The sequence below is a fragment of the Vigna unguiculata genome, chromosome 3 (assembly GCF_004118075.2).
Source record: "Vigna unguiculata cultivar IT97K-499-35 chromosome 3, ASM411807v1, whole genome shotgun sequence".
In the NCBI taxonomy this organism is placed as follows: Eukaryota; Viridiplantae; Streptophyta; class Magnoliopsida; order Fabales; family Fabaceae; genus Vigna; species Vigna unguiculata.
Window position 1 is genome coordinate 39,139,912 of NC_040281.1, and position 72,089 is coordinate 39,212,000.

The window sequence follows — 72,089 nt, forward strand, 5'->3', positions numbered from 1 at the left end:
TTGCACCACATAAGTTCCACCCTTGTCCGTGCTATGTAAGATGTTGAGAAGGAAATTTCTCGGTGATTACCCGTTAAAAATTAAATCATAAGAAAATATTTTAATTATTAAAATAACTGAATTACAAGAACAATTTTATACGTTTTTTACATTATTATAGAAATAATAGTATAAGTGTAGGGATTGTATATATTAATTATAGATACTATCTCTTGTATGTATTTTCTGTTATTCCTTTCAATGAAATACAACCTAGAATTCCTTTTATTTGTTTCCTTTACATGGTATCAGAGCAAGAACGATCCTCTGCTCAATCATTCATTTTTGTATTTTCCTATCTTTGTTTCCATGGCTAAAGATGAAAAAAAATCAAATTCCAATAGTTCTTATTCTCTCCATCATTCTAGCCATCCCGAAATGGTCCTTGTTTCAAAACCTCTAGATGGAGACAACTTTTCGACTTGGCATAGAGCCATGGTCATCTCCTTAAATGCAAAATCCAAATTGGGTTTTGTTGATGGAACTCTCAAGGCACCCTTTACAAATGACAAACTAGAAGAATATGTAGCATGGAAAAAATGCAACAACATGGTATTACTTGGATCATTAATTCTTTGACACATGATATTGTAGATAGTATTATTTTCTACGACACTGCTCATGAAGTTTGGAAAGATCTTCAAAATTGCTTCTCTCAAAGTCATGCACCACAGATTATTCAGATTGAGAGAGATATTGCTTGCTTGACTCAAGATCAAATGATAGGCGCAACCTATTACATGAAGTTAAGGAAATTATAGGATGAGTTGGGCTCATATAGTAATACAACCTGCACTTGTGGAGCAAACAATAAAAGGCGCAAATTGATGCAGTTTATTATGGGGTTGAATGACTCTTATAGGGTTATTCGTAGTCAACTTCTCTTAATGAATCCATTATCTGATGTTACACAAGCTTACTCTTCCATCATTCAAGAAGAAAAACAGTTATATTTGGGCACCGCACGTGACACAATACAAGCTTCAACCATGGTTACTCAAAAGAATGAACCAATAGCCCTTGTTGTTTACCACAAACAATGTCATCCTTCTTGTTTTAATTCAATCGAAAGTCACTGCATTGTTCTCATTATGATAGAGATCATCATACAAAAGAAACATGTTGGAAGCTACACGGTTATCCTCCTAATCACCCAAGGCATGGAGTCACCCAGAATGCTTATTCTAAGCCCAATGAGAATAATCAATTTTCAGCAAATAATGCCACAACGACTCCAATGATGCAACAGTTGCAGTCCACAATGAATGGATTAACTAAACTACAAGTTCAACAGATGTTGTCTATTATGCAGGGTAATGTATCATCTCCGTCAGCTAATCCTAAGGTCAACAACGTCAATATTCCTTCAGGTTTGTCACCACCCAAACTTATAATTGATAGTGGGGCTACCGATCACATTATTTCTTCACCAATTTTGCTTGTTAACAAAAAAGAAAATACTTCTTTACCACCAGTTGTTATGCCAAATGGTAATCAGGCTCCTATTATCTCTATTGGAACTTTACCTTTAAGTCTAATTGTTTCTTTAACAAATGTGTTTGGGGTACCATCTTGCAAGGTTGATTTAATGTCAATAAGTTAGGTCACGAGAGATTTAAATTGTTCAGTAATTATTTTTCCTTCCAGGTGTATTTTACAGAATTTGATGACGAGAATGACAATTGGTTTGGGTAAACAACAAGGTGGACTCTATTACTTGGTTGCAATGACATCAAATAAGTCACACACTCATGTTCCATCACTTGCAGCCCATGTCACCAAGTCATCTCCTCCTTCAAACACTTCTACCACCTTGTGGCATTGATGACTAGGACATCCATCTCCATCTAGATTAGATTTCATGGCTAAAACTTTGTTAAAATTCTCTTTAGAGTCAAATAAAATTTGTGATGTTTGTACTCTTGCAAAACAGACAAGCCTTCCTTTTCCAAATAGTTCAATTTCTTCCATTAAACCTTTTGAATCACTTCATTGTGATATTTGGGGACCATATAAAGTTCCTTCTTTTTCTGGTGCACGATATTTTTTTTACTGTTGTGGATGATTTTTCTCGCTTCACTTTGATTTTTTTTCATGCATCACAATATATATATATATATATATAGGTTACATCTCTGTCATGAACTATTACAAAAATATATATTTGTATAATATTAAGAGTTCTACATCAGAATAAAAGATTATCTCTATTTTTAATATCTCATCAAGATATTAATATAATTTATCCACGAATAAATCTTCAGAAGATCCACCAATAATATCCCGAACAACTCTCACTGAGCAGGTTCCCCTTCTACTCATGCAACAGGTACATATGAAAATAAATGAAAGGAGTGAGGTTTTTATAAACCTTAACAAATATTACATACACTAGGGCCTAGAATTGGACCTACAACCACAAAATTTGATCTCGTTTTACTAGACATATGAATCCATATTCCACTTCTAATGATCCATTATGAACATCAAAAATTACTTTGGGGAGCGATTAGGTAGTTAAGTATTTCTCATAAAACATTGGTACAATCATAATTATTTCTTTCTCGAGAATATTAGCCATTTATAGACCCATAAAATAGATATATACTCACTACCTAACCTTGGCCATGTTGAGCAGGTATCGGATAGTCCCAAGTTTAGCCTATGAATATCCTAGTCCAGTGCGCTATTCTGAACTATCCAGATATTCACCTACTTGGTAAAATTTTCGTAGACCCCATTATGATCCTGGCTTTCATCTCGCACTGTACCAAACTGTGACTTCCCAAATAAAAACACTCTAACACTAGTTTAATCTCAGACTTAATTGACACACTCTTGGATATTTTCAAAGGTCATAAAATGTGATGACTATCAAATCATGTTATTGTATAAACTATACACAAAGAAAATAAAATAAAATAAAACAAAATGTACATGTAATTTTCTTCTATCCAAGTTCACTGAATAAAATAATATTTACTTTTACTTTACATTCATTTATTATTTTTTAATTATAAAATAATGATAAAATAAGAATCAAAGCAAGAACTTTAAATAAATAGTTAGATAAGGATTAGAATGTTATAAATAAATATAATAATAAAAACATAAATTAAACAAAACCAATAAAATAAATAAACATGATCAATGCATAACTGGAAATAAATAAAATAAATTAAATAAATAGGACTTGTACATAAATGAAGATTAAATAAAATAAATTAAATAAACATGTCTAATACATAATTGAGGATAAATTAAATAAAATAAATAAATAGGACCAATTAAATAAAACAAATAAACATGACCAGTGCATAAGTGGAGATAAATAAAATAAAATAAATAAATAGGACATAAATTAAATAAAATAAATAAATAAGACCAATTAAATAAAATAAATAAACAGAATCAATGCATAACTGGAGATTAAATAAAATGAATAATGAGGACTAGTGTATAACTGGAGATTAAATAAAATAAATAATAAATACAGGACTAACAGGAGATTAAATAAAATAAATAATCAGGACTAGTGCATAACTGAAGATTAAATAAAATAAATAAATCAGTGCACAACTGGAAATAAATTAAATAAAATAAGGGAAGGAGATTAGTGCATAACTGGAGATAAATTAAATAAAATAAATAAATATGATCAATGCATAACTGAAGATTAACTAAAATAAATAAACATGATCCGTACATAACTGGATATTAAATAAAATTAAATTAAATAAACAGGATTAGGACCTCTACATGACTGAAGATTAAATAAAATAAAATAAAATAAATAAACAAGATCAGTACATAACTGGAAATAAATTAAATAACTATAAGAGGATAGTAAATGAAAATAAGTTAAAGGGAAGTTAATAAAATAATATATGATTCAAAATAAATAAGAGATTAATATAACACCCATGAATTTATCAATATTAGTATAAAAAGAGCTTAACCTCACTCTCCCCTCATTTCTCCCTTACCTTATTGATTGAAGGGCACAGTATTAATATTTAATATTTGAAGAGGACTAGGTCTATTTGAATCTTTGCTCTAAACTTTCTCTCTTTGAATTTTTGCTCTAAATTTTCTCTCTCTCTCTCTCCTTTTCTTTCTCCCTCTTTCTCCTTTCTTTCTCTTTCTCCTTTCTTTCTTTCTCACTTTCTCACCTAACAACTTCTTCCCTTATATATATATATATATATATATATATATATATATATATATATATATATATATATATATATATATATATATATATATATATATATATATATATATATATATATATATATATATATGTAAATAAGCCATGCATGTGATCTTTTTTTCCTTTCAAAATCATCATTACTTACATTAATGAAGAGATAATGTTTATCTCTTTATCTTATCTTCTTCTCTCTCTTTTTTATTTTTCTTTTCTATTTTTTTTCTTATTAATTAATATATTTTTACCTAATATATATATATATATATATATATTTATTAGTTTTGTTTTCTTCTTATTGTTATTTTCAATAAGTAAAAATTACATCATGATAAAATATATTTTTAATGTTTAAACTACATTTAGATAAAATATGAAACATTAGTAAAAACATAAGATTTTCTAATTTTTTATTTAAAATAAATAATACAGTTTACTAAAAGTAGGGATGTTACAGTAAACTCCCTTCTTATTCACACCTTCGAGTTCAAGTTTTTGGATGTCTTGCTTATGCTACTAATTTTCATGTTTCTCATAAGTTTGCTCCTTGTGCCAAAAAATGTGTTTTTCTTGGTTATCCTCTTGGACAAAAGGCTTACAAGTTATATGATCTCGAAACTCACTAAGTCTTCACTAGACGTGATGTTGTCTTCCGTGAGGATATTTTTTTCGTATGAATCCATTAACACTTCTTTCACCACCATAGACCCTGTCATACCTAATGTTGTCCCAGATAATCCTCTGCCTATGACTCTTCCATACACTCCATCACCACCTATAGAAAACACAATTGTGCCTCCCACTTGTGGTTCCCTTGCATCGTTCTCAACAATCTCATGATCCTCTCGCAGCTTTACGAGATTATATTTGCAATCAGGTAGTGTCCCCTGACCCATTGTCATCCTACTCATCTTTTCCAAATAAAGGTACATGATATCCTCTTTGCAATTTTATCTCTTATGATCGTTATACACCTCAACATCGGTCCTTTATTGCTACTATTACTAATGATATTGAACCTACATGTTATTAACAATCTATTTCACACTCATTAGCAAGAGGCAATGCAATCTGAATTGGTTGCTTTGGAGGCCAATAATACTTGGTCTATTACAACTCTTCCTCTTGGAAAGAAGGTTATTGATTGTCGTTGGATGTATAAAATCAAGCGCAAATCTAATGGTTCTCTTCAATAGTATAAGGCACATCATGTTGCAAATGGATATACACAACTAGAAGGTATCGATTATCATGACACTTTTTCACCTACTGCTAAAATGGTCACAGTCCGTTGTTTATTAACTTTGGTTGCTACTCAACATTGGTCTCTTCATCAGCTTGATGTTCATAACGCTTTTCTTCATGGTGATCTTTCCGAAGAAATATATATGTCCCTTCCTCCTAGTTTTCAACGATATAGGGAGAATCTTTTGTATTGCCTCAACAAGTTCTTGTATGGATTAAAACAAGCTTCTCGCCAATGGTTTGCCAAATTCTCTATAGCTATTCAAGCTGCTAGTTTTATTCAATCAAAAGTAGATTACTCATTGTTTACATGTACAAAAGGTAAGTCACTTACAACTTTATTGATTTATGTCGATGATATTCTCATAACTGGTAATGACCCTATTGCAATATCTAGTCTTAAACAATTCCTACACAATCATTTTTGGATAAAAGATTTGGGTGATCTTAAGTTTTTCCTGGGTATTGAGGTCTTTCGTTCTAAAAAAGGTATTTTATATCACAAAGAAAATACACTTTGGAAATTATCAAAGATGGTGGGTATCTTAAAGTTAAGCCCATGGATTTTCCCATGGAACAAAATACAAAGCTTTCCGTTGAAGGAGGATTATTAAAGGACCCGTCAGTATATAGGCGAGTTGTTGGTCGCTTAATTTATTTGACGATTACTTGTCTTGATATCACCTATGCGGTACACATACTAAGCATATTCATGCACACTCCATGCAAGCCTCATATGAAATCTGCAATGCGTGTGATATGATATTTAAAGAATAATCTAAGTCAAGGTATGTTTTTTCCTCCACAAAATGATTTATCTTTGTGCGCTTTCTGTGATTCAGATTGGGAGGTTGCCCTGTATCTCGAAAATCAACTACATGTTATTGTGTTTTTTTAGAATCCTCCTTCATCTCTTGGCGAACAAAGAGGCAGAAGATAGTTTCTTTATCCTCAGCAAAAGCTAAATATAGAGCATTGACGGGTACTTGTTGTGAGTTGACTTGGTTACGATCATTGTTGAAAGATTTACGAATATTGCATCCTAAACTGGCATTGTTGTATTGTGATAATAAAGTCGCCTTACACATTGCGGCTAACCCAGTATTTCATGAAAGAACTAGACACATAGAGATGCATTGCCACTTCATTCATGATAAGATTCAAGATGGTTCAGTTGCAACAAAATATGATCCTTCCGCTGAACAACTTTGTTGATGTGTTCACTAAATCACTGGGAAAAGAAGCTTTCTCTACCATGAAGCGCAAGTTGGGAGTTTTTTATACACTTTTCAACTTAAGGGGGATTTTTAGAAATTAAATCATAAGACAATATTTTAATTATTAAAATAGCTGAATTACAGGAATAATTTTGCACGTTTTTACATTATTATAGAAATAATAGCGTAACTGTAGGATTGCATATATTAATTATAGATACTCTCTCATGTATATATTTTCTGTTATTCCTTTCAATGAAATACAACCCAAAATTCCTTTTATTTGTTTCCTTTACAGTATCTCAAGTATTGTTGGGAAAAACCCTTGAGAGTTACCATATTAACAAAGAAATAATATAAACACAAAATACACAAAGATATAGCATGGAAACCCCAAAATCGTAGAAAAACCACAAATATTGTCTAAAGACAACCAAATAATAACACAATGTGAAAATTTGTACAATACATAGATTACTCTCTCATGCCCTCTGACCCAAAGTACACCTGCACTATTCAAAGCAAGAATTTAACCCCAACCCTCACAACATTCTATTACAAAAGTATAAGTAATAACAATAAGAAAAGTCAAATACAAGCTTAAAATGTTTTTTACTAGGACAAAGAACATCATGAACTTGAAGCTCATTATATAGTCACTAATACCCACCTTAACTTTATCCCAACTCATTTTATTTTAGGCTTTGGGGGCTAGACCTTTAGAAAAGCTCCATATTCAATAGTCAGAAGGTCAGAAAAATAGGATTTAGTTTTGGAGGGTTCAGGACCAACCCATAGTTCAAGGGCTCAAATGACAACTCGAATTCTCAAATATAATGTTCTTCTTGATATTGCATGAGAAAACTCCATATATATAGTGTGTGAAGAACATTCATGTTGACAAAAGGGAAGATGATCAACAACACATGATAAAAGGAAAGAAATAATTTTATTTATCTGTATTGTGTATTACTATAAAAGAGGAAAAACAAAAACATATATAGAGAATAAAGAGAAGCAACTAATAAAAAAAAACGACACACAAGCACTATATGCAGCGTTGGGCACCGTGATACATAATAAAGTTTTTTCTTTACTCTAAGACTAATGGACATATGATTTCCTAAATATTCTCGAGGGTACTAAAACATTTTTTTTTTCTTTCTGGATTGTTTAACTCGAAAAAAACATGATACTTTCGAATTGTTTAATTCAAAATGGAACCATGGATGTTTGTGTACGATTCTAAAAAAAATTACAAAAATTTTGTTCAAAAAGTGTTAGAGATTTTAATTGACTAGAGAGATAAGATAAATTTTTAATATATATATATATATATATATATATAAAAGTGGGTATATTAAAAGAAAATGTCTCGTTAACAACCAATTTTAATTTTAGTAACTATAGTGACTAATTTTGATACCAATTTACAAAATAAAAAATTATTGATTACTAAAATAGTCACTATTATGAATAAAAAATTATAACTGGTTTCTAAATTAGTTTCTAAAATTTAGCTATAAAAGGAAATTGGTTACTAAATATTAGTTGCTACCAAGATTTTTGGTACTAAAAAAATTGTTTCTAAATTAGTCTCTAATTAATTAGTGACCAATTATAATTTTTTATTTATAATGGTAGCTATTTTAATAACTAATAATTTTTTTTATATTTTGTAAATTAATATCTAAATTGATTACTAAAATTGGTTGTTAATGAAACATCAAGTGAGGTTGAGTTAGATTTAAAATTTATTTTTAAATAATATGATATTAAAGTAATGTGAAACATAGTCTAACAAGATTTGTGATCGTTAGACCTGTTGTTTTTATAAAATTAGTTAGACTTAAAATTATTTTAAAAAAAACATTGTTCCAAAAATCTTGTTTTGAAAAACTTGTTACAATAATCTTATTTCATAAATCAAGTTTCATAAAACTTATTTCGAAAGACTTCATAAAAGTAAAATGGTCATTTTAAACTTTATAGAACAGCAATTAATAATTATGGGTGCAGAGAGCAACAGCCTAACACATATTATCGTATCCACTTGTTGTCGAATTAGACATGTGAATAGTTGTCTCAAGGCTAAATGTAGTTACAAGGCAATCCATGAATCTAATACTATATACAATTCTGACAAAAGGTAAGTTTTTCAATTAAATAATATATCTGATCTACTTCTCATTTTAAATTTTTATCTACAAAAGGAATAAACACTGGTGTGTCAAGCTCTCAGAATTTTGAACGTAGAAAAAAAATTGAAAAACAAATTCATCTCTCTCTTTTGTACTTCTCACCATCCGCTCCTCTCCCTCTTTCTCTTTCTTCTCACCTTCCGCCTTCTCACTTCTTTCTCTCTCTTTCTCTGTCTCTCTGCCTCCGCCTTCTCACTTCTTTCTCTCTCTTTCTCTGTCTCTCTTGCTCCGCCTTCTCACTTCTTTCTCACTCACAAACATCCTAAAATGTTCATCTTCTTCTTTATCTTCAGGGTTTCTCTGTCTTTCTTAGCTTCTTCTCTAACATCTTCTTCTCTTTTTATATTTACTTTGATGCTCCGTTCATGTTATGTTTCTTTTGTTTACAGGCTTGAACTGAAGAGTACAAACACATGCATCTGACATTTTCCGTTCATCTTATGTTTCTTTTGTGGAGATCTTTTTTTTTGCTTTCTCAAGCGAACAAGTATGGTTCTTTTTATATTTACTGAGATCTAAGTGATTCTTGGCTTGATCTTATGTTTCAGTTCTTTAAATGCTTGAAATGAAGAGTACAACTACATCCATCTGTTTTAATCCGTAAAAAACCGAGTATGGAGATGCTTTATATTTTTTTTTAGCTTTCTCAATCAAACAGGTATTTTTCTTTTTATATTTACTTTGATGTTCCGTTCATCTTATGATTTCTTTTGTGGAGATCTTTTTTTTTTTCTCAAGCAAACAGTTATGGTTCTTTTTATATTTACTGAGATCTAAGTGAGTCTTGCCTTGATCTTATGTTTCAGGTGTTTAAATGCTTGAAATGAAGAGTACAACCACATCCATCTGTTTTAAACCACAAAAAACCGAGTATTGGTCGAGCTTTATATTTTTTTTTAGCTTTCTCAATCAAACAGGTATTTTTCTTTTTATATTTACTTTGATGTTTCGTTCATCATATGTTTCTTTTGTTTACAAGCTTGAACTAAAGAGTAGAAACACATGTTATATTACACATATGGTTTTATTACGCAGATTTCGTTTTCATTTTGACCTTTCTCAAGCGAACAACTCATATTCTTCTTTTATTTTCTCAGATCTAACTATTTTTTTTCCGATGATGGTATTTTCTAGGGTTGCTACATGTCTAATATGGTTCACTACGACAGATTTAACATCAGGTTTATAAAAAAAATTTATCTAACTATTTTTGGCGTTTATGTACTTTGAACTAACTGTTTCTTATATTTTTCTTCTGTTTACAGGCTTCAAATCAAGATTTCAAACTGATTCAAGAGTCTTTTTCGCTGTACAACTTAACTAGAAAGTAATTTGTATCAAAATCTACCTTTTTCTTTATCAATTTATCTGTATTTTTCCACCTTTTACAAGCAACCCGTTCATCTTCTTCATTTTTCTACCTTCAACTCTCTTGGTGTCATTTTTTTTCGTTCATGGTATTTTTTAATAATGCATTCTATCAGCAGATCTCTTTATTGTTACCCGATTTACGTTTTTATTTGGACATTTTTCAAAGAGTTCATCATACACTATATTTTTTCAAAGTTCTACACCAAAAAGAGTTAATCTAACTATTTTTTCTGTTTATTTACTTTGATCTAACTGTTTTTCTTCTGGGTATAGACTTCAAATCAAGATTTCAAAGTCATGCACGAGTCTTTTTCGCTGTACAACTTAACTGGTAAGTAATTTGTATCAAAATACCTTTTTCTTTACCAATTTATATGTATTTTTCCACCTTTTACAAGCAAACCCTTCATCTTCTTCATTTTTTTACCTTAAACTCTGTTTGTGTCATTTTTTTTCGTTAATGTTATTTTTTAATAATGCATTGTATCACCAAATCTCTTTATTTTTACCTAATTTTTGTTTTTATTTGGACATTTTTCAAAGAGTTCTTCACATTTTTCCAATCACCGTTTACTCCATCAAAACCATTTCGTTTACAAAACGTTTTGTATTCCAACCCCTTCAAATATTGCTTCGAATTTTTTCCAAATCAACATGTCAATCAGTATTCAAACGCATTAAATTTTGCACTGCTCGAGATAATGATGAATAAACTGCTCCATCATATGCCACTGCTCCATCATCTACCACACGTTATAATTATTAAACTTTATTCTATTCCAATATTAAATACCCCATCCTGAAAAAAATCAACATTAGTAAATTACATTAAATAATTCTTCTTATACTTTTACGACGCTTCATAATTCTTTTTTTTAACGTATTATTTTTTAATTCGTATTTATTAACCTGTACTTTTACCAGTTCAGACTGTCCAGTATGTACAGATACTTCCAACAGCTATGACTTCTTAATATTATTTAAGATTTGCATTCCTTTCTAATAATTAATATCTCTTCACATTATTTTTTTAGTATTTGAAAAAAGAGTTTGCGACTTATTTTGAAAAGAGTGGACTTTCTTCTGTTGTTTTACATGGACCAAGGGGCGAAGTGGAGTGTAAATTGATAATAAGACCTAGGTCTGTTAAGATAGGATCTGGTTGGAAAGACTTTTGTGCTTTTCATCAACTCTCTGCAGAGAATCACCCTGAATTGTTTTTTGAAGTTGAAAGTGAAAGAACAAGCAGAGATATCAAAGTTCTTTATCCATTTTTTTGGTATTAAAGTTGAAAATTTTGTATGTAATTTTGTTTGAACTTCTTATATATATCAATATATAAGAAGATTTCAATTGACTCTTATTTTGTATGCAGTTATTATATATCTCAATATAAAAATTATATTTTATTCTCTTTTATTATATGTATTTTCCTTTTTTGTATTAGAATTTGTTTGACTTCATTTTAGTCAATATAAATTATTTTTAATTAGAAATTGAATTAATTAACATTAATTACCATTCCATATAAATTGGAAATTTAAACGTCAATGAAATACAATAACTATTACTTATTAATTATTATTATTAAAATAATATAAGTTATAAAATAATTAAAATATTTTTCACCATTGTCATACTCAGAAGAATTTAAGATCAAGTTTTATGGAAAAATAAATTTAAAATGACCGTTTAAAAAAACGTTCTGTATTCCAACGCCTTCAAAAAGTGGTTTGAATTATCTCCAAATCAAAGTGTCAATCAGTATTCAAATGCATTAAATTTCGTACTGCTCGAGATAATGATGACTAAACTGCTCTATCATCTGCTATACGTTATAATTATTCAACTTTTTCATATTCCAATATTAAATACTGAATCACCAACCAAGAAACGTTTTATTTTTTTAAATTTCTCTTCATAATGGTTTTCACTTCTCAAGATAAAATTAATTGCACTGTCCAGAGTTATCATGATTGTTTTACGTAATATTATTATCACTAACACGCTTTGATTGCCGGTACCTCTCTTCATATTCAAAGAACGCTGCTACGTCTACAATTTACAACTTATCTTCTTTCAAGGATACTCGTCTGGGTTCATCTGTGTAGATCAGATTTCCAGATATGTATTGGAATATACATCATTCATTTATTATAGTAAGAGAGTGTCATGTCCCAAAAAAACATAATTGGTGGTCTTCATAATTAATGTTTTGAAGCAGAAAGTATCATAAGATGACATTTTAGGAACCTTTACAAAGCTTTTTAGAGAAAGTAACTATTGCTTTTAAAATAAATTAAATTAAAAATGGTAATACAATAAATTAATTAGGATTTGGTGTGGAATTTACAAAATATTACACGATATTTACTTAAATGTTTCGTAGTTTTGAGACTGAATACTTTCAAATATAATTTTCATGTTATTTGATACAATAATATTTACTGTTTAAGAATTATAATAGTGAAGTAAATGGAAATCATAAGTTACAATTTATTTTTAAAAGTATGGTTTACAAGGTAAAATCTAAATTTTCTAAATTTTTCAACAAACAAAATTGAAATAAAGCTCATGCTTCAATAAATATTTATTAAAGTTTAATAAGTTAAATCCATGAATGAAATATATTTGTTTGCTTCCTCATTCCACTCCCACGTCTTAAAAATTTCAGAGTACAAAAACGATTTATAATTTAAAATTAAAAGAATACATAATGATAACTACCAAATATTTTTATATAAATATTAATAGTTTCTCCTTTTTTATAGACAAAATTAGTTATTTTTTTAATTTTTGTTTTAAAAATAATATTACATATTACACTTTTTTGAATCTGATTAATTAATAATTTTTTATTAATAAAAAATGCAAATAAAATTATTTACTTTAAATACATTTATTTACCAAATTAAAAATTAAAACTTTTTTTTACTTGGCTTGCTAGATATGCTTTTAATAATTTTCAAAAAATACTTTTCATCTTCCAGAAATTAAAAGATGTTGAGGAGAATAAAAACAACTTTTCAGTTTCTTTCAACACTACTTTCAAGATAAAAATTTGTCTCTTCCAACACATCTTTATAATCAATTAGCATTAATTATGAAGAAACCAACAACTTTTTTAGTGTCTCAATACAATGTTATATTTGAATTTATTGTATTATAATTTTAAATGGAAAATATTTTAAAAACTCTACATACCTTCTTGAAAAACTTTTATACGGGGTCCAAAAATCTTCTCACATTCCCATAGAGTAAAAGTCATTTTGAATGACCAAAATCTCTAATTTTATCTAATCTAATATATAATTATATACAATTGCAAAGCTAACAATACTGTTTTGAGTTAATGTGCATTGTCCCAAAATATACATCATTGGTGGTCTTCATAATTAATATTTTGAAGTAAATATGATAAAATAACAACTTTAGAAACTTTTACAAAGTTTCTAGGAGAAGGTAGCTAATTTTTATAAAATAAATCTAATTAAAGAACGTAATATAATAAATTAATTAGGATTTTGTGTGAAATTTAGGGATATTACATGACTGAAATTTTTTGTAGAATCAAGAGTGGATACTTTAAAATATAATATTAAATCTTATTTGATAAGATAATATTTACTATTTCAGAATTTTTATAGTGAAGTAAATGCAAATCATAAACTACATTTTATTTTTATAATAAATACAAATTATAAAGGCATAATCCAAGTTTTTAAATTTTTGAACAAACAAAATTAAAATAAAGTTCTGACTCCATGAATTTGTCTCATTAATGATAACATAGACTTTTAAAAAGTTCAAAGTAGAAGAAAGATTTATAACTAACAAATATTTTTTATATAAGTATTAATATTTTCTCCTCTTCTACAGAAAAATTATGTATTTTATTAATTTATTTTAAAAATAGTCATTACATTTTACACTTTTCCTAAAATCTGATCAGTTAATAGTTTCCTAAAATTACTTACCTTAAATATATTTAATTACCAAATTAAAAATTAAGACTTTGTTTTTTTTTTACCTAGCTTACTGAAAAATATATTTATATTTTTCAAAATCTACTTTTCATCTTCCAAAAATATAAAGATGTTAAGAATTAAAACAATTTTCCAGTTTTTTCCAACACTACTTCCAAGCTATATTTTTTCAACCTCTTAAAGAACTTTTCAGTTTCTTCCAACCTACTTCCAGGATATATTTTTACGGCTTCTCAAAGATGAATGTCTTTGTCATTAAATAACATTAAATATTAGAAACCAACAACTTTTTGTGTTTCTCATTGCAATGTTATATATGAATTTATTGTATTAAAATTTTAAATGAAAAATATTTTAAAAATCTACCTACCTTTTTAAGAGAGCTTTATACAGTTTTCAAAAATCTTCTTAAATTTTAACTAGCTTATTGAATAAATTTTATAGATCAACACTTACGTCTTTCAGTATAAATCTAAAAAAAATATAAAGAATAAATGAAAAAAATTTCGTCTTCCAAGAATTTTGCATTTTGAATTATGACTATTTATTATGAACAATAACAATCATGATTTGTGAGACTCAATGAATCATGAAGTATCAATAAAACACATAATTAGAGTTTAAGACATTCACGAAATATATTATTTATCAATTTTAAGTATATAAAAAATATAAAAATTTTATATCATCATGTTGTTTTTTGAGATGTTATATGCTTCTTTATTTATCGCTAATGATTAATACAAAATGCAAAATCTTCTTTTATTAATGTGCTTGAAAACTGATTGATCTAATATTACTTATTATGGTTGTATTCTTAACTTTATATCAATTATGGTTTTAAAATATTGCATTGAAAACCAAAATCTTCTTCTATTAATGTGTTTGAAAACTGATTGATCTAATAGTACTGATTATGGTTTATTCTTAACTTTATATCAATTTATGATTAAATTTAAATATTAATTTAAGAATAAATTTATATTTATGTAGGATTAATGTAATATTATCATTTTATTTTTTTACATAATATTACATTACATTGAATTTACATTGGAAACTATTTTTTTTTCATTTAATGTACTTCGAAACTGAACTTTTCTTATAGTTGATTTTTGTAAATTTCAAAATATTAGGTAATATATTCCTTCCGTGTGTTTTTAGAATAAATTTTAAAATTAATTCATTGAAAATAATATCGTTTTTAAGTTGTGAAAAATTAATCATAATACATATAATAATATTAATAAATTTTGGATTCAAATTTGAAAACAGTAAAAGAAAGAGAATGTGATAAAAAAAATTAAATTTAACATTTAAAATGAAAAATATATACAAAAAGTTAATTTTTGTAATAAATACTTTAATATTTCTGATAAAAATATATAAATTCAAATATTCAAAAAATTTGATGACCCATAATGATATAATAATATATTATAAAATATAATAATATGTAATAATGTAAATATAAAATATAAAATATAATAATATTAATAATATTAAAATATAAGGTAAAAAATAAAAATTATAAAATTTTTAAACTTTTAAAGATATGGAAATAATTAACTATTTCAATTTCAATATTATTGCAAGATTAAACTGAAAGCAATTATCAAACTGAAACTTTAGAATGAAAGTGGTACTATTTGACTAATTAAACAAAAAATATACCAATAAAATTTAAATTTTAACATTAAAAAAAATTGTAAAATAGTGTAGGTTTTTCAATAGATTCTTATAATGTCTCTAAACAACTTTCAAATATTTTTAACTTATAAGAAAGGTTCGTATTTTATATATTATCAAAATCTGAAAAATGATAAATTAAAAAAATTTAATGGAAATACATTAATATTCACAATTGAAAACAATAAAAGTTAAAAATATGATATAGAAAATAAACAAGTAATATAATATTTAGGAACAAAAGATCTATGGTTCTTAATAATATAATAATATATTAACATATTAGTCCTAATATAATAATAATAGTAAAAATAATTAAAATATGGTGTAAAATAATAAATAAATAATTGTGAAATTTAAATATGAATTTTTAAATAGTTTTAAATATTTTTCACATATTTTTGACATTTTACACAAACTTAAACAATAATTTAAAAAATAATTTTTATAACATAGATATCGGTATATCATTACAAGTTAAAATTATACATTATTAAAATTTTTAAAGATATAAAAATCACTAATAATCTCGATTTCAATATTTTTTTTTTCTAAATTAGGATATATATTGTCAAATTTGAAATTCAAAATATATAATAATAAAGTTTGAATTTAAATTCTAAATTTTAAAAGCTATGAAATATGGGAGCAAAGTTAAAATTTGAAATTCAAAATCCAAAAAAATTGTAAAAACAGGACTCCAATAGAACATTACATTTATATGCACGATCTATCATTTGTAGCTTTATATCGTTTACTCTTCACATCTTTTGTATCGTCTAATGTTTGTATCTTTATTAAGTCTACTCAACAATTTCTATATCGTCCATCATTTTTATTATTAGAGAAATAACTATTATATTTTTCTACATTTTTACTCAATATTTCATTCAAAATTAAATTTGATTTCTTAATTTTAATTATCTAAATCTTAATATATTATTTAAAATAGTTATATATAATACATTTTATTAAAAATATATATAAATAACTTAAATACATTTTTATTATAAAATCAATTAAAATATTATTATTGAATTTTATAAAATAAAATTTATATTAAATTTAATTATACTTTTATAATTTCAAATTAATTTAATAAATATACTATAATTTTTAATTTCAAAATTCGATATCCCGTGCGTTGCACGCGTAAAAATACTAGTTAATCATGTTTCTTATATTTTTTGGTACCATGAGAAAGATACCATGTTTTTTCCATTCATAAACAAAATCATGAACAATTTGCTGAAAATTTCAGAAAAATCTGGATCACCGTTAATTCTAAATGCTCTGTAAATAAGTTTCACACACCACCATTTGTTCAATGTGGTTCTCTATTGGAAGGAAGCGTAAGGAGTGGGTTAGCATGTCTTTTAGAATGTGAATGCCATACAAAGGCTTAGGTTGGTGGTAAAGTTATAACATACTTCACTGATTTATCTTCCAAGCATGGTAAATGATTATCACTTTTCTGTATTTACATTGATCACATGAAAATTTTTTAAGTTGATATTGAATTTTTTTTTACTAGAAAGGTGTTGATTATTATATAATTAACATTTTAATAAGCATTGTTATTGATGTAAAGGCTTTTATATTATCAATCCATCATAAATATACTTTTATTATGAAAATTTATTTATACATAATGAATTGGAGTACATTATTATGAAAAAAATACTTACATGCTTGTCGTTTGTCTATTGTTCTGCCTATATTTTGACATTGACTTGAAATATTAAGCATGTACTAAAATATCCCATTAACACTTTTGTCTGAGAAAAAAATGTAAAATGTCATGTTAGTGTAATAATAAGGTGAAATATTAGTATTTTTATTTCATATTAAACGAATATATAAACATATTGAAGTTGTATTGATTAAGGTCCTGTATTCAACTTTAGCATATCAACAAAATCTTTAAGAAAAATTCTCATAAAAAATTTGTTATTTAATTTCTACCAATCTATCATTGACAAAAAGCCATATATTAATGAAATAAATGAGAATAAAAACACAGCAAACTTTTCATATGAAAAAAAATGGACTTATTGTAAAAAAATATTTATTTTATAAAATTGATTTAAATATACAAATTAAATTAAAATATGTAAAACAAATTAATAATTTAATTTCAATTTCATGAAAATATTAACTTTTTTTTGTCAATGTTGGAGGAATCAGATTTATAAATAAGTTAACAATAAAACATAATTTTTTTTCCAAACATTAAAATTTAAAAATTATAATAACTTTACACTTAAATCTTTAATGTGTGTTTTGTTTTTCTTTAAGATGAGTTGATTCTTCTATAATTATCAAGAGTCAATTTGATTCTGAGATCATTCAAGATGGATAGAAAATATATTGATCAAAATTTAAAGACAAAAATATAATTTTAAAATAGCTATTTTATTTAAATTTTAATTATTAAAATAAAATTAATTCCAATTTTTAATTGGAATGATTTGATATAAGAGTTTAAAAAATTTACTTTAAGTTAGATATATAATAGATTTATAAGTTATAATCATTTTAAAAATTGTATCCACTCAACACTCCATGAAATGGAGTAATCCGAGATAAGTTGACAGAGGTGTTTGAAGTAAAATTGACTTGTTTTAATTTAACGAGTTATTATTAAAAGGATTTACCATGTTTGTTTTGATGATGTGGTTGCTGGTGAAGTTTTCAAATAAAAAAACTAGAATCTTCCCATTGCAGAGTGCATGTTGTGAGTTACTCATGGTCGTGTTCGTGTTCGTTTTCCTTCACAAAATTTTCCAATTCTCTTAGTCCCAATGTTGACTAAAGCGTGGTGTCAGTGTTGGATGAAAAAGCCTCAGTTCCTCTCCTTCCTCAGACCCATAACAACTATTCCACACACGTTTCTTCCCACTGATTATGTCTACTTAAAGAACCGCGAACTCCACGCTCTCATAAAAGGCAGGGACACCAACGCTGCATTCTCACTGTTCCACAACATGCCATTGCGTGACACTGTCACCTACAACTTGATAATTTCCGGGTTCCGCGAGCAACCAGAACACGCTCTTCGTTTCTACGCCCAAATGGGTTCGCTTGGAATAGGAGAAAGCTCGACCACGTTCTCCTCTGTTGTAGCGGTTTGCACCAAGGCCGCTTTTTTCAGAGAGGGTGTTCAGGTGCATTGCAGGGTGGTCAAGCTCGGATTTTCATGCAACGTGTTCGTTGGTGGTGCACTTGTTGGGTTTTACACGCGTATGGGGCTAAGCGGGGTGGCACTGGAATTGTTTGATGAGTTGCCGGAACGAAATTTAGCTGTCTGGAATGTGATGCTGCGTGGGTTGTGTGAGCTGGTTAGTGTGAAATTGGAAGACTTATTGGGGTTTTACTCTCGGATGCGTTTTGAAGGTGAGGAGCCAAATGGGGTTACGTTTTGTTATTTGCTTTGGGAGTGTGGTAATCAGAGACGGTTGCATGAAGGAAAGACGATTCATGGGTGCGTTTGGAAGGTGGGTGTGGTGGAATCGAACGTTTTTGTTGCCAATGCTTTGGTGGATTTTTACTCTGCGTGTGGGTGTTTGGTTGGTGCAAGGAAGTGTTTTGAAGCCATAGAAAATGAGAATGTTATTTCGTGGAACTCGTTGGTTTATGTTTATGCTGAAAACAGTTTGTTGTGTGAGGCTTTGGAGGTGTTTAGTGTCATGCAGTTGTGGGGGCGAAGGCCATCAATTCGTTCGTTGGTGGGTTTTTTGAATTTATGCAGTAGAAGTGGAGAGCTTTGTTTTGGAAAGCAGGTACATTGTCTTGTAATGAAGATGGGTTTTGATGAAGGGAGTGTGCATGTTCAGTCTGCTTTGATTGATATGTATGGAAAGTGCAGAGACATTGAGGGTTCTGTGGCTGTATTTGAATGCCTTCCCAAGAGAACTTTGGAGTGTTTCAACTCATTGATGACCTCTTTGTCTCATTGTGAAGCCGTTGAGGACATGGTTGAATTGCTTCGTTTAATGGTCGATGAGGGTCTTGTGCCGGATGAAGTAACCATATCAACCACGCTGAAGGCATTGTCAGTGTCTGCTTTATCAAGTTTTACAAGTTTCCAGTCACTGCATTGTTATGCATTAAAATCTGGACTTGGAGGAGATGCTGCAGTTGCCTGTTCCCTCATGGATGCATACTCAAGATGCGGGCATGTGGATCTTTCTCATCGAATTTTCGAGAGTCTTCCTTCTCCAAGTGCTATTTGCTTCACATCCATGATCAATGCGTATGCTCGAAATGGAATGGGAAAGGAGGGAATTGCAGTGCTTCAGGCTATGATTAAGAGGGGACTAAAGCCAGATAAGGTTACCTTCTTATGTGCTCTAAGTGGTTGTAACCACACAGGACTAGTTGAGGAAGGAAGGGTAGTTTTCGAGTCGATGAAATCTCTACATGGGCTCGATCCAGATCGCCGCCATTTTTCATGCATGGTGGATCTTTTATGCCGCGCAGGACTTCTCTATGAAGCTGAAGAGTTGCTTCTACAGGCACCAGGAAAAAGAGACTGCTTTATGTGGAGCTCTTTGCTTAGAAGTTGCAGGGTCCACAAGAATGAAGAGGTTGGAACAAGAGCGGCAGAAGTCTTACTTGAGCTAGATCCAGATGACCCTGCAGTGTGGTTGCAGGCTTCTAATTTTTATGCTGAAATAGGGAAATTTGACGAGGCAAGGAAAATCAGAGAAGTTGCTCTAGCAAGGAAGATGACTAGGGAGATTGGTCATAGTTTAATTGAGATAAGACAGTGACGGGAAAATAGCGTTCCTGAATTGATGAAGCATTTGACACATTATTCACACACGATAAGACAAAATCATGTCAATTTGCTGAGCTGATGGAGATGTTTCCTGAGATAGTAAGGTCTTGTCTATTTGGGCAATCCTACAATCTAAGGGAAAGGTTTCCTTTGGGAGGAGTTCTTGGTGTGAGCATGCCAAATAAATGAGGGTCGGAATTTGGGTTCCCATGTTTAGTGTAACTAACTGGCAGCTTCCAAAAATAGAAAAATATTTTCCCCCTTTTGTGTACCGCATGTTATTATGCCTTTATACTAGTGCAATTTGAGACACAGTGGAATATGCAAAATAGAATCTTAGATTATATTGTCATTCACTTCTCTTTCAGGGCGGCAAAGTGGGATAGTGCAACGGTGAATATTACTTGTGACTTTTGTAATTGGTTGATGAGTAAAGCAAAATACTACAAAAATATTTTTCCTTGTACTTTAAGTGTGGGCATGTAGAAAATGTTGCACGTTCATCCACTTTCAAGCCAAGCCATAAAGCCTCTCCAAATCCTTCATTTTTCAGAGCTAATCTACGCGTATAAATTATAACCAAATATTCATTCGCATTAATCAAATCAACCAATCCTTGCTATACAACCAATAGGAGCAAAACATGGACAAATTTTTCCTTGTTTCTTTACTCGCTTTGCTCATTGCAGCTCATGGAGTTGCAGGAAGCATGATGTGTGACAGCATTGGCATGCTTGAAGAACTTAAAAGCTTGGAGTCCTTTGACATAGAGGAAGAACCTGAGATAGAAGAACTTTCTGACATCCCTTCATGGAGAAGCGAGCATGGTGGTAAAGTTCTTGTTAATATTGATAGCTTTGGTGCTGCTGGTGATGGAGAATCTGATGATACTGAGGTAACTTCTTGCATTATTGTTGTTGAAATATGTATTATATACCAGGGGCTTGCAAATGCATATCTCTTTTTTACTCTTCTGTTTTGCTCAAGAGGCACTTTCATTCATTTGACAATGTTGAACAGAGACAAATTGTTTTGCTGAGCTAATCAATCAGGTCAGGCATCATCGCAGACCAGACAAATCATTCTGTAATAATGTTTTGTCCATTGCTTTTCATGATTATCAGGCTTTGCAAAAAGCATGGGGAGTTGCATGCTCTACACCAAAATCTGTTTTGTTAATTCCTCAAGATCGCCGTTACCTAGTCAATGCAACAAGATTCAAAGGGCCTTGTGCAGACAAGCTCATCATCCAGGTAATCAAACACAAATATATAGATTTAACAATTGTCCTGTGATTATTGACATAGTATCTGCATTTCCAGATTGATGGTACATTGGTTGCCCCAGATGAGCCTAAGAACTGGGATCCAAAACTGCCACGGGTTTGGCTTGATTTTTCCAAATTGGATAAAGCTATTTTCCAAGGTTCTGGAGTCATTGATGGCTCAGGAAGTAAATGGTGGGCAGCATCTTGCAAAAAGAACAAGTCAAATGTAATTTTCGCAAAACGTGGTCTTGGTTATTTTATAAGTTTATGAAACCTTAATGATAACTTTCTAATTTTCCTCCTATGTTTTCCACAGCCTTGCAAAGGTGCACCAACAGTAAGAACCGCTTTCTTAACCTTGCTTGTACTCTATTTTCAAAGAGAAGGTTTTGCAAGATGTGAAATCAAGTTCATTAAATAATGAAGTAGTTTAACATTGAGGGGGTCATTGCAGGCATTTACCATTGATACAAGTACATCCATAAGGGTGAAAGGACTGACAATCCAGAATAGCCAACAGATGCATTTTACCATATCACGATGTGATTCGGTTAGAATTAATGGAGTTAAAGTGTCAGCACCTGGAGACAGTCCAAACACTGATGGAATTCATATTAGTGAATCAACAAATGTCATAATCCAAGACAGTAAAATTGGAACAGGTTCTGAACTTGTTCTTCTTCCTCAGCTTAAAGTTCCATTTTGCTGAACAATAGAAACAGTAGTATGGTTTACCCTTAACAGACTTTAAAACAAAGAAACACAGTAGCTAACTTGGAAAAGGAATTTCAAAAACACACAAAAAGAATAAAGAAAAATGAAAAGTGAACTTTACTCTTGTGCTTAGATTTCTGCCATTTATATACAAATTAAAAATGAAGAATACTGACCAGTTGTTTTTTGGCCTTTTCATCATAATCGCACGCAATATATTCAGGGGATGATTGCATATCAATTGTCAATGCTAGCTCTAATATCAAAATGAAGAGAATTTATTGTGGACCAGGACATGGAATCAGGTATCATGTATTCTTCATGCCCCCATTTAATTTAAAATTACACGGCACTCTTTGTCTGGTACATTAAAATTTATTTAGTATGGTTGTTTGTGCCTATTGCATACTTTCCTCCACAAAACTGTCATAACCTTTTAATGAACAAATGAACTTTCTATATCTATTGGTTCACTTTTCCCTTGTCTCTTGGACAAGCGTGAGTTACATGAAACATAAAAGATGATTTCATTATTTCAATCTGTTACGTTAAATTTTTTTCCTTTTCTTTCTTTGATCAAATCAAAGTTAAAATAAAAATTGTATCTTTTTCTGGAACACTTTTACGAGTAAGGTAGTTTATACCTTTTTCTAACTGTTTCTTTGTTTTTCAGCATTGGAAGTCTTGGGAAAGACAACTCAACTGGCATCGTCACGAAAGTGATTTTGGATACAGCAGTTCTTAGGGAGACTACCAATGGTCTCAGAATTAAGACTTGGCAGGTAAGTAACATTCTTAGGTCTCAAATCTCACATATAAATTACAATCCTTGAATTAACCCTACTCACCGTCACGGGTATAAGTTAGTTCGGGTCAAAAGAAATTCAGTTTTATTAAATGTGAATTAAGTTGATCACTTAATCCTTGAGATAGATGGGTTAAAGTTGAGTTGAAGATGGGTTGATGTATAACCTGCTACCATCAATTCTTTATAAGTTTTTTTACTAATTTTTGATAAGTCTTTTATTATAATTATTTACTATTATGTAGATTGACGGTTTGATAAATTGTTCAAAATACTTTCCAAATTATCTGTTTATTAAGTTATATAGGTTGACACTTTAATTTTTAATTATTATTTTTATAATAATGTGTGGTGAAATAGATAAACATTTTCATTATATCGCTGTAAAAGAAATGAATCGAGTTAGTTCATTTTGATTTTTTTTCAACAAATATATAAAATAAATCAAAAGAACAAAACATCCTTAAATGAGTTAATTGTCAATCTGTGATAAGTCGAGTTGAGTTACAAAACTTTTGACTTATAAGAAAAAGTAAATTGAGTTAAATAGATTCATTTTTAGCTCAAAAACCATATGAGAGAACGCACCCCTTTTAATCTTTCAACAATATTTTTATTTTCAGTCAAACATTTTTTTATTATATAGTATCATTGTTTTCAAGTAGATATTAATTAATTGCCCATTATAATTATTTAAAAATTTGAATAAAAATTGCAAAGTAATTAACCTTTTGGACTTAATTTATTTTCATTTAATGCTAAAGTTATATTTTGAATACTAGTGATACAATTTTGATTTCCAAATATTACATACTTTTCCTTCAAGACAATTTCTTTTACTGTAATGTAACCATATAATAAAGCTGATAATTATCAAATATTAGTTTAGTAATATTACTATAAATGGTATGTTAGTTCCATAAAATAATACATGTGTATATACGTCCATCAACCTAGACAGAAATTTATCTGACTTTAAGGACACATATGTAGTCAAATTTAGATATATCGGTTGTCAAGGTAATATCAAAATAAACAAAATTAATAGTATTATATGATAAATAGTTTTATATTTTTATTTAATCAGAAATAATCGTTTATATAACTTTTAAAATACTTATATAATTTATTCTCTCAAACAAATGTTAGTGTCTTCACTCAGCAAAAAGAAAAATGGCAATGCCTCCTAACTGCTTTGGGACTGAAACTGATTTAAGGAAAAAACAATTGATAATTTTATCATATGTGACCTTAATATCTGGTAACTGGTGAGGGATTCTGAAAAGGAAAGTCACTGTGTCTGACACATGGCGTACAAAACGATGCATGCAAATATATGCAGTAGGAAAATTTTCCCTGCTGGTAATTTCAAATTCTAGAACCATCTCTAACCTGCATTTGGAAATTGTGGAAAATAATATATATTTGAGAATGACTCACCGATGTTTATCTCTTATTTTGCTGTCTCATAGGGAGGTTCTGGATATGTTCGAGGGGTGCGTTTTCAGAATGTGAGAGTTGAAAATGTGTCCAACCCCATTATCATAGACCAATTTTACTGTGATTCACCATCCAGTTGTCAGAACCAGGTACAGTCTACCAGTTTTCTCTCTCAAAGCTTTTTATTTATATGCCAAAATTACACAATTAAATTTCATAGATTAGACTAATTGTAACATTATGACATGACAAGTTAAAGTTATCTTTTATCTCTAACAATGATCTTATTGTGTTATGAACTCTTGGTGCAGACATCAGCAGTGGAGATAAGCGAGGTGATGTACCAGAACATTAGTGGCACTACAATGAGTGCTAAGGCCATTAAATTTGACTGCAGTGACACAACCCCGTGCAACAATCTAGTACTTAGCAACGTTGACTTAGATAAACAAGATGGCACAGTTGAAACTTATTGTCACTCAGCTCAAGGTTTTCCCTATGGGGTGGTGCACCCTTCTGCTGATTGTCTCAGTTCCACCGACAAAATCTCTCAAGTTGCAGAGTCAACTATGGAGGAGGATATTCGTCACACTGAACTATAAGTTTCATATCAACCTCTCTAAAGATGCATTATACTGTAACCCTTTTATCATTATAATTTTATATCATATGGGGTACTTAAGAGGCTTGTTTTATGTGAAGTAGCAGTAGTATATGTGGAGGAGGCTTGAGGTGAGATCATAGACAAATCAAGGGATGTAATGGTTATTAAATAATTAGACATTATAACATAATTGATTCCAAAGAGACATCGAATTTATACTATTGATTGAGATTTTATCTTTAACAGTAGTGTTCTGTTCACATAGTGATGTTTGATGTTTTATGTACTCTTGTTTCAAATTTGTCACTACTCTGTATTAACATGTTCTGAAAAAAAAAATTTCCTGGTACTTGCAGGAAGTAAATATTTATAAATAAGTCCAACAAAAAATTAGTAAACTTTTCAATAAATGGTAGTAACAGTTTTCTTCTTTAACATTCATAAATGGTAGTAACATAATTAATAACCCTCACATCATATCTATTATTACTATATGGTTGCAAACTCTGCGATCACTGGCATGGACAAATAATGTTAATATTCGATTTCCAGACACTGCAAGACGACAAACATATGAATTCTGAAGAACAGTTTTTACATGCCTGCAAGTGCAAGGTGTTGACAGTGTGGTCCAAAGACCATTCAAAACAATCGATTGGGACAAAAAAGAGACTGAAACGGAAAAAAGACAAAGATGGAATTATTTCTTCGTTACTCTCTGTTATTTATTTCTTTGCCAAAGCTAAAAGCAATAGGCCAAGGGGTGGCATCCTCAAAATAAAGTTGGTTCTTATAAGACAATCGCATATCTATCATAGAAAAATGATGATACTAATAGAATGTGTTGTTGGTAGTGCTTCAAAACCTCAACTTTTTGAAGTCCCATGTTGTCCCAAAGAAAAATTATTTTGTTTTTTGTTTGATAACAAAATATGTGCCTTGGCATTCTTTTGTAATATAAAACATTTTCATGGTATGGGCCATTTTTGTTGTGCATGCTGTCAAAGGATATACTTTGTTTTTTATTTAGAGTTAAATTTTATGTGATCTTAAACTTATAATTTTGAACATGACTTTTACAATGGATACGAGACTACGAAATTAACTTTGTGTATATACAAGCAAAGGTTAAAATTTAATTTTATGATTGTGTTTATTTAAAATGATTTATTAGTTTATATGAAGTAAATTAAAATTATTTAGTATAAAGTAGTGTAAAATGACTATTTTTCATCGACAAATAAAATTCATTTAACCACAATTGTTGTAAATAAAAATATGATAGCAATTGTGTAACATGTGAGGAAGATTTTATATCAATTTACAACATTATTTGCATTTAGTATGTTGGACCATAAAATTAATGTAATTTTATTTTAAGTCAGATTTTGCATCGGTTTGTATAAACGATTAACATAATATATCGGCTTCATTACTTATTTGGTTGTAAATTTAATTGAAAAACTTCAAGTTGATTTTTATCTGAGATGATAAAACTACTTATATCCACGAAGATTCACAGATAAAATTCATGGTAGAAGATAATTGGTATCCGCAAATATTTATTATTCGAGAATAGTGGATAGCAAGTATTTTAATATTTGTTTATAAACGAGTAAGGTGCAGATATCATATTACATGTACCAGGAAGTATCCATCGTCCAAAAAAATTAAAATTAAAACTTAATTTATATTTTATTAAATAAAATTTAAATCTGATTTTTACTTTATTAGGTTAAATTTAATTAAAATTAAAATTTTATTTAATTTATTTTACATTATATTTCATAATTTTTTGTAATTTTATTTAGATTTTATTATAAAATGTCTTTTTTTTTAATATTCATGGATATCCACGAATACTCGCAAATTTAAAAAATCCACAGTATGTTTTAAAATGGTATATGGCGAGTAACATATTAAAATTTTTGTGTTGCGGGTCGAGCAATGAGTAAGCATTATCCGTGCCTAATCTTATCGGTTGTCATCCCTAGTCCCCACTTAGTTTTTTGTTTTTTGTTTCAACTAAGTTTAAATTTTTGAAAAATTGATTCAATTAGGTCCTTTCCTAAAAAAATTACAAATGACATTAATGACATGTCATGTGTCAATTCAATTATTTTAATCTTTTCAACCTTTTTTAACTCTTTTTTATTTTTGTAAATGTTTTGTTTTTTCACATGTCAGGTCACGTGGTATGACACGTGACACTATCAATGTCACACGATAGGACAGTGTGATATGTTAATGTCATGTGTCATTCTCTTCTTTTAATTCATTCCTCTTATATGTCTGTGTGATTCAATTTAGTCCCATTTCTATAAAATGGAACATTGTTGTCTATGTTTTAATAATGGCCAAATTTATTATTTATATAGATGTTATAATATATATTAAAATTAACTAAATATTTTTAGAATTATTTTTAAACCAACTCTAATGATATTATTGGGTTCTATTTAAATTAGTTTTAATCATATAAAAAATGGATTAATAATATATTAATTTTAAATACTTACTCTTTTTTAAATGAAACTTAAATTTATTTGATAAATATAATAATAATATGATAAAAAACAAAGTAATGTTGAATATAAAATAGAATAAAATGTAGAATAAATATTTGTCTCACTTAAAAATATGAAAATTTAAAATGAAAATAATTTAGAAAATAATTTTTATTATATAATTAAAAAAATAAAAATAATAATAATATAATATGTTAAAAATTCAATTTTAAAAATATCAGTATAACATTTATACAAATAACAAACTTAGTATCAATTTGGAAAGGGACTCTCAGTCAGCCTAACCTATCTCGACCACCAACCTGAGTTGGCCCGTCTCGATTGTTAGTCCATGCCGGCCCATCTCAACCAATTGTTTGACCTGACTTGTCTTGCTTGTCTCAACCATTGGCCCGAGCAGAACCGTCTTGACCATCGGTCCAAGCTGACGAGTCTCAAATGTTGGCCCAAAACAACTTGTTTCGACCGTTGTCCTGAGTTGCTTGTCTCGACGGTTAATAAACCCTTAATCTAGTCTGGCCCATCTAGGGATGGCAACGGGGCGGGGCGGGGACGAGTTTCGCTATCCCATACCCATCCCCGCATAAAAAACTCATCCCCATCCCCATACCCAAACCCAACGGGTATCAAACTTTTTTCCCATCCCCATCCCCACCGGGTAACGGGTATAATCTCGTACCCATATCCGTACCCGCGTTCTAACTACTTCAATATTAATTTTTATAAAAGAAAAAAAATTACGGTAAAGAAAACATAATATTATGAAATATTCAATATTAGGAGGATTTTCTTCGATGTCAAATACCTTAAAATAAATTATAATTGTTTACATTTTATATTAGAATACCAAATAAAATTTCATGTGAACCAAAACATTTATTAAATTTGCAAACTACAACATTGATGGACTTAGTTGATAAAATTAAAAAATATTTCAAAAAAATATAAAAGGAAAACAAATATTCAAATTAAAATATATTTTAAATGTTTGTTTACTTCAATTTTTTAAATTCTAATGAATCTATTTTTTATACACTAATAAAAGTTATAATATATCACTTGATCAAAATGACACAAAGAACAAATAATAAACATAATAATAAAAGGAAAACAAATATTCAAATTAAAATATATTTTAAATGTTTGTTTACTTCAATTTTTTAAATTATAATGAATCTTTTTTTTATACACTAATAAAAGTTATAATACATCACTTGATCAAAATGACACAAAGAACAAATAATAAACATAATAATAAAATTTTGACATAGATTTTGTATCTTTTGAACTTCATTATATGTTGGATAGTGACAAAAAATATTCATAGAAATTACATTAAATTTTTATATTGTAGTAAATAAAAGTTATTTATACAATTAAAGTGGAAAAAATTACAGTATGATTAATAGTGAGTTATAAAATAACAAATAATTAGATAGAATATATCGAAATATTATTCTACATGATGAAAATAAACAATAAATAAAAATATTAAAAAACTAACAAATGTGTGTTTTAGAAATAATTTGAGAGACTATCGAAAGAAATCGCACAAGAGAAATCAAATGTATAATTAAGGTATGATAAAATGAAAAATACCTTAGAGAACTAATTATTAAATTATGTTTGAAGTGGTTAAAATTAAATAGAAATATCATTAGTGACCAAAAAATTTGTCATTAAATTACAAATAAATTAGTAATTAAATTGGTCACTAAATCAAGTACCGTTTCGATCATTGAATCGGTCACTAATTTAGTCATTAATTCAGATAATAAATCAACTACTACCACCAACGACGAAAAATAGTGACTGATATGGGTTACTGACTAAATCAGTCACCATTTCATGTTTTTCTTGTAGTGAATTATCATATATTATTCCTAAATATCATTATATATATATATATATATATATATATATATATATATATATATATATATATATAATTTTAACCACTTCAAATAGAATTTAAAGTGAAAAAATTACATTATGATTAATAATGAGTTATAAAATAAAAATAATTAGATAGAATATAACGAAATATTATTCTACATGATGAAAATAAAAACAATAAATAAAAATATTAAAAAACTAACAAATGTGTGTTTTAGAAATAATTTGAGAGACTATCGAAAAAAATCACACAAAGGAAATCAAATGTATAGCTAAGGTATGATAAGACGAAAAATATCTTAGAGAACTAAGAAAACTTTTCAAATATCAACATATATACCTAATGGTTGAAAAATAACGATAATTATTTTAATGAAACAAAAGAGTTCTTCAAATTAAACAAAAATTAATAATAATAATAAGTAAAGAATTTTTTTTATATTACCTTAAATTGAGAGTATAAACATTCTCATGTGAAAGGAAAATTTATAATAAATAAAAATATTAAAAGTAATATAAATATTCAAATGTGAGGCATAATTTTTTTTTATTAACATACATCATTTTAACATAATTACATAAAGGTTATGATAAGATAAAAAATATATTGGAGATGAGAATGAGGTTCATGACAAATGAAATAATTAAAAGAAATAAAAAATAGAATATATATATATATATATATATATATATATATATATATATATATATATATATATATATATATATATATATATATATATAGGGGTGAGTTGATTAATTGTGAATATTTTAATAATTTAAACGAGAATAGAGATATGACGGGGACGGGTATTATGGCGGGTATATGTATATCTCCATACCCATCCCCATACCCAACTGAAAAAGTCGGGGATTCCCCATACCCATACCCATACCCAGTCAATGCGGGGATTCCCCGTCAAAACGGGGACGGGTTCGGGCAATACCCACGGGGACGGGTTTATTTGCCATCTCTAGGCCCATCTAGATCATCGGTCAAGCCCGTCATGTCGAGGTCGTTGTCCTGCTTATGCCCTTCTCGATCGTCGACATGGGCATACTTGTATCGATTTTTGACTCGTCTCGACCATCGACTTGGGTTAGCTTGTCTTGATCGTCAGCCCGACCTGTTTGGATAATTGATCGACTTTGTCGGTCCGACTAGACCTATCTCGACCATCTGTTGGGCCCGGTCTGTCTCGTTGGCCTAGCCCTTCTCGACTGTCGACTTAGGCCTGACCCGTTTGGATCATCGGTCGAGCCTGTCTTGTTTCTCTCGACTGTTAGCCCAAGCCAGAATGTCTCAACAGTTTGCCCGACCTTCTTATCTTGACTATCTGACCGGGCCGACCCATCCCAATCGTAAGGTCGGGCTGGCTCGTCTCAACGGTTCACCTAGGCCTACCAATCTCTGCCTTTGGCTTGGGACATTCAACTTGACCCATCCTGTTTCCATCGTCAACCCAGGTTGGCCTGTCTTAAATGTCAGCCTAGGTCGACCCATCTTGACTTTCGGCCTAGGCCGACTTGTCTTGACTTTTGACCTAAGCCGGCCCAAGACGACTAGCTTCGATCTTTGACTCAGACTCAAAGTTTTGTTTTAAAGAGTTAGTTAAAATATTTTAGTGGAGTCAAACCCACATTAGCTTTTAGTCCTAACCCACTTAAGAAGAAGTTTTGGGGGTTGGAACTTTTTTTGGTCGCCTCATTTGAATACCCCCTAAAAAAGAACTTAATGAAAGATAGGTCAGGGTTAACCTATAAGCTTTTGATTGACAACTCTACTTCTAATTATTTTTGTCAAGTTTATTGGTAATTTTAAGTGTTTCTAAATAACTGGTTACCATCATGCAACTATATATATATATATATATATATATATATATATATATATATATATATATATATGTGTGTGTGGTATATCCAAATTATATTTGTACTACAATGATAATAATTAAAGCAAAATGATCGGTTGTAGTAAAAAAAAAATATGATACTCACAAAACAAATAACATGTTTAAATTAGAAATTGCACGATATCACTTCCTACAACTACCTTGAGTTGTTAATAGATTCTTACTTAGAAAAATATTCTATCAAGAAATTATCTATAAAAGATATACACTTCAAAATACTCAACTTTTGTGAACCAAAATCACAAGTTATTTGCACAAAACTTTTTATGAACACTGTTTTAGAGAGAGAAAAAAAAACAAAGACTTTATTAAGAAGCTAAACTAAGTTTCACAACAAGTTAAAATTAATAAAAATAAAAAATTAGAAAAAGAAAACTATGAGCAAATTTCTATCAATTAACTTGTGCATATGTACTAATATTAGCTTTTGAAAAAAAACATTTCATTTTCCCACTTGCATTTCCCTCCTATAAACAAGTAATATAAAGAAGTTTTCCAAACAAATCCTTAGTCTATATGCTGAATAATATTATCGCCATTTAGATAACATCAACAATGCATTAGTTCATTTGAAGAAACTTGGCCCGAATTGAAGATGCCTTAAATTATTTAGAGTAATTTAATAGTGCTTTTAAGTAGTGGAAACATCACAAAGCGAGTACATAATGTACCTAGGAAACATCAACAATGCATTAGTTCTACTTTTTGTCACATTATATGGCCTAGGAAACAAAAAGTTCACCCATAACCGAAGATTCTAGGCCAAGCTAGTACACATTCCAAACGAAGATGACATTACTTAATATAAATTACTTCCGTGGTTGCCGACGTTCGGATCGGTTATTGATAGTGTCTATCTGTTATCTAATCCATACAAAATAAAATTTATTTGTTATTTATTTGTTTATTCATTAAATATTCGTTTAAAAAATGTCTATAAATTTTTTAAAAATTTACAGGTACATGTGGATATTTGCATACCTGCAATATTTAAAAAAAAGTATATATTATAATTTTTTTAAATAAAATTATAAAAATATAAAAATATAAAATATAAATTAAATTAAATTAAATATAAATTAACTTTAACCTAATAAAATATATATTAAATTTTAATTTTATTTTTTGTGAATAACATGTATACATATCTACATGCAAGAGTAGTATGATAACTACATCTAATTCGTTTATAAACGATATTAAAATAACTGTTATCCGTAAATAATAAATACAGACGAATAGTAATTATTTGCGGAAACAAATATTCTGATCATCTCTACTCGCATCTATAGATATTAGAACCACCTTCATAATCGGATAGCTGATTTGATCTTTATAAAATTACTAACTTGAGCAATAAAATCAAAATTACCAATACACCATATCAATTCTAAGTTTGGCCTTATATTATTGGGTTAGGTTCTCAACTTTATGTCTAAAAGAAGTTTAATCTAATCAAACTCATTTGATCTTACTACTTAATCTAAATGGAGAGAGATTTTGTTAGGTTAAAAGAGAGCGCTTAAGTTGCGGTCCTTGCGAGATAAAATTTTTAAAAAAAATTGTATATTAGACTTCTGTGTAAATAAAATTACGATTTTCGCTTTCTTCATTGTGATATCAGAAATTTTGATAACAGGTTCGCGACACATGACTTCTATTTTGACGGGTGGGATCACGAATTGGAGGTTTGTGAAATGAGAAATCGGTCTCAGAAAATAATTTAAATTTCTCATCATTTTGTCCATACTGCACCCATTTTCTGACATATGTATACCCGCAGTTATCTTAGGCTTTAAAAGCCTGCTCTTGGTTTCTCAGTTTCCCAACAAAAAGTTTGTTTTGTGGCTTAGTTTTGAACTCATAACTGAGCAGCAGAAACCTAAAAGCAATAGACTGATGAGGCCTGAAATGTCCGTGATGGTCCCTGCCACATGCCTTTTCAACTACACGCTCATCAATTTCAGATCTCACCATCTTCACTTAGGATCACATTCTATAGATATGCCTGCACAGACAAAAACTCAATATTCCATGTCAAAATTTAAGGCTCTTGTTTTGTGTATCTGTTATCTATCAGATCGATGCTATTTACTTTTTCACAATACCTTAGGAGGGAATTTCTCTCTGCCTTTTGGATCACCTTATTGTTACGATCGAATATTTATCGTTAAACAAAAAATTATAACTATTAATCAAGACGTAACTCTTTTAATTTAAAAGTGTAACATTTTAAGTATTATAATTTGATTGTAACCTGACCTATTTTACTTCCTTTATATGACAATTGATGCTACATACAACATTTATTTATAAGGAAAAAGTTATTTTGACACTACCATTCCCAAATAACTATTATTTAACGCCAACTTATTATTTAGATAAAAATTAATTTATATGAGTTGTCAAATGATAGTATTAGTGTCAGGTGTCAAACTACCACCGTCCTATTTATAATAATTCAGATACCAAAAATGAAAAAACTCAAAAATGCAAAGTATAAATCTAAATTCTTTAGGTTCCGAATATTTGAACATAGACTACTGATTAATTCCCCCATATAAGCAAACAATGAAAAATGTTACCAACTTGTTTTCTCTTTTTTAACACAGATTTTTGGTTATTATTAGTATATCACACTAAGAGTCTAAAACTCATGGTCCCCTACTTTTTTGTTCTATAAGCACAGCACATTATATAATAAGGTTTAAATCAGTGATGTAGGTATGGTTTTAAACAATTGAAAACACAACAATTTCAACTGGTATGGTAGTAGTAAGTGTCGTATCCATGATTATTATGTAAGAAATGTTGTTGAACAGGACAAAAATCAATGTTGTTTTGATTAAACAATGATACCATGTTTTTTGTTAAAAAGTTTTGTTATTAAAAGAAGCCATTGTTGTTGTGCAGGTTCTTCTTCAAAACGTTCTAGAACATATTTGGTGTCATAGTTTACTTATTATGGAAGCTCTGATCTAAAGTGACACGATGAACATTCCACGGAAGCAAAAACTAAAAGGGCACATGGATGTGCATAATGCAGAGTAATGATAGCCAGAATGAAGTTATTGTGTGAGTGTGAGAGTGTGACATTTTGAGCCGTGGGATAAGGGTCATGTTACAGGCCAAGAATTAAGAGATTAGATTTCGCTCTTTGAAATTATTGAGAAAGCAAAAAAAGCTTTTGGGGCTCAAAGTGATCCGTGAATATATATTGCTAAAATAGGTTTTTGTATTCGATGATCAACACCAAGGCCTATTGGGATACAAACAAACCGATGGGGACAAAACACTTTTGTCTCTAGTTTTTCTTTATTTCTTTAATCAATATTTTGAACATCATTCACATGGACAAACCACACTTTCTTCCAACTAAAAACTCACATGCACCACAAACTGTACCATCAACACCAACACCAATAGGGTAATTTCAACTAAGTTCAGGTTTTCGGTAGAGTTTTTAAAAGGAAAATAATATTTTGACAATTTTTTTTTACGATAGATAATAATATTTAAACAATTTTAAAAGAAAAAGTTATCAAAATTATTTTCCTTCTTAAAATTTCAACTAGGATTGCCTTCGGCATTGCTCAATTAATAAAGTGAAATCATATCTGATTTTTCGAAAACCAAAACGATTTAGTTAGTCTTGAAATTCTAGAAAGATCCGTGAAGCAAAAGCTAGAAAAGGAAGTAGCTCAAGTGTAGCACATATTACACAAACTTTTGCATTCATTGTTTTGGGAATGAGGAATCGAATTGTTGTTATAATGAACCAATTCCTTGGGTGTCCTTTTGAAAAAAACCATTATGGCATCTTCATCTTAAGAAGAATGATATCATGTATGGACTTTCCACATCTATGTATATATGCTTTTTTAACCAACCACACTCTCGTGCATCCCAAGATCAATGGAAATGCAATGCTTGCTAACTTTTGTTTTTAGTTAATCAAATTTGAACCTTGTTTTTAACATTAATTCTTGAGAATCCCAAATGAGTGAGGTAGGGTGGTGAAAATTGAGAAAATTGGAAAAGAAAAAAAATGGAAAATCAAATTGTGTATACTAAATCAAAAGAGTGAGATTATCATTAATTATTAATAATTTTATTTTTTTTATTAATTTAATACCATTTTTAATTATTCATTATTATAATAAAAATATAAATTTTAATACAGAGTAAAAAAAGTTTTTTTTTTCTAAGTCCAACAAGATTAATTAGATTACTACCTTAGAAAAACATTAAAGAAAGGAAATTTTATGGTAAAACAATAAATTTATGATTAAAGCCACCCAATTTGTCACATTATAAGTCTTTTCCGTCTCGAAATTATGTCTTTGGATTAGCCACCAAAATTAAAAACAAAAAGTTGGTGGATGTATATGTATACTATCTTTTACCTTCTAATTTTCTTCATTAAAAATTATTGTGCATTATTTAGGATAGAAAACGACAACGTGGCCCTACCATTAACGAGTTGCACAGTATTTAATGAATATTAATCTATACTCAGATGCATAATTAAACAAATTTGTATCCAGGGAAACAATAAGAGACAAAAACTTTATTTTTAATATGTGTGTATTATATTATATTCAATTAAAGGACATATTTTTGTTAGAAGGATACGAACAAGTTGTACTAAATTTCAACAACATTTAACAAAATTAAGTTATAACTTTTTAAAATATTTTTAAACAATTAAAATATTTAATAGCACTTATGAGTGTTGTTAATATGACATGATTAATTTTAAAATCTGTTTGGTAAATTTGAGTATTTCTCAATTTTAATTTATTTAGTACTTAAAATTGGAGTATTTTTCAATTAATTTTTTATTATTTAAATGTGTGATACGAGTGTAATATTATCCTATTATGTATGTTATCTCTGTAATCAAGTAACTCTTTTTCCACTACATTAAAAACAATAGAAATCATCATATTCGTCTTACATTAACTAAAATATTAAAAGAATTATTTCTTAACATGTCACGTCAACCAATTAATGATAAAAGTAAATTATGAAAACTCAAGAAAAGAATATAAAAATTATAAACACTTAACATATAATTTTTTTTAATAAAATTGTAACTAAAAATATTCAAATTTATTAAAGCTTAAAACTTAATTAAATAAATAGTATATTATTTTGTTATCGTGAAAGGCTGCATGTAGCAATTTCTAAGTATTTTAACGAATTTAATAAAGTCATAGTTTGTTAGCTTAATATTCCTAAAATTATGTGAATGAATTATTAATTTAACTATTGAATGTGTGATGGAATGATAATTTAGTTAATAAAAAAAAGTTTGAGTTAGTACTTAAATATATAAAAAAAAATTATGAATTAATTTATAAATATTATAATTTAATAGCAAAATAATCACTAATATATATTAAATTAGCCTTGAAAGTACACCTTAACAATGAAATCATCTCGCCAAAGTTAACAATATTATAACTTTTACATATTTAAATTAAATTTTCCATTCTTTTGTTGGTGTCTTACTCTATTGAAGTATTATTTATTTTAATATATATATATATATATATATATATATATATATATATATATATATATATATTAACCATCAAATAAATTAATTAAAGTATAGTTTGTATCAATTAAGATACAATTTGTGCCTTACACACACAATTGGTTCATAACAAATAAAGTTAAAAAAATTAATTAATCTTATTTATTTTATGATAAATTTGAAATTTTGTAACCCATTCTAAGTTATCACTTAGATAATTTGACTTACATTAATATATTTAGTTCTCAACTTATTTTATATTTTATTGTAATATAAAGTGAGTTACTCGACCCACATTTTATTTATTGTAGTTGAAAAAAATGTTAGACTAAGAAAATGATTCAAAACTTTTATAAAAAAATGAATAATGGCCTTTAACTTGAACTCATTCCGCTTAAAAAATTAATCGAATATAATTCATTTAACTCACAATTTATTGGAGATTTCACATTAATCAAAAATAACATAAATTTATAATATATAAGTGAGTGCAATCCTCAAATTAGGCTTAAAGTTCATTTTTTAATATGGTATCAGAATCATATGAGGTCTATTCTAGTCAGATTTGTTGTTTGTGAATCTATCATGTCACTTTTTATTGGGTCGTCATTAGACCACTCATTAATGTTTAGTTTAGTCTCATGCTAGAGATGTATATGTCCCAGTATGAGACAAATTATGGAGATCTTATATCGACTAGAGATAAAACATATTTACGAGATATAAGTGAGTGCAAATCTCATGTTACTAGCCGATTTTAATTTTGTAAAGTTGAGTGGAATTTGTCACTTTTTAAGATGATATCTTTGTCGGTGTCATTCGTTATCGGGTTGCAATTGGACTATCCATTAATGTCTAAACCTATACCGTGAGAAGGTTGTGTTGAATATCTTACATCGACTTGAGATAAGTATATTTAATGTATATGAATGATTTAAAGTTTGATTATTAAGTCAGAGTCATTTGAAGCCTAAAATTAGGCCCAACAAATTTATTTAAAGTAAATTTGTTTTTCTAATTTAATTGAACCATAATTCAAAATATATTTATTTCGTTAAACTTAATTTGTGGAGTATCAAATTATCTTATAGAGTTAAATTCATTTAGAAACATTTGATCTAAATAATATGGAAGTAATAATATTAATAAAATAGGTACATATTTGACAAATAAAAAGAAAATAGTTTGTAGGCATATGAGTATGTAAGAGGTTGGTGGAAGGTCATATAGGAAGGAATAGAAGTAGTATTTTGTTTGGGCCATATTATATGATTGATAAAGGGATGGCCACAGTTGGAAGCATGAAATTGTTTATCACATACATAGTTGGTCGTTGAAATATATTCACAAATAATGGATGAGAAGCAAAGCTAATCATGGTTGTGTGCGTGAAGATGAAGTTCACGAGAAGACTTTATAGTTCACGAGCACACATCTCACAAAAGACGGCTAAGAATCTTGTGTGGTACTCCTTCTTCCCCACTCTCTCATCTTCCAAGATAATACAAAGTAAAAATCAAAATTAACCCAATTAATAATAATTGTCACTTAGAACATGTATGAGATAATAAAACAATATATCTTTATATCCCACCTGCCCTCTCTATAGACATAACTATGTCGATGTCTGGGGTTGGGCCCTGTTTTGTAAATATTTGTTATAATAGATTATATATTGTGGAACAATTTTGTATGTTAATATAGATAAATTAGTTAGTAAATGATAGATATATTTAACTAGATCTATAAAAGATTATAATAAGAAGATATAAGATTAAAAAATAATAAAGGTAATTTTTCATATTTTATAAATAAATTATAAAATTCTTAATGTTTTACATTAATAAAATGATTTATTTAGTAAATATCCAAATTAATTCCTAAAAGAATGAATGTGTTAACTTATACGTTTTTTATCAATTATGTATTTTACGCATAAATGTTTTATAAGTACAGATCCAGCTTCTCATATGTTTTTGTAAGATAACATTTATTAATGAACAAATGAAAAGTTTGAAGTAGATTCACATATAGAAAACTTATGCACTTTACTACGTTTAAGTAATTAATACATTGAAAAAAAATATTAAGTATGTTTATTTATTGAACCAATTGTATTTTATATAATTAACCGTCTCTGTTCTCTTACCATGTCCTCATGTTTAGGAAACATGTTACAATTGCATACGTGGGCACAATCAAATTGTGCATTTTGGGTATTAGTAAGAAAGTAATATATTTTTGCGGATAAAATAAAAAATAAACAGTTGAAAGTTTCGAATTTTACTATGTATAATGCACATTTTCGAAAGCAGCAAAAATTTGTCACGAATGTGAAAAACAGAGTAACATACAGGTAAGAAAGGTACCATAGTTGGTGATGGTTGAATATTATAATGTGGTTGAACTCAAGTTCATTGTGAGTTGTCAAAAAGGAGAAATGTACCTAAATTTTCTTTGCTTATATCTTATACCTCTAATTTTTGGGATCATATTATTTGTAGAATTTATTCCCCATGTAAGTTGTTCTGCGTTGTCGTTTTGTCAGATAAATTTTCATGTATAATAAGATCATTCATTTTATAATAATTACTTCAAAAAGAAACCAAGACTGATTTGTAACAACACATAAAAATTTAATCTCTGTTTATCATATATTCAACAGTGAAACTGATTGATGAACCATTATAAGAAGATTAATGGTCATGTGAGGATAAAGAAATGGTTGGAAGCAAAAGAATAGAAAAAAAGTCAATGAAATTACAGATAAACACTATTGAGTGACACTATGAAGCGGTGGTATTTGTGTAAATGTGTCACTGCCAGTTTACTGTACAAAGAAACTCACAGGGAATGAAGCAAACACATGTAAATAACAGAAACCCATATTTGATGTTTGATGATTGCATATGATAGTCCAATGCACCTCGTGCCCATCATTGTCACCCAAAAGAAAAAGAACATATATATTTTATAATCTAATTTTGATCCAAATGTAATTTTTAATTTATCAAATAACTTGAACAATTTTACCCCAGATGTGGTTGAATGTTAATTAATAATATGACTACAGTAACATAATATTTCAGTGGCACTTGTTGCCTAGTACTTTACTTCAATCTCACTTCACGTGACTTGTATAGTTTACATTAATCAGAATTTTCCCTTCCACCCAGTTAAGGATATGCAGAAGAAAATTTCTGTGCATATGTGACTCTTGATGGCTATGTAAAGCGAAATTGATCCTGAATTATCTTTGCAACAGTCACAGCGTACAAACTAAAATTCAATATATGCATGTAAATGAAGAAATGGTAATTGTTTGCAGAGCGGAAAACTCATTATGCAGAAGACGTACACATGGTGGAGGGTGTGAAAGAGAAGGAGAAAGAGAAACTTTGGTGGTGTAGTTCCTTAAATTGAGCAACAGTGAAAAGAAATGAATGAAAATTGATTACGAGATCCAACTCTGAATTAGGTTCAGTAATTGATACATTAAACTAATGTGACCCCCACTCACATTGGGATTTTGACATATGATCTAATGAAAGTGAATTTTCTTGTTCACTTGTCTGATTTTAGTGAACCTTTTTCTATGCAATATATTTCACTTTTTTCTGTTTTGGGGGCCTCAACAGATATGAGAACCTCACGCACAGAAATTCGTGCAGGAGGAGCATGATATCGTACTTTTTCTTTTGTTGTTATTCATGTGTGTGTACAGAAAATGTTGTGTTGCATAAACATGAAAAAAATGCTGCAAATCAGTGGGCGTGAAGGATGGTTTCACACAAATCCATCCTTGCTGGTACAATACCTTGCTTCCTTTTTTTTTTTATTCGTTAACTTCACTTCCCTCAATCTCTTGTGCTTCAGCACCAATTTTTTTCCCTTTCGGTTAAATAAGGAAAAGAGGAACACAAAATGCTTAATTGGAGGGTTTTTCTGACCACATAGCTGTGGCTCATGGCTTAACAAGACAAAGTGACAGAACTCTTGGCCCGTGAAGGTTGCACGTGATCATAAAAGACCTGTGACAATTTGTGTGCCATTGACACCTTATAGACCCATTCACGTGGTGTTTTTTGGTTTGGATTTCCACAAAATCTTGTTTTATGAAATTAACAATGATACATGTTTAAAAATTAAGGCAAAATTTGGGTGGAGGAAGAATCAAACAAGTTAAATGAGAAAAAATGACGAGGGTGGTAAATAGAATCCACATCAAGTTGTGAACTTTATCTTTGGCTGGTGTGTGAAGCTCTCTCATCTACCTTTAACTTGTCTTGTTACCTAGTGTCATTCTGTGATGCTGAAACATGCTGAGGAATATCTTTGTTTGTGTTCACTTTTGTAATTTTGGATTTAATCTAGTCACAATAATGGTACTGTGATGAGGTTAAGCTAGGAAAGTTTGACAGATAGAGCAGGTAGATTTGGGCTGAGAGTTCCTCCAATAGGGTAATAATGAAGGGCATGCACAAGTCATGGTTAAAAAACAACACCAGTCCCCTTAACTGTCGCTTTGTATGGTCACATGCAATGACATTGTTGTGTATGTGGCAAGAGAATAGCAGCTCCAATAAACAAATTCTAACCAAAATTCACAAAAAGGAAAACAAACTAATTAATGAAAGATAAAAAGAAGAAGAATTGAGAATGAAATCATAAATGCCTGGCATTTTGAAGAATATTTTAATACACTTGTTTTTGCCTGCACAATTATTATTAGCCTTCAACTCTTCTCCTTATATAAACAGAGCCGTCACTTGTTTTTTTGGCAACAACACAAAGAACCTCTCTCATCTCTCTGTGTTGCTCTCTCACCCCTCTCTCTGCTGAATTTCTATTCACATTTCACCAGAAGTTACCAACATGAGTCCTTTGAGTTTCAGAGGTTTCACATACCTGTTTCTCATTGTATTTCTCATTTGGTCTTCCAATTTTGAAGCCTGCATTGCAAGAAGAGGCAAGCACTGGAGGCATAGCACCAGGGATGATGCATCACCTGCTTTGTATAAGAAAAAAGCAAAAAGTTATGGAAATGGTCACAACAAAAACCATGGTGGAGGATCAAAACCAAAGCCTCCATCATCACATAAAGCCACCCCAACATTACCAAAGCCTCCACCTCATAAAACCATTCCCTCACCACCATATCCACCACCATCAAATGAAGATACCCCCACAACTCCCCCACCAAAACCTTACAACGGAGGCCATTCTTCCTCCACCACCTTCAATGTGCTAGATTTTGGTGCCAAGGGAGATGGAAAAACTGATGACACAAAGGTAACTCTTTCAACCTCTTAATCTAACTTCTGCTAACTAGTTAACATGTAAGACTCAGAATTTTCAGTTATCATAGAATTCAATGTTCCTTGTACAATTCAGGGAACAGGCATAGTTATGATGAAATTTACTGGAAAAGGGGGTAGTGGCCAAGGGGGATACAGTTTAGGTGGTTTGTGGTTAAAATTTTCTAAAATACTATGTTATTCAAAACTACTTTTGTGCTCACAGTTATGCTCATGTAATTACAAATGTCTGTAAAAAGTGAAGTGGCCCAATTACTAATAATGCAGCAATTACATAAATCTTCAAAGTTAAGGTTATAAATTTCAATTTAAAACATTCCCCATTTAACAAGGCTTTGGTTACGGTTTATGTGAGAATTTTCCTTTTTCTAACTTGAAATGATCTGGGTCCAACTAAACAAGTCCATGGTAATTGGTAAAAATAATAGGCCATGAGGAGCATAGGAAATTGTTTTCCCTGTCTTTTCTGTTTGTGGTGTTGCTCTTCTTCACTCTTCAGTTAGTAATATACCATTAAACAAAGTTTACAGTGACGTAGAATTAGAGCAAAATATATAGTGAAAAATACAGAAAAGTGAAGACACCAGAACAAGCCAAATGGGTGGGACCTACTTCAAAAATGATTCTCGTTACGACAGTTGAGTCACATTTTGTACAACAATTTTTAGTTTATAGAACACACACCAGTGATCACAACTCCACCCATTATTTAATACAGTGATTTTATTAACCCAGAGAAAATTTATTTAAATTTTGAAACTATTAAATTTTATTTGAAGTGTTAAAATTCAATAACGACACACATTAATGAAGTTAAGAAAATATTATGAATCCATCAGAAATTGTTCTGCGTTATAATATTTTTATAATGTTAGTGCATTTTAATTAAATTGCTATCTTGAGTTGGTAGTTGAAATATATTTTTTTATCATACTCATTATTTTATGTGGAAGTTGGTACTGTAATTGAAACAACTATACATTGAAATTGAATGCAGGCATTTCAAGCGGCTTGGGCTGAAGCTTGCAAAGTAGAGGCATCAACCATGGTGATTCCACCAGACTACGTCTTCTTTGTGGGGCCCATTTCATTCTCGGGCCCATACTGTAAACCCAACATCGTTTTCCAGGTAACATATCTACATAGAGTGAAAGTAGCAGGAATGAACAGAGAGAAAAAGAGAAAATAACAGGAAAATAAAAAAAAGGAATGGAATTAAAATGCTAAAAAAAAAAGTAAAAAAAAAAACATGATACCCCACTAGTGTGTTCATGAGCCGAATGTGATGTGGCATCAGAAAATAACATCAACATTTCTGTCATTCTGGTATAGACAGAACACATGCCTGTCATTTTCGTATGTTGTAAATGTAGTTAAAATGTTAAAATTAAACAAAAATATATGACTATGATGATAAAGAAGGTATATGTAGTTTATTTAAAAGAGTTCAAGAAAATTAATTACAAATAACATTACGTTTTCAGGAAGAATAAATTGAGTAATTTCCAGGAGAGTTGTCTAATCAGTTTCGACAAATTAACAGAGTTGATTTTTCGAAAATTCATAATAATTGATACAACTTGTAAACTAATAAATAAAAATTAAGTTAGCAATTATGAGCTTTAGCCAAGAAATCGTACATATCATAGAAAAATATGGCTAAAAAGTTTAGCATAAAAGACAGAATTATGTGAGCAAGGACAAAGTCTTCACCACCACCACAAAATAAACTACCTCTTCCTATTATTCTTTATATTTTCACATATTTACCTTTACACGTGATTGTCCCTGTTTATTATGCATACTGTATCAACCGACAATTCAGTTGAAGTGATGCTAATAAGGTTGGTTATGATGTGTCAGCTTGATGGCACCATTGTTGCACCAACAAACCCCAATGCCTGGGGCAGAGGACTACTACAGTGGTTAGAATTTACCAAGTTGGTGGGAATTACCATTCAAGGAAATGGTGTTATTGATGGAAAGGGCTCTGTGTGGTGGCAAGATCATCAATATGATGATCCCATAGATGATGAAGAAAAGCTCATAGTCCCTTTAAACCAGACAGTACCAAGTCCACCACTGCCGGTAATTTGAAGTTTTCTATAAATTTTAAATAACAATGAAATGTGTTATAAGAAGAATGTTTTGCTAGTGTTGTTCTTACATTTCTTGCTTTGTAATTTCTTACATTACAATTTTGTTACTCACCTGAGCCTTCTATACCTGCGTGATTGTACTAGATTCAAAGTGAGCTGGGAGGAAAAATGCCATCTGTCAAGCCAACTGTGAGGACCATCTTAAACCTTTCACAGAACCAATTTGATTCATGTTTAGGAGTTATTATTGGAATATAATGGAGGTGATTTCTTTTTGCACAGGCACTACGCTTCTATGGGAGTTTTAACCCAACAGTTACAGGCATAACAATTCTAAATAGCCCACAATGCCACCTCAAGTTTGACAACTGCAATGGGGTTCTGGTCCACAATGTGAGCATATCATCCCCTGGGAACAGTCCTAACACAGATGGAATTCACCTTCAGAACTCCAAAGATGTACTGATATATGGCAGCACTATGGCATGCGGTAAAATTTCATCAACTTGTGCCACATTTCCCTTTCATTTGACAATTTATTAAGAGCACAATGTAGTTGATAGGGACAAAATTAAAGTGAAAATGAAAACTCAAGACAAAAAAGAAGAAAACTGAAATAACTTTTATATGCATGTTCTATGATTCTTAAAAGAGCGTGGCATTATCTTATCCTATCCACAACCAGATTGGACACATAGCTACAAAAGGAAAATACCAATGCCTGCTAGTCATAAGCTGCATGGCACGTGTCAACAGCAAAATCAACACTGCATCATCCAACTTTAGAGTACTCAGTTCCATAAATAAGAGCTTTTGTTTTTTCATTTCTTCCATCACTCTTGTCTTATTGGAATTATAACTTCTGCCTCACATTCCTCTTCAGTCCTCCACACACAATTGAGGCTAGCATATCCAGTGGTCCATTACAAGTTACCTAAACTTTGGGGTGGGTTGGGGAATGATTGCAAATGGACAAAAAATAAAAGTAAAACAAACTATGTAGACTTACTGACATATATGGTCCAAGTTGGCTCACTGTATTTGAATTCCAACTATTGTGCAGGAGATGACTGTATTTCCATACAAACTGGATGCTCGAATGTTTATGTTCACAATGTCAACTGTGGACCAGGGCATGGAATCAGCATTGGAAGTCTAGGAAAGGATAACACCAGAGCCTGTGTTTCAAACATTACTGTCAGAGATGTCAACATGCACAACACAATGACTGGTGTCAGAATCAAAACATGGCAGGTAAAATATAATAAACGCAATGCATTTTCCAAGATTAAGCTCACAAAGCAAAGTATATGTTTCTAAGTCAAACGGAAAACTTGACTCCAAAATCATTTTATACCATGAAGTGGTTATCATTTTAAAGAATGGTCATTACAATGAAATCAATAATCTGTTAACTGAATTAGTTCTGGGAGCACAAATGAGTACACAGGAAATCGTTTTAAATCTTCAACTGCATTTTACATGATTTTTCAGGTAACATGAGAAATTACCAAACTTAATAGCTACTCTAAGATGCAGTGAAAATTGTCTTTTCTTGTAGCCTACGATCCAGTTGATCAAACACTTGTGTTTCTTTTAGCAACGCTGAATATGATTCAATCAAATGTCACAAAGTTCTCACTCAACCCAAATTCTGCCATCATTTCCAGCTCTAGAACATGATGAAAATTATGATCTCTAACAAACTAACATGTACATCTGCACTGCAGGGTGGGTCGGGCTCTGTACAAGGAATACTATTCTCAAATATACAAGTTTCTGAAGTTCAATTCCCAATTGTGATCGATCAATTCTACTGCGATAAAAGAAACTGCAAAAACCAAACATCGGCTGTTTCTCTGGCTGGAATCAACTATGAAAGGATAAAGGGGACATACACAGTTATGCCAGTGCACTTTGCCTGCAGTGATAGCCTTCCTTGTGTAGATGTTTCTTTAACCTCTGTTGAGTTGACACCAATTCAAGAACAAAACCATCTATATGATCCCTTCTGCTGGCAGACTTATGGTGAATTGAAAACTCCAACACTCCCACCAATTGGTTGTCTACAGATTGGGAAGCCCACAAACAATCGGATTCAGACAGATCACGATTTATGTTGATCAGATATAAATTAAAATGCTTAGCCTGCTAGATAAAGTATGTATATTATAAAAATCCTACTATATAGGAAATTTTCATCATTAGGGTGATACTGATTTATCATTGTGAGAATATACCGGCCCTGCAATTAGCAAGAGGTCTAGAATAGTATAATAGGTAGCCTTGTAGCTGTGGCATATGCAAGAGCGTGAGATATTATTATACGAGTGTTAGCATTTATGAATAAAACTATCGTTTTTTGCACGTCAGCACTATGGAATTTCAATCAGAGAACAAGTCAATACAACATAATATGCTGTAGTCAATCAGCATTTTGTGTTGCCAAGGTTACATTGGCCATATTTGTCTGCAAGTTTTCACAAATTCAAACTATGGCAGCTATATACAATTTAGAAACACACATCAGTTTTCTGAACTGTTTTTAAAGCAAAGAAAAATTAGTCATGCATAAACAAACACGCAGAAATAACATCAAACATGAGTAGTGCATAGTGAGAAGATTTCAAAGTACTTATTTTGAAGTCCTAGGAAGCTTTGAGGCTGGTGTAACTTGTATAGGGTGTCTGAGCTCCAAGGTTAGTTGAGATGCAGAACTCGATTTCCTATAGAGAAAAGGAGGTATCTTTCTCTATTGTAACATACCTCAGTCAAATAATTAAAATTTAGAGCTGAAAACACATCATTCATTTGGTTCTTGCTTATGAAGTAATTCTTAACCCTTAGTTATCAGAAAAGAAGATAGCAAGACAGCAGAACAAAAAACTACAAACCCTTATTGATTCAGTCTCTCTCTTTATTGCCTTCTAAAAAATCAATTTAAATGTTGTTCAGAGAGATACCTGCTAGGGCAACCGCTCACTACGACTGCAAAACATAGAGGGACTCTATAGTTTATTAAGAAACTACAGGAAAAATTCTTTGCAAAAGATGAGGTTTTTCAAATCTAAATTATGATTCCGGATTTGACTGTGTAAGATACTAGTACTTCTTCTACCGTGCAACGCACGGGCACTAAAATTTTAAAATTAAAAACTATAGTATATTTATTAAATTAATTTAAAATTATAAAAGTATAATTAAATTTAAGATATATATTTTATTTTATAAAATTCAATAACGATCTTTTAATTGATTTTATGACAAAAAATTATTTAAGTTATTTATATGTATTTTTAATAAAATGTATTGTATATAATTATTTTAAATAATATATTAAGATTGAGTTAATTAAAATTAATAAAATCAAATTCAATTTTAAATTAAATTTTGAGTAAAAAATTAGAAAAATGTAATAATAGATTTCGTAATAATAAAAAATGATGAACAATATAAAAATGGTTGAGTAGACCCTATAAAACTACAAAAGTTAATGATATAAAAAATGTGAAGAATATACGTTATAAAACTATAAATAATATAAACTATATATATATATATATATATATATATATATATATATATATATATATATATATATATATATATATATAAATAGTAGATTATTTAAAAGTATAAATGTTAAACGATGCAAATAAAATATAAATAATAAACAATCAAAAACTATAAAATGTAGATCACGCAAACAAATATAAAGAATAGATTCTGCAAAAATACAAAGGTTAGACTTAGACATTTTGTAGACTCCTCTATTGGAGTCATTTTTTCACAATTTTCTTGAATTTTGAATTTCAAATTTAAACTTTGCTTCCATATTTTATAGTTCTTTACAATTTAGAATTTAAATTCAAATTTTTTAACTATATATTTTCAATATTTTCACAATTTTTTTACATTTTGAATTTCAAATTTAAATTTGCTTTCATATTTTTATAGTTTTTTACAATTTAGAAATTTAAATTCAAACTTTATTACTATATATTTTAAATTTTAAATTTGACGATATGGATCCTAATTTTAAAAAAAAATATTGAAACTAAAATCATTAATGATTTTTATATTTTTAGAAGTTTTAAAAATTTATAATTTTCGCTTTGTAATATACCAATTGTAGTACACCGATGTCCATGTTATAAAACTTATTTTTTAAATTACTATTTAAACTTTTGTGAAATGACAAAAAATACGTGAAAGTTGTTCAAAAATAATTAAAAATTTAATAAAAATTTTTTAATGTTTTACAATTTTTTTGATGCTAAATTTTAAATCTAAACTTTGATATCATATTTTTACCATTTTTTACTATTCTAAATTTAAAATTTAAAATTTGTTACCACATTTTGAATTTTAAATTTCCTGTATTATTGAAAATCTAAATGTTAATTAAAAATAAATTCATTACTTCTTTTTGAAATCATTATAAAAGGAGGTAACTTATCTGTTTTTCTTTCTTTCTTTATATATATATATATATATATATATATATATATATATATATATATATATATATATATATATATATATATATACTATTTATTTATTTTCATGTTTGATTTTAAATATAATTTTATACCAAATAAATAGTTTTTGTAAGATAATAAATTTGGATAAATATAAGTACCATATTTATCTTTCAAATTAGATATATTTTTTATTTATTTGGTAAAGTTTAATTTTTTTTTTTACTTTAGATTTCAAATTAAAACTTTATTATCATATTTTTATGAATTTTTACGATTTTGAATTTCAAATTCAAATTTTATTATCATATTTGAAATTTCAAATTTGACAATATGTATCTTAGTTATATAAAAAAATTGAAATTAAAATCGCTAGTGATTTTTATATCTTTAAAACTTTAAGAATTTATAATTTTCACTTTGTAATAATACACTTATGTATATGTTCTCAAAATTATATTTTAAATTAATGTTTAAGTTTTTTTGAAATATGAAAAATATGTCACGGTTGTGTAAAAATAAAAAAAATATTATTCTTTTATGAATTAAAGTTTCAAAAGTCAGTCAAAACCTCTAAAGAAAGTAATTGAACCATTTATCATACTTCATCTTTTGTGCAAACTTTAAAATGTATAAAGAGAAAGTAGTAAAAAAGAACTTACTTATAAAGTTGGTATACAATGAACATGAAAACTAGGAAATGAGAAACGAAAAAAATGTGTAGGAAGAGAGTAGTAAAAAAGAACTTACTTATAAAAATTTGGTATACAATGAACATGAAAACTAGAAAATGAGAGATGAAGAATATAATATTATTAATGAGAAAGAAAAACAAAAAACACGATTGGTTATCCAATTAATACATAAGAAAAGGAAAAGTATGTTGGAATGCATTTGTGATGGGGGTTAAAGTGTGAGAAATTTTTAAATTTGAAATAGATGTCTTTGTCTAGTCCAATTTGAATATTAATATTAATATAAATAAGTACAAATAACATTTTAAAAGTTATTATTAATAATAATATATTTTACGTGACATTTACATAAGTTTGTTTCAAGAGTAAATATTGAACCACATGTTATTAATATTTTCAAAATTTTAATATTAAGTCATTTCTATTTTCAAAATAAACTAGTGCTATACCCGTGCGTACGCACGGGTGGTGTTTTGTGGTTTTTTTTCTTTTAATATTGTATTTTTGATAGAAAAAAATGTTAATTTTTTATGTAATGGGTATTTTTTTTCCCATAAATATCGTTACAGAATATTATAATTGGGAAAAGTAATATATATGAACTCTATACGTCAAAGTGAATTTAACTTTTGTAGTTATGTTTTAAAATATGTAATTTAAATTGGGTTATATAGGAATTTAGATATTTTAATTCTTATATTTATTTGGATTCTAAGATAACAGACAACATTATATGATAAATAGTATGAAAATTGTTACACTTTTTAAATGTGTTATTTTAGATCAGTAATATTTAGACACAAAAAATAATAATTCTCTTATAAAACGAATAAGTAGTAATCTTTAATTAATAAAAATAAATAATAATAATTAGTAAAGTATAATAAAAGTAAATATTACTAATGTGTGTATTTCAACTTATCATATATTTTCCATTTTGCTTATTTTTTAAAATTATATTAAGGAACCTAATATAATTATGGATGATAAATTTTAACTTCATATCATAATTTTGCATTAATTAGTATTAAAAATAAATAAAACTTTTTTGTTTTCGTTGTAAATAATATAATTCTAATTTAAGGAGGTAATTAATTATTATCAGATGTTTCCGGAACCGTATATTTTATTCAGTTTTTTTGAAGGAACAGCATTAGACTTTTCGTTTGGTTTCATTCTCAGTTCAGTCACAGTTCTTGCCTTCTCTGGTCCGCTGTGTGGGTGTGGGAGAAGATGTCATTTTCGGGTAAATACAGCTTCAAAAATCTGTTCCAAAACTCCATATGCTTGCTGTATCCGGGTGATGTAAGTAGTATTTTACTTTTGCAGTTGATTTGCGTTATTATAGTTATATAGCTTTTTTGCGAGCTTTTATTTTGTGATCGGTACTTGTATTTTGTTTGTATTGATCTTTGAAATATTATTGATGCATTATTTGTTAATTTGTCTTACATGCATGTCTCATATTGTCGTTTCCTCGCATATATTGACATTGCAGGGGTTTAGGGATTTTGAAGATGGTTTTATGCTTGAATGGGGAAACAAACTGACTCTTGGGACCAATTATTTTACTGACCCAATGGGCAATGTTATGAACTTAGAGTCTGAGGAAGATCTGATAAGAAAGGAAATTTTTCGAATACCACCTTATTTCGAGGAATTTTATGAACTGAGAGACTTGCATTATGTCTGTACTGTATTTTGTGGTGATAGATATTTTCGACTGAGGATTTTCGACCTACAATGGACTGAAATAGAATATTGAGGTCTAGCTGATAGTTACATTGCAGAAGAAGATTTGGTGTGGTCTAGGTTCTTGTCTTCTTTCAGGATTCTCTTAACTCCCAAAGAGGTAAATGTGTAGCATTTATCATTCTTGTTTTGTGTAAAAATAACTATTTCATATTTTAGTCTAATATTGTATGATTTTCGGAATGCAGTCTACAATTAGCTTGGATCCTTATTTCCACCTATTCTGGGAGAAGAAAACAACTTTTGACCAGGAGATGGAGTTTGTTGATCCAAATTCTAAAACTTTCAAGTTTAAGTTTCATGTGACCCCTAATGCAACAACGATTTTTTGTGGTCCGATTCGGAAAATGTTCAAGTACTATAATCTGAAGGATGAAGTCTACTTGCATATGAGTTATGTATCACTGAATGTTTTTTTGTATAGGTTATTCTCAGTGGAAGGAATCGAGATTGCCCATACTACAAATGATGCATCTTGTTCTGGTACTGCAAATAATGTTGAAGATGTTGCAGAAGAAGAAAGTGATAATACCTTAATAAAATGTTTGAGTGCTTATGATGTTGGTGCATCGTCGCTGGTATGACTCAATTTTATTTATTACAGTAAAGTTATTTGATCTTCTATTATATTTTGCAGTTACTTATAATCTTTTTAATTCCTCTTTCAGTATCTGAATGCTTCTTTCGTTGCCACTGCATTTTCGAGATCTAAGAAGGAATACCTATTATCAAATGGTAATGGAATGTACTGGCAGTGTTCAATTAGATGGGCTCAGAGATCACGCACTAAATGCTATCTGGGGTGTGGATGAAGGAGATTTGTCACGGAAAATAAGTTATGCGTTGGTGATAGGATAAAGTTGGAAGTTATGAAAAATGAAGACAATTTAATAGTAGTTCAGAAAATTTAGTGTGTTGCTGGAATATTTAACTGGAATGTTTAACTTATGTATGATGTGGTAATATTTTGGTGCTCTTTACACACAATGACATATTTTTTTGGTTGGCACTTGTATTTTGTTATGTATGCCAACGTTTTATTTAAATGGATGAAGTATGGGTTTCTATATTAAACAATTTTGTTAATTCAGCTAATGACTAATGGAATCAGTTTATATAATTGTAAACCTTCATTTTGGATCACGTGTTGTTATATCAATAAATGTTCCGGATTGAAAAGAAAATTAATTTCCAATAAATAGGATTAATTCGAGTGATTAATTACATTTAGAAACCAAAATGGAACATTACTTAATAACCTATATTTTAATAGTTGATAAAATCTGCAAAAACGAATATTGGGTTTCTACAACGTAAATACGTTTCACGCGCATTGATTCGTGTATATGGTTATGTTTAATTGAATTTATAACTGTGTTGGTGAAAGTGGAGGTGGCGGTGGTGTAAAAAGAAAAAGAGTTCAGTATATAAATGCATTCTTTATTGAAAATGACTACGTGTCTACGATGGTTGGTCTTGTAATAAATGAGGACACAGTTTTTAGTTGGAATAACTATGTCATCCATTTCTGAGACAATTAGCTCATGCAACAATTCATATGATGCCGAAGTTGTTCCTTTTATCAGGTATCATCCTTTTTTTTTGTTCTTTGTATCTGAAACTGTATAACTTCAAAGTCATTAGATAATGGACATGGAATTTCACATTAATTTCACATTAATTTTTTATACATTTTGAAAGACTTCTTTAAATACAACATTTCTCGTTGAAGACAATGATTTTTTGTCAGAATCATGGATTAAAATTTTTAATCCCGATTTGCTCTGAACCCTAGAAACTGCGACATATAATTGATCATGGCTAAAGACTGGTTTTGGCAAATATAATCCAACCGAACACAAAGATTGCCCATGTGATTTGTTAATTGTCATTGCATAAGATAACATTATAGGAAATTGCCTTCTGATTAGTTTGAATGGCCAAGGAGATTGAGATGGGGACATAGACATACGTGGAATGTAAACTTCGTTACCCTTTCTATTTCCACTTAGAATCCTTGCTGTTATTACATGTTTTTGCAACCTTGTAATAATTAATCTGCTTCCGTTGCACAGTCCCTCTGATTGATCCAAGTTTCTTAGCAACATTATAGGAGCTCCGATTTTGAGGGTTATTTGATGACTTGGTAAGCCTGATATAGTTAATGAATTGTATCTGGAGTAATAACATCATATTCATCGTTTATTGGATTATCTGTCTTATCAATTGTATCTGCACTTAGGTATTCTTGTTCTTGTCCTGCAAAATAGTCATTGTATTAGTTACTGCATATATAATTCATATTCAATATCTAACATATGTGACTAAGAGTATCCTAATAATTACCTAGAATTAAAGATAATATGTATTTGTTGATTTCTTCTACTGTTTCTATTCTACTGGCCAGTATAGCTCTGCTCTGCAGGAAATTATCATTTGTATAGTTCTCCAATAGATTAGGATATGTGCTTAATACAATAGCTTCAATTGGATCGTTAAAATTAGAGATCAAAAATTCTGGTGGTATTTCGATATCCACAACACCATCATTGGGTTCGCACAACATACCATCACCAAGTTTTACAATCCAATCGGAGAATTCCTGAATTTCGGATGTTGAACTTCTTTGTAAACCTGGTTGTAGAAGTCTCATGTTCTTTGTCAATGTCAAAACTTGACAATGCTGCCATAGGTATGAACCATTGATTGTTGCATGTACAATGTCTGATCTAGTACCTCTAGGAATGATAGGTAATATCTGTCTGAAATCACCTCCAAAAACTACTACCTTTCCTCCAAATGCTAAATTTGGTTTCATTTTGTCTTTCATTATGTCATTTAAGGTTCTGTCTAGAGTTTCAAAAAAGAATTTGTGTGCCATTGGTGCTTTATCCCAAATGATAAGGTCAACTAATTTTAGTAGCTCTGTAGCTTCAGAACCCTGTTCTATGTTACAAATTGAGTTTTCCATGGTTGGAATTGGAATTTTGAACTTTGAATGTGTTGTCATTCCTCCTGGTAACAATAAAGATGCTATATCACTTGATGCAACAGTTAATACAATTTTTCTCTTAGATCACAATGCTAAAGAAATAGTTCTCCACATGAAAGTCTTTCCTGTACCCCCATAGCCATATAGAAAGAACATTTCTCCCACATTTTTAATAACAGCTTCAGTAACTTTTTGAAATATGTCCTTTTGTTCCCCTACAATTGTAATTCAGATATTAATTATTCAAAACAAAAAATGTACTCAGGAATTTTTAATTAGGTTATACCTGTCATGCAATCATAATTTTCCTGAAATACATTTGCTTCAGTGACAGGATTATAGTCAAGTTTTGAGTACACCAATATGTTCCCACATTGAGCTATAATATAACCATCTGGATATGGCATTGTTGGAAATTGTTTTAGGCTTCTTCTATTAGTTTGTAGGATCTCTTCAATATGGAATAACGTCAAGTTTCGCAATATATCATCTGATAATTGCAGTTCTGCATTTACATACAGTGACTTAAGTCTACATTTTGCTTAATTCAGTAACTTATTTCTCTTATAAGTTTAGAAATTTAAGTGAAACGTACCTGGATTGCCAGCTTTTATTCTTTCCCTATATAATATGTCATCACATAACCATTTCCAAGTTTTTTCCCATAGATCTAGTGGTTTGTTAACACTATTGGACAATAGCATTGTCACGAAAAGTTTCCTTAGATAATTTTCACTGCCCCAATCTTTGGCTTCTTTGATTGCTTCTACATATTCTTTATCATCTGCTAAAAATCCCAAAGATTCACATGCTTCTCTAAAGGTTGAATACAATATATTGTCCACCGTCCTGATATCTTCATAAGATAAAGGACCTTTGACAACAGTTAGCATCCTCCTTAGATAGTATAATTCACCTGTTGATGGTGGAACCCAAATAAGTCTTCCAATTGTGTTCCCTATTTTCTTGGGTTTCCAACATCTGTCTTTCTTGACATAGACAAATTTTGACATAATCTCTGGGTATGTCAAAGTTCTTGCCAGTTCATACTTTTTATTACATTCCATCCAACTTGTGAACATTGATTCTGCGACAGTTGCTTTTCCTATGACTTCGTCAATAAACTCATCATCTTTAAAGTACACTGATTGTTCTCCGGGAAGATGGAAAAATAATCGTTCAATAGCTGGATACCTGCCATGAATAGGAAATGAAAATATTCTCCAACAGGCCTTAGATGGTGATATATATCTACAATCAAGATATTGTTTAATTTCATCTCCTGACTGGTCATGAAGAGAACATCGATTGGTATTATTAACTATAGCAGCTGTAATTCTGTCATAACCCTTGTTGATGTATTTGAATAAGTACTTAATTGAAGTACTTCTGTTGCACCATTCAACATTGATATGACCTTCATATTTAAGTAACAATTTAGGATTATATGGAACCACAGATCGATTGTCTAAAGAAACATGATTCTTGACCACACAGACTCCATTGTCTCTTCTTCGATATTGTGGAAATCCATCTTCTGAAATAGTTGTACTACTCTGAAATTTTTTAGGATAAAACCGTGAGCATTTCCCATTCTTCATGCAAGGAAGGGATTTATTTACTACTCCACAAGGACCATGAATCATATGATCCTTCACACATTGATGTAGTTTTGGATTTTCAATTGGGCACGAAATTTCTGCTAATATTACTTTATCAATATCATCAGCGGTTGGATATTTGTCATTTTGGTGCATAAAAAGAAGTAGATGAGCATGAGGTAGACCACGCTTTTGGAATTCAATAGTATACATGTCTGCATTGTAAATTCATTCCATTAGTATATCAACGAACAAAAAAAATTTTAGGTTATCAAATAATAGGAAAAAGAGAATATACATCCAATGACCTTGCCCAACAAATGATTCTTCGTAAGATCTGCTAGAAGATTATCAAATTTTATTCGGAAAACCCTTGCAACCAAGTCTGGTCTATCAGATGCAGATAAATTTTGATGTGATAAAATTCTGTGTATTTCAGGCCACTTCGGATTGCATGTAAAAGTAACAAACAAATCTGGAAAACCAGCATTACTGCAAATTGCCATTCCATCAAAATAAAGTTGTTCCATAAATAGTGTCCCACCAACAAAAGTAGAAGGTAGTACAACTCTTTTTCCTTTTGTAGATCCTTCTTCTTGGGTACTTGATTTTGATTGGAAGAGGTTATCGTACTTGTCCACTCTAAGCTTGGACTGGTTTTTTCTTATGAATGATAACCTTTCAGACTCTAGCATAGTATATCCATCAACAACAAATTGTTGGAACAATCGCCTAGATCTTAGTAGTGTTTGTGCTTCTAATTCTCTACTCTGAATTCGGAAGCAAAATCATTCCCTTATTGTCAAGCGATTTCTCTTCATGTTTTTTGAAGTACTTGTGACTCGATGATTAACATCATGCCTATTACCATCTTCCCCATATGAGAATAGTAAAGGATATTAGAAGCCTAGGTAGCTCGTGTGAAGTTCGTTAATTCTCTGCAATTTTCCACTTCTATTTTCCATTATGATATCTCTTGGGGAAGCATTGTCAACGTCACCAACTACTAGTGCTGCTACTTTTGAAACGCTAGGAATATTATATAACCTTCCATCCTTATTCCTAGCAGCAATTAGCCTTAATTTAAGGTCATGGAAAGGTTGTTCTCTGTAACGGTCTCTAGCAACTCCAAATAATTTGGCATGAACATTGTATTCATCTAACATTTTTGTTAATTTTTTTACAATATCTACATCAATTTTGTTGTCATTGCTGAAAATTAATAGAATCTTAATTAATACAACATCCAAAATATCAAATTGGTATTTTAAAGAAACTTTAGCTTCACGTACCTTAAAGATTGGATTTTGTTGTGTGTTTCATTTTCAGTATCATAAATATATAGTTGGGCAAACTTAGGAATTTGTCCTACAAGTGGGAGCAAACTACCTATTCTATGACAAGCTTGGCCTTGGATCCTTAGATTGGGTGGACCATGACCACTGTTATAGCTGTTATCAACTTTGACACCTGGTGATGTAAAAGCAAACATCATATTATATGTACGAATATGTTGTTGGAAATTTTTTCTTTCTTTGCTGTTGGAATCAAACAATAATTGCTTCAAAACAGTAGGAGCATCCTTCAATAGAGGTAACTGCACTTTTCCATTTCCACAACACAAATTAAACTTTGAAATTGCATAATGTTTATGCTTGTCTATCCTTTCTTCATACCACATGTATGCTTTGCAATAGGGGCACGTGTAAATTGGGTCACCTATATCTGCATAGGAAGTGAATGTGTATTGTTTATTTAGTAAATAGTCAAGTAAGGATGTAATTAGTAATATCTTATCTTTCGTCAAATTGTATGGAATAGTCAGAGTCTGAAGTTGTATATGTTTTTTGCTTTGGATGTTGTTGTCTGCAGTATCTGCATTAGTATATGAAAATGAGATGCAGTTAAGGAAGACTGTTCACAACTACTACTCTTGTTCAATGAGCATTGATTATCTTTTTCCTGCTCTGAAAAAACCATCTCAAACCTAGGCAATAGATTTTGTCGATGAGAAACATTACTATCTGGAACTGCATGTGTATTTTTATGACATTGTACTCTTCTAGAAGTGTTAAGTCTTCCTCCAGGCAAAAATTGAGATGTAACATCAGACAGTGGAGTACACAATGTTCTACCATGTTGGCTTTTAGAAAATATACCACACTGTTTAACACGTTTCTTAGTCATCCTGTTTTCTTTTAATATCATTTTTCGCTTCAATCTTGCTTGGGCGCAAGCAATCTTCAATATTTTTTTTATCAGCCTCCATTCCTGTGTTTTTTAACATCCAACACAATCACTTCAGAAAAAATTTAACAAAATTGGATTCAAATAAACTCAACAATAAATGCATCTTGTAAAATGTATAATTATATTTAGGAAGAAAAAAAACACCTCAAGGCTGTGTAGTATTACTTTTTTATTTTCATAAACATTGGAGTAGTTTCATTCTTTTTGTTGCTTCTGCAAATTATCATCCCTTCATTGCAGACCACATAACTTAGATGTTTATGCTGTAGTTATTGCAATTAGTCAATTAAAATGGCGCCAAATAAAAAAAAGATTGGATTTTTTTGCACATAAATCTATTTGATATATTGTCGTGTCAATTTAATGAAATTAGTATATGCAATGAGTGCTTCGTATTTTTTTGGTTTTTAAAACTTAAACTAAATAATTAAAAGGTTAGAGTATTAATTACACTGACATTTCATTACCAACCGTCATTTGAAACGATAATTTTTTTTTAAAGTTTAATATTTGTCATGTCCTTCGAGTTCTTTGGTTTCCATTGTCCAATCATTCTGCACTGCATTTCTCAAATCCTTTCCAATGGCTTCATCTTCCCAGAAGGCCATGATGTACTGCCATCCATTCTGGGTTTCAGTCTTTAATCCAACTAAGGTAACTTTTTTATTTCTTTGCTTTAAAGTATGTATCATCTGTTTTCAACCACTGATATGAGAAAGCAAATGCAAAAGGTGAGTATATGTAGGATTTATGCAGAGCAGCCATTATAATATGCATTTTGTAGAGAAAATATTATAAACTGGAACCCATTTGGAAAGATTGTTTTTTTTCTGATTTATTATATGCACAAATAAAATCGGACACTTGTAGTACATCCATAATGTTTCATTCCTTAGTTCATACATATTGCAGGAATACATTCAATTTGACCCTGCTTTCGTTGTTTACTGGTCAAAGGAAGTTAGACACAATCTAAACTACTTAATGGACCCAAGAGGAAATAAGATAGTTGTCCGCATAGGTCAAACTTCAGTGCTTGAAAACTTCTTTTGTGGAGGTTATGAAATAGCAAGTTTTTACAAGTTCAAAGACAACTATTTTGTTGCAGTCAAATACTTAGGAAATAGGGTGTTTGACTTAAGGATTTTTGACATAGACATGACTGAAATACAATATCCTGCCCCAAAAAATCCGACTGATGTCCCACCAGAAATCCCATTGCCCAGATTCTTCAACTGTTTCAATGTCAAATTATCTATACAATAGGTAACATTATCGCATACATATAATTCATATGTAACTGGTTTACAATTATTTCAGTATAAACATAAAGATTATTTATTTATGCTACAGGAATCTATAACACTTGCTGATGCATTTTCACGGTTTTGGGGTCCAACATTTGCGTCTGATAACTTTGAGATGATTGACCCAGTAGGAAACATCCACGAAATTATCATTGCAAGAGGATTCTTGCATATGCGTTTTATTACAAAGGGAATTCCACAGTTTATTAAATACTATGATATCAAAAATGATCATGTAATGAGGCTAACTTACATGGGAGATAAGAAATTCATAGTAAGGATATTTGATATGGCTGGTGATGAAATCACTTACATCAACAAATCAACTGATACTTGCAGTACTACAATGGAAAGCAATGATGAAAATCCTTTTTACTTTTCAACAGAGAAAACATTAACTAAAAACGATATTCGCTCATCATCACTGGTAAGTTGCATTCCTTCTGAAATGTTTTTGTTACATGAATTTATAAAATTACTTGACATATTGTGAATTTCATTTACAGTACTTGGATGCACAAATTGCTGATGTAGCCTTGGTAAAGAATCGAAAAGTGTATAACCTCAGCAATGAAAATGGTGATTTATGGGAATATGCACTGGAAGCTGGAAACAAACTGATGTTTGGAGTTGACAAAAACCGTTCAAGCACAATTCATGTTTTAATCACTTAATGTAACTACGAATATTTATAACTTAAGTTTGATAATAGTTTACATCCTTTTTTTATTTGTTTTTTGAAAGACTATATATGTTTCTGTATGTATACAGATCTACTTAATCTAATTTCCTTTATTATCAATCATGTATATCCTTTGTTTGAATGTTAGTAGCTATAATTTTATCAATCGCCTATTATATAATATTGCAAGATGTTTCCATTCATATATTCGGGAATGAGTCCAACATCAAACAAAACACAAGAAAATGAAGGACAATGTACTTTAACCTAATTTACAGAATATATATGGCTAAAAAAGTGCTTAACCATAACTGTTCCAAAGCACCCAAAATTATATACATCAAACATATACAAATCAGAAAAACTTAATTTAAGTTTTCTCCTTCTTAATAAGCTTCTTCATCTTAGTGCTGGATAGTTGAGCAGAATCCATGTCCTGAGAAGATTCATTGCAATTTTCACTACATGGCAATAACCTCTTTCCTGGAGTTCCAATTACAACATAATCCGACTCATTATCACCAGTTGCACTTAAACTCATCTACAAAATTAAGAATAGAAAATTGATCATATCAAATACTCTATAGTTTTAATTATGAATAAAGAAAATTGAATAAGAATATACTATATTAGTATCAGTGTCTGCAGCCAAATTACAAATAGATTTCCCACGTAATTCTGAAATCTACAAAACGAATAAAACTACATATCAATTTCAGTAATATCTACTTAAACTCTGTGATTTGGATTAACAAAAAATCGAAAAATGCATCTTAATATACTTACCATAACACTGGAACTCTCAGAAACCAAATCCATACTGCATTTATCAGTACTATCACCAATCTACATATACAAATACAATAAAAATATTTTACATTTACATGTAATTCATATGCGAAGAAATATATAAATCATTTCAAAAATAATATTTACTTGAAGTGGAGGAATAAGACTTTTAACATGTGCCACTATTTCTGAAACATTTGAAACTTTAATGACAGATGCACACTTAGTTCTTGGTTGGGTTCGAACTTTAAAAGCAAAGGTACAACCTAGCATTACATCCAATGCATCGGGAAAGCAAAGGGAATCATCTTCACCAGCCTATTGTAATTAATAACAATGCAAATATAAACAACACTGATAGCAGAAAATATAAACGATGCAAAATATAAAATTGTTGACCTCAATCATTCGTTTCTGCAAATCAGCAGCAAACAAGCCAATAATGTTTCTACATTATTGGTCCCATACAACAAAGTTAGCATAATTGTTTGAATCATCACAGACCTGGACTTGGAGCCTATACCTACAAAGTATAGAAAAATTACAATTAACAACTAACATAGATCACAAAATGTAAAATACAATATAACAATATACCAACTTGAAAACAGGTAGTGCATTATCTTTATCACAATAAGTGCAATTGAAAGAAACTGCTTCATAAGTCCTTTTGTTGGAATTGTTGCAAACCAAATAATACCAGCCCTCATTATCTAAGTTAAACTTAACAGTCGTTGCAACAGTCACACATACAACTTCCTATATCAAAAGAAAAAATTTAAGTTAAAATACAATAAACAAAAGAAATGAAATAAAGTAATTCCTCAAGACTTGCTTTCATACCTTCTTCATTGATGGGATTTCAGACAAACTTTTTACTAAACATTTATATACAAAACGTTTAGTATCAGTATATTGGGGAGACTGAGTCAATTGACTTGCACACTGACTCAATATCACTTCATCGGGATCCATTCTGCAAATCAAATAAAACATACAAAATCAACTACAGTTTTTTTGCTATATGTAAAATAATTCCAATACAAGACAAATAATTAACATGGTTTAATATTTCCAACTTTTTATTTGAGTATTCGGATAACTTACAACTTCATTTGTTTCTTAAAATCAACTATTTGAGGAAAATCACTTTCCATTATCAACTTTGTACCATTCCACGTATTAGAAACAGAAACTGGCCATTCACCTACATATGAAATCCAATGTTAGAAAAAATAAACATCACACTCAACGAAGAAGATGTTTCATAAAGATATGTACATGCAGCTGGTTTGATTTTAGCTTGAGTAATGACAACCACAAGCTTTTCCGAATTAGGTAGCTCATTGTACCTCTGTATAAACTTCTTGCAATATTCATCCCACAATGTACAACAAATAGCAGCAGCACTGCAACAAATATAAATTTTTCAGTTCAAATAAATCAAAATATTAACATAATATCACAGTACAATTATATTACTTTACTTGAGATCCACCAAAGTAAACATCAAGTTTTTTTACTCTACAGTTTTAAACTGAGGCTTGATTCTCACATTCTCAATGAGACCAATCAAATCTCAATGAAAAAATATATAAAATAGGGTTAGTATGACTATCATACGCAAATTTGTTGAAAAACAAAACAGTTATTATATTTCTCATACCTATCAGCAAGTCAGGAATAAAATTGTCACTAACAATATCTTTTATACTTTTAAAGTTGTAAGCCTTCATTGGAAGTTTAGCAATAACTTGCAACTTCACGGATGTAGCACCAATAAACAGTAACTTGTAAGGATGCTCACATACCATGTACTGCCCTTCATTTTTCAGTACCTTGAAATTGTGCATGATATATGTTTCTCCCTCAATCAACTTGCTATCCCATAAATCAAACTCTTCCCTGCGAACAATGCAATGTATTTTGTCCGCCTACAATAAATAATCAATATAACAAATTAAAATACATAAGACATAAAAAAATTAAAAGGTTTATTGAAGAAATACTTACATTTTCATCCATCAGAATCATCTCCAACTGAAGAGTAGAATCACGGGACTGAACATACCAATGATCAACAACTCTAACTGCCAGCTTTAGAGTATCCCTTTTACCATCAATATCTTTAATCATATCCAGCTTCTTCGCCATTGCATTTCCTAAAATACACCATAAAATCAGTCAAATTTGCTGATGTAGCCTTGGTAAATAGCAACCATTAACTACACAATAAAAATATGAAAATACTTAAAAGCAAAACGGAAAATTTGAACCGTAAATAAAATGGATATGCAAGAACAGAAATATAAACTGGAGTAAGAAAAACAAACACCAGTAAAAATAAAACAAAATAAAAAACCACAAAGAACTATGGCAACCATTAACTAAAGAATAAAAGTATGAAACTAATTAAAAGCAAAACGGAAACAATGAACAGTAAATAAAATGGATATCCAAGAACAAAAATATAAACTAGAGTAGAGTTACAACAAAAAAGGGTTAAATATGTTTTTAGTCCCTTAAGTTTGAACGAAATTTGGGTTTAATCCCTCATCAAAACTTTTGACCAATTTAGTCCTTCATCTTCCAAAATGCGTGAATTTAGTCCTTTTAACCAAATTTTGTTAAGTTTATCTGACATTTCAAGCGCATTTCATGATAGTATTTAAATTATTTATACTGTTTGACACATTTTTGCTTCAATGTTAACTTAAATACTATCATGAAATGCGCTCGAAACGTCAGATAAACTTAACAAAATTTGGTTAAAAGGACTAAATTCACGCATTTTGAAAGATGAATGACTAAATTGGTCAAAAGTTTTGATGAGGGACTAATTCCAAATTTCGCTGAAACTTGAGGGACAAAAAACATATTTAACCCCAACAAAAAAACACCCTCTGAACACAGAACACAGAAAAGTTCTTCGATATTTATTGTAACATCCCGACCGGATATTACGAATTTAAATAATAAAATAAAGAAGTAAATAATAAAACTTCATTTATTATAACTGATATTCCCAAAACGCGAGAATATTAAAATAAACTCTTATTACTTTCTTAATAAACCAAAATTCATAAGTATAAATAAGATTGTAATTATCCAAAAGTCCAGAATATTTATAATTACAATTTATTTGAAAGCATAAAAAAACTTTATAAAAGTTCTCATAAAATCTTCTCCCAAAACTAGCTTCGCTCCGTCTCTAGGCCTCACCAGATCCACCTGCAATAACATTTGCTCCCGTGTACCGCATACACGATCGTCGCCAAACACAAGCAGATAGGGTGAGTTAACATATTACACATACATATAAATATTGCATAGTTATATATATCACACAATCACACCAATACTGCTGCAGTAAAATCGCCTGGCGGGGAACACGTACCGCCAAGCGCTGCCCGCTTCCAAACCGCGTGGAAGTTATGATGAGTCGAACCTTGACTCACATTCAATAATTAAATTTTGGGAATTTAGTATTATTTTTGCGCTTAAAAATCGTATTTAGTTGCATGCTAAATTTATTATTAGATATTCTTAAGTTTAATAATGCAACTGTAATTTAATTTAGGTCCTCAAGGATGTAAATAATGAATATTTTAATTCATAAATTAAGTCCCAAAATAGGAATTTTGGAGAGAAATAGTTTAGGTACTAAATGCACCCCCAATTCTCATGTTTACACCCCTTTTTCCAATTGGAATATCTATTTTAAAATAAAACATTTCTGGAGCTAGTTGTACCCCTGTTTTCAGGTTTACACCCCTTTTGTAATAGTAATTCATTTCTGTTCTGCACCCCTCCTTTTTACTAAGCTGCACCCTAATGTCACTTAAACTCTAGTCCACCAGATTTCGCCACCTGACAATCCTCCACTTACTAAATTAACCAATGACAGTTTGCCACATCATCAAGCCTCCACTAACTCATATCACCAATCATTGTTTGCCACATCATCATCTCCTTTCTAACACAAACCATAACCCTTATCTCTCTTTCTCTCTCTTCCGCACCAACCCACTCCGCAGCCGCCACATTCCGCAGTCGCCACGACCATGTCCGACCACCACTGCCCACGCCGGAAAGCCACTGCCCGTCGCGCCCTCGTCAGAAACCTCGCCACCGTTGCTACACCAATGGTCCGCAACAGCAGCGTCTTCTTCGCACGTCTCGCAGCCACCACCACCCTCCTCCGCGCCTGCAACTCACGTGAACAGCCCGCACACCACACGCAGCCACCTCCCGCAGCCCTGCTCGACGCCGCTGCCACCCGAAGCCACCACCTCTGCACCAACACTCGTCGGAAAATCCACCATTGCAGCACCACTCACGGCCTACAACAACCACCGCGCCTCGCTGCAGTTCGCCTCTTCCCCTCGCGCCACCACCGTCGCGATCTCGTCGTCAACAACAGCCCCGTCGTCGCTCGCACATCGAACCACCACTGCCACACCAAGACAGCCCGCGCTCTACAACACCTTTGCGACGTCGCTGCAACTCGTCGGAGTTCGCGAGCGTCATCTTCTCCGTGCATCCCGCTGCCTGAACCACCATTATCGAACTAGCCTCACCACCATTCACTATGTCGACCACGCTCACTCCCGCGCCATCGTCGACATACATCGCAACAAGAATAAATGAGACGCCGAACGGGTCCTCTATCGGAGAACTAGTGGCCCCAAAGAGAATCTGCGAAACGCCCCTTGCGGCAACCCTCACGGGAGCCAAACCCTAATTGCGGGAAGAGAACTCTGGCTTGAGAGGGAGAGTGCTCTGACACGTGGTAGTCTCTCACTGGTCAGTCAACGAGTCAACACTGGTCAACTCTGGCAAAGATTTGTATTTCTGGCAGGTGGTTCCTCTATAGGAACCCTAAATTTCCTACAAGAGGAAGAATCGTCTGGCGGCAGTTCATCGTCGACCAGACAATTTCTAGAAATTTCCCAGAACAATAAATTAAAAGGGAAATAAAATATCAAGCATGATATCACCAAATTCATACCTCATCATACCATTCTTGGCATGCCAATCAGACTTAAGTTAATCAACACATGAAATTACCCTATTTAGCATATCATTCCAATTTAAATTAAAGGTAATGCATAAGGTTACTCTTTTTAGCATGTGAATCAATTAAAATAAGATTAGCTCGTAAAAGCTCCCCTGACCTGGTCTCATTTGCTTAGAACTTTGAAAATTCTCCCTTGATCACCAATGACCCTCTTTGGTTCTTCTCAACACTCTCAATCCTCATGTGAATCAATTAAAATAAGATTAGCGCGTAAAAGCTCCCCTAACCTGGTCTCCTTTGCTTAGAACTTTGAAAATTCTCCCTTGATCACCAATGGCCCTCTTTGGTTCTTCTCAACACTCTCAATCCTCACAAACACTAAATTTTCGTTCTCCCTTCTGCAACCACAATAACAGCCCACCAAAACCCTCTTTCTTACCTCTAATTCGCCTTTTAAAAGTGCTCTTAATGTGGTTTAATGGTCTAAAACGAAAATCCTATTAAATTATGGTTAATGTCCTTTAATTGGTTGTCTATGATGGTTTTCCAACCCTCTTTGGCTGCTAGGGTTTTCCTCTACCCTTTCATATTCAATTCAAAACTAAGTTTGGCAAAATTAAAGTTTAATTTGGGTTCTCGAAGACTTAACTCTACCCTTTCATATTCAATTCAAAACTAAGTTTGGCAAAATTAAAGTTTAATTTGGGTTCTCCAAGACTTAAACCCACAACCATGCCAATACCAATGTTAAACCATCAAGTCAATTCATGTTTCTTGCTTACTAATATAATTCACATATTATATTATTTCACAACATAATTATACATATTATTAAAACAATAATAATTAATTACATAAAAAACATACATAAGACTTGAACCCAAGTCCTCTCACACAATTAAAGTACTCTCAACCACTTAAACTAATACTTTTCCATGTCATACAAACCAGGATTAAATACCATAAATGTTCTTCCTACCTGCATTTATTAATTAATTATTTAATTTTCACGGGTCTTACATTTATCACGTAAAGTTGCTTACAAATATCATTCTATCATTACCCATAAACATTGAACAAAGAAAATACACACAAATACCTGGAGTAACGTTAAAAAAAGAAAGGAAGAATGAATTGCAAAAAAAAAAAAAACAAAACATCTTCCGTATTTATCACGTAAACTTCTTTCCAAATATCATTCTATCATTAAAACATAAACACTGCAACACAGAAAAAATACAGAAATACCTGGAGTAAGGAAAAAAGACGGAAGGAAGAAAGAACTGGAAAACAACAAACAAAAAATAATTACACAACTTCTTCCATATTTATCTGTGAAACTTCCTTCTAGAGCAAACTTCTGCATTTAAACCAAGCCTTTGCGTCGAGTGGAAATGAAAGGTGGTCAAATCAGTTTCAGATGCATTTAAAACTTTGCAAAATTACGAAATAACCAAACCCAAATACACTACGGAACATAAAACAGGGATAAAAAAGTCATTACGTCTTTAGATGCTTCAACCATTCCTAAAGGGCACCAAAATGACGAAAAAACCTATTTATTGGACACGTGTCAGCTAATCAGATAGGGGTTTTAGGGTAATATTCCTAGTAGTTTGTTTTCTTAGTTTTTAAGTAGATTTATAACAATAAAATTTTAATATCAATATTATTATTAAAATTTGTGAGAGAAGTTAATCAACATTCAAGTTTAATATCAATATTATTAATCCATTTAAAAAAAAAACAAATATTAGACGATGAAAAAAAATGTAAATAATAATTAGTAAACAATTTAAAACTATAAATGATACACAATGCAAAAATAATATAAAGAGTATATTTGTCTAGCAATAAAGTTGTCATGTTTTAGCACAAATATTATACTATTTATTTATTATTTTATATCATATATTTAATTTTTATTATTTGTAATTGTAATTATTAACGTATTTTTATTATATTTTTAAAAATTTTCATCTTCAAAATTTGTTCATATTTTAAATATGAACTTCTCTCATACATTAAAAATATATAAGATATATACAAGTTTTTTAGAGGCGTTAAATTATCCATTAAAATGTCTTTACCTTTTTATAAATTATTTTTGGAATTTTGAATTTTAAATTCAAAGATATTTTTATAGTTTTTGAAATTTCAAATTCAAAATTAAAACTTTATTACTAATATATTTCAAACACATATTTCAAATTTCACTCTATGAATTTACCAAGCAATGCTTTCAAATTTTTTATTATTTATTATATAAATTTAAGTTAATTAAAATATAATAAAAAATGATATTGATATTTTATTTTGTAAAATTGAATAATAATATTTTATTACTTTTTGTATAAAAATATGTTTAAATTATATATTTATATTTTTTAATAAAATGTACTTTTCACACAGACAAAATGTTTTTCATTTATTCTTTATATTGTTGACATCTATATTAAAAAACATAAGTGTTAATTTATGAAAGTTTATTTAATAAGCTACGTTGAAATTTAAGAAAAATTTTGAAATCTTTATAAAACTTTCTTAAGTACGTAGATTTTTAAAATATTTTTCATCTAAAATTATAATACAATAAATTCAAATATAAAATTTCACTAAGACAAAAAAATCGTTGATTTTTTCATAATTAATGCAAACTAATGATGAAGATGTGTTGGAAGAGACAAAAATTTCTTCATCTTTAAGAAGTTGAAAAAATATACTTCAAGTAGTGTAGGAAGAAATCGAGAAGTTATTTTTATTCTTCTCAACATCTTTTAATTTTGCAAGATGAAAAATAGGTTTTGAAAAGTATAAAAAAGTTTTTTCAATGAAGTTGGAAAATAAAAACAAAGTCTTAATTTTTAATTTGATAAATATATATATATAAAAGGTAAGTAATTTTATTTGTGTTTATTATTATTATTATTAATTAATAAAAAACTATTAACCAATAAGATTAAAAGAAAGTGTAATATGTAATGAGTGTTTTTAAAATAAGTTAATAAAACACCTATTATTTTTTTCTGTAGAATAGAAAAGGAGAAAATATTTATATTTATATAAAAGTACTTGTTAATTATAAATCTTTCTTCTACTCTTAAATTTTCAAAATGTCTGTTATCATTAATGAGACAAATCCATGGAGTGAAGAACTTCATTTTAATTTTGTTTGTTCGAAAATTTAGAAATTTTGATTTTACCTTTATAATTTGCATTTAATATAAAAATAAAATGTAATTTATGATTTGTATTTACTTTACTATTATAATTCTCACATAGTAAATATTATCTCAAATAACATTAAATATTCTATTTGAAAGTATCCACTCTCAAAGCTACAAAACATTTCAATAAAATTTGTGTAGTATCAATAAATTCCATATCAAATCCTAATTAATTTATTATATCACAATTTTTAATAATTTATTTTATAAAAATTACCTACCTTCTCCGATAAACTTTGTGTAAAGGTTTTTAAAGTTGTCATCTTGTCATACTTACTACTTCAAAATATTAATTATGAAGACCACCAATTATGTTTTTTTGGACAATGCACCCTCCCACTGCATTAAACGAATGTTATATTTTCCAATACATGCCTTCTCCAAGACATCATTTTCTAACCTCTATCAAACATAGAGATGATAAATAAACTCGTACTCATGAGTATCACTCGAACCCGTCCCCGTTTTGACAGGAAATTCCCACATTGACTGGGTATGGGTATGGATAATACCTGAAGTTTTCAAATGTGGATGGGATGGGGATATACATATTTCCTTCCAAATACTCGCCATCTAGATAAGTTACTCAAATTTATTAATATTGTTATTAGTACTTTTTTATGAATTCTCATTTAATATTCTACATTTGGTGTTTATAAGCGTTGAAAAATTAAAAGAAAAATATGTTTTCATAAGTGAAAATGAATCTGATGAAGAAGGTACATTATATTTTAGTAATTAAATTTTTCAATTTCAATTATTATATTATATCTAATTTTTCTTTTTTTCTATGTGTAGGTGAATCAAATGCAAATGAAACCACTGATCGTTTGTAAAATTAATAAATATTTTGGTTATTATAAAATTTTAGTAATGTGTAATATTTTAGTTCTTATATAATTATTTAAATGTTCTTTAGTTGTTATTTGATACTTTAATTTGAGATTCATACTACTAATATTTTTCTTAAATTTGACATCATGTAAAGAAAAAAGACTATGTTATTTTAATATTAAATATTTTGATAGTATCATGATTCCTTTGGTGTGATTTTTAAATTTTTGATAAAAATTATTTAATTGATATTTAGAACAGTAAAAAAAATAGGTATGGATATGGGTATAAGAATATACCTGTTATCCGGTAGGGATGAGGATAAGTTAAAAGTTGTATACACGTTGGGTTTAGAGATGGGGATGAAGATGAATTTTTATTATGGGGATGGGGATGGGATTATGATACTCGTACACGCTCCGTCCCGTTGTCATCCCTCGTCAAACATTAATGTTCTACACAAAGATTAAATGTTCTTGCATAGGTTTGTGTGCTCTTATGTTCTTAGAAATTTGTAGATGTTTTAGGCACACCTTTGCATCTTCAACAAATACCTTTTGGCTGCCTCACTCCTCTCAAACACCCACCATTTTCATCCTTTTAGAAAACAGTGTAGGTGTGTTATGTGAAGAAGAAAATTTGGAAGAACAAAAGACTAAAAAAAAAATCATATAATAAGATGTACACGAAAAATTAGTGAATCAAATATGACGTAAAGAAAAGTCGAAACTTCAATGGCTTATACAAAACATAGCCCAAAACAAAAAGAAAAAACAAATAGATAAAAAAAAAAGAAAAACACAAAAAAAATAGTAAGTTGAATCTAATGGAAAGAAAAGTCCTAATAATAAAAAACCAAAACTTTAATAGGTTAAAATAAAAGGTAGCCAAAAAAAAAGTCTGAAAAAAAAAAGATCATATTCGAAGAAGAAAAAAAGAAACCATGAGTTGTTGAATCTGGTGAAAAGAAAAAGGAAACTTTATCTACTTAAATAAAATCATAGTTGAAAAAAAAAATTGAAGAAGGAGAGGAGCATAAAACAATGAGTTGAATATGACGCAAAAGAAACTCAAATGAATTAAACAAAAATGTATCCCAAAAAGAAAAAGAAAAAACAAAGATGGTAGAAGAAACATTAAATTTTGACAAAACTGAGATTTAAAAAAATAATGGAAGAAGAACAAACCTTCTAAAAAATATATTCGTATTTATGCTTAATAGTTTTGCCTTTGGCATTCAAGAGATCTTCAGTCTTCTTCTTCTTGAAGATTTCATTCATCTCGAAAATTTTTAAGAAAATTTCATTCAAACCTTTTAAAAATGATATTTGTCCTTGTGCTTCAAGAGCTTTTTGATCTTCTTCTTCTTGAAGATTTCATTCATCTTGAAAACAAAAACATAGATATTCTGAGATAAAAATATCAATCATTGCAAACCATATAGGAAGATAGAATCAAACTTTTTCATCTCGTGACACACCTGCATCTCCAATAATCTTTTCATATTGAAAACAAAAACAAAGTTAAAACAGAGAATCATAAACATAACACAAGAATCAAACTTTTTAAAAATTAAAGGTAGTTAG

At 29.8% G+C, this 72,089-nt stretch overlaps 5 protein-coding genes, 1 long non-coding RNA gene and 1 pseudogene across 13 annotated transcripts; 4 read left to right on the forward strand and 3 right to left on the reverse strand.

Annotated features, from left to right (window-relative positions):
* Window positions 1–18,698: 18,698 nt before the first annotated feature.
* On the forward strand, window positions 18,699–21,074 carry LOC114177602 (putative pentatricopeptide repeat-containing protein At3g05240). The gene has a single exon (XM_028063016.1). It carries the CDS (start codon window positions 18,763–18,765, stop codon window positions 20,731–20,733), a length of 1,971 nt encoding a protein of 656 aa, XP_027918817.1. The 5' UTR covers window positions 18,699–18,762; the 3' UTR covers window positions 20,734–21,074.
* A 243-nt stretch (window positions 21,075–21,317) lies between these two features.
* Window positions 21,318–25,774, forward strand: LOC114177140 (probable polygalacturonase At1g80170). The gene is made up of 9 exons (XM_028062394.1): window positions 21,318–21,636; window positions 21,866–21,994; window positions 22,064–22,234; window positions 22,325–22,345; window positions 22,463–22,670; window positions 22,946–23,027; window positions 23,396–23,504; window positions 25,000–25,116; window positions 25,279–25,774. Exons 1-9 carry the CDS (start codon window positions 21,385–21,387, stop codon window positions 25,567–25,569), a joined length of 1,380 nt encoding a protein of 459 aa, XP_027918195.1. The 5' UTR covers window positions 21,318–21,384; the 3' UTR covers window positions 25,570–25,774.
* A 16,403-nt stretch (window positions 25,775–42,177) lies between these two features.
* LOC114178776 (polygalacturonase At1g48100) lies at window positions 42,178–47,248 on the forward strand. Its single transcript, XM_028064866.1, has 7 exons — window positions 42,178–42,748; window positions 43,772–43,903; window positions 44,638–44,862; window positions 45,018–45,062; window positions 45,156–45,363; window positions 45,937–46,127; window positions 46,604–47,248. The coding sequence occupies exons 1-7, from the start codon at window positions 42,332–42,334 to the stop codon at window positions 46,994–46,996; spliced, it is 1,611 nt and encodes a 536-aa protein (XP_027920667.1). The 5' UTR covers window positions 42,178–42,331; the 3' UTR covers window positions 46,997–47,248.
* Window positions 43,769–47,957, reverse strand: LOC114178777. 8 transcript variants are annotated; one of them, XR_003603377.1, is made up of 6 exons: window positions 47,837–47,943; window positions 47,509–47,599; window positions 46,772–46,939; window positions 45,887–46,051; window positions 44,031–44,119; window positions 43,769–43,912 (listed from the first exon to the last, which is right to left on the reverse strand). It is a non-coding gene; the product is annotated as an uncharacterized LOC114178777 (long non-coding RNA). The 8 variants fall into 8 exon arrangements; XR_003603379.1 differs by having other exon boundaries at window positions 44,031–44,097; window positions 45,883–46,051; XR_003603373.1 differs by having other exon boundaries at window positions 45,883–46,051.
* A 5,529-nt stretch (window positions 47,958–53,486) lies between these two features.
* Window positions 53,487–58,581, reverse strand: LOC114175432 (annotated as a pseudogene).
* A 2,422-nt stretch (window positions 58,582–61,003) lies between these two features.
* On the reverse strand, window positions 61,004–63,576 carry LOC114175433. Its single transcript, XM_028060191.1, has 12 exons — window positions 63,436–63,576; window positions 63,089–63,356; window positions 62,775–62,831; window positions 62,530–62,629; window positions 62,266–62,398; window positions 62,123–62,181; window positions 61,927–61,945; window positions 61,822–61,836; window positions 61,570–61,740; window positions 61,420–61,479; window positions 61,259–61,318; window positions 61,004–61,174 (listed from the first exon to the last, which is right to left on the reverse strand). Exons 1-12 carry the CDS (start codon window positions 63,574–63,576, stop codon window positions 61,004–61,006), a joined length of 1,254 nt encoding a protein of 417 aa, XP_027915992.1.
* A 1,746-nt stretch (window positions 63,577–65,322) lies between these two features.
* Window positions 65,323–66,072, forward strand: LOC114175434 (mucin-7-like). The gene has a single exon (XM_028060192.1). It carries the CDS (start codon window positions 65,323–65,325, stop codon window positions 66,070–66,072), a length of 750 nt encoding a protein of 249 aa, XP_027915993.1.
* The last annotated feature ends 6,017 nt before the right edge of the window (window positions 66,073–72,089 follow it).

Bases quoted from the DNA above. Each gene is read 5' to 3' on its own strand.
- LOC114177602 (XM_028063016.1), top strand. From the start codon at position 18,763: ATGTTGACTAAAGCGTGGTGTCAGTGTTGGATGAAAAAGCCTCAGTTC.
- LOC114177140 (XM_028062394.1), top strand. From the start codon at position 21,385: ATGGACAAATTTTTCCTTGTTTCTTTACTCGCTTTGCTCATTGCAGCT. The intron at 21,995-22,063 runs GTAATCAAACAC...CTGCATTTCCAG, and splicing joins CAGACAAGCTCATCATCCAG to ATTGATGGTACATTGGTTGC. The intron at 25,117-25,278 runs GTACAGTCTACC...CTCTTGGTGCAG, and splicing joins CATCCAGTTGTCAGAACCAG to ACATCAGCAGTGGAGATAAG.
- LOC114178776 (XM_028064866.1), top strand. From the start codon at position 42,332: ATGAGTCCTTTGAGTTTCAGAGGTTTCACATACCTGTTTCTCATTGTA. The intron at 44,863-45,017 runs GTAATTTGAAGT...TGATTGTACTAG, and splicing joins TACCAAGTCCACCACTGCCG to ATTCAAAGTGAGCTGGGAGG. The intron at 45,063-45,155 runs GTGAGGACCATC...CTTTTTGCACAG, and splicing joins TGCCATCTGTCAAGCCAACT to GCACTACGCTTCTATGGGAG.
- LOC114175433 (XM_028060191.1), bottom strand. From the start codon at position 63,576: ATGGCGAAGAAGCTGGATATGATTAAAGATATTGATGGTAAAAGGGAT. The intron at 63,357-63,435 runs GTAAGTATTTCT...TATTTATTGTAG, and splicing joins TGATTCTGATGGATGAAAAT to GCGGACAAAATACATTGCAT. The intron at 62,399-62,529 runs GTAAGTTATCCG...TTTGATTTGCAG, and splicing joins TTTAAGAAACAAATGAAGTT to AATGGATCCCGATGAAGTGA.
- LOC114175434 (XM_028060192.1), top strand. From the start codon at position 65,323: ATGACAGTTTGCCACATCATCAAGCCTCCACTAACTCATATCACCAAT.